A 72,089-nucleotide genomic window follows, 5' to 3' on the forward strand; every position below is an offset into this window, starting at 1 on the left:
TGACCTTAATCAAATGATTGTACCTCTTGAACCCTTAGTTCCCTCTTGGTAAAATGGAGGTCATGACCCGTTCCCTCCATCCACCGCTTCAAAGTGCCGAGCTCTATGGTAATTCCTCTCCTAGCAACCTCTCAAGTAATTCGTAATGCTAGATGTTATTCATACAGCTGGAGTAGGAGAAGGCACAAAACACTCAATTTACATGCAAAACGCACAGGGGCAAGAGAAAGAAGCTGAAGCTTGAGTTCTGCCTACATAGCACAATAAAGCATCACATACAGAAACCTCAGCTAGGTGTGAACATACTTGTTCCTGGACTCTCAAAGCAGTTTCTCTGGGTTAGCAAGGCACTTTATATGGGCTAGTTTCCTCTACCAAAAAATAGATTATATGAGTCTGGGCAGGGACCCAGCTAACATTGCAATACCAGTTTTAGGTGTTCAGAGCCAGCTTGGGTTTCCCTCTGCAATTACACTGAGCTATGTATATAGACTTTTCAGTATGATTTTGCTGGCAAGGAAATCTCATCTAGATTGTGGGGCCTACTCTGTTTTTGTTCACGTTCTTCCTGGCAAGAAATACCTTTACTATTCACATCGATATTCCAGTATGAAGAAACTAAACACAAACACTTTCAACCAGCTCTCTTTGTACCTACACTGAGAGCAGCCTTAGAGTTTCTGAGCTCACTAGAGTTTCCAAACTCATTAGAAGACCTCCATCCTCGCTGGTCTTTGGGAGTAACCCGAGATGTGATCTCCTCTAACACCTCTTTAAAAATTCTGTGACCTGTAGAAGCAAGTGTGACTCTTGGTAGTTCAGGAGAACATGAATTATGATTCTGGGGGCTACAGAGCAGAATTTGATGGTAGAGCATGCATTTCCTAGCACATTTATGGCCGAACTGTAGCAGAGGCAGTGATCAAATCCTACTGATAACTACCAGAAGAAACTTGTGGTATCTTAATTTCACCATGTATCTGGGCAGCAACCAATGCCATCACTCCAAGACAAATAGAACAAACATACTCTAAACGCAGTTTCCTCCTTTCAAAGGATCTTGTCTGTGCTGCTCAACCCTTCCTTTCTCATCAACAAGCACGCACCGTACAACACCAGCTCTAACGTACTGGGCCCCGTGACTTCAGACAAGGAGTAGCACTGTTTGCTGGTGGGAGGAATAGCCTTATCAAAGAAGTCACTTTAAGCAGTCAGGGAGCAGTCTTATAACTCATGGCTGTGCTTGTCGGTGCTGTGCAACACAGTGCAGGGCAAAGAACCAGGAAAATCTGGGCAATTTTCTTTTCAACCACTTGCTACACGGTCAGCATACCACTCTCTAAAGATCAGGCCATGAAACATTCATCACCAAAGCTGGAGCCTTCACAGCAGCAAAACTCCCTGCAGCACTAAGCAAGTTGTGTCTTTGTCCACCCCGTGTTTTAATGGATTTGCTATCTGACTGCTTGAGATAAAAATCTCCCGGCCTAATTGAAGAGGTGAGAGCATTTGACATGCACACACAGCCAAAACTTTTTTCACAGCCTTATTGTTCCATGTGCAATAAAAAAAGGAAATAAGCCTTATTTTATGAAGTTTTTCATTCCTTACAGCTGCCAGTAGTTATAAAACAGCATAAACATTAACTGCACAGTGCTGATAGGGAGACAGAAACTGGTGGCCTTTAGTTACCAGGGGGAAGGATGCTTCAGGGCAGACTCGTAATTTATTTCCACTTTCCTGCCTGTCCTTTCAAATTCCAGTTTGCAAGGCAGCAAGTCCTCTCCGAGACCCTGCTGACTGCAGAGAAAGGGCAGCTCCCAGGCTGAAAGGAATCCAAGGTAGAGGCATTCACACTGCCTCGCTTTGGGTACCTTGCTTACCCCAAGCTCCCTCTACAGGCAATGGAGCAAGATACATATCTGCAGGGGTTATGCAGAACCCCAGCAGTTATTCATGGTGGGGAAGGCCTTCTCTTCAACTGAGGGATAATTGGCAACTGTACTTGTAGCATCCTAGGTGGCACGGAGTTCTGCTCCCACTAGTCGCCAAGCCTGATAAATCAGACAATCCTCCTGCCCTCAGGCACATTGAGGAGCCTGAGTTTGGAGTCCTCTCTGGCAAAAGAACATCTCCAGAAGGTAATGAGTCCCCACAGATATCTGAATCACCTTCTGAAAGCGTTTATCAGTGCTGCCGACGTGAAGCTTAGGGAAAACCCCTAACACACAATTAAGCGTATAGGAAGACGGTGAAATTCAAGCCTTTGGAATCATATTCCTACTTAGAGGAAGCATTAGGTGGTGCAAAGTGTTACTCTTACTTCTACAAATCTGCTGAGGGGATATATCTGTATGGATCATCCAGGCACAAAGTATGCAGCCCCTCTAAATCTGTTTCTCCTAAATGTTTTTTTCCTGAGCTTCTCTTTCCTTTGATATTCGGAGTAAAATTTGCCTATGTAATCAGGCAAGCAGGTTTTTGCAAAGGAAATGTTCACTTTTGGTAGGTCCTGTATCAACATGCACTTTGAAAATTTTCAGTAACAAGCTCTAGAAAAAAAAACCAAATCCCACATTGCTGCTGGCTGTATGATCCGAAATCGTAGACTGAATCCAACTGAGGGGCTGCAGGTTCCCAATTCCCGATCAAGTTCAACCTCTAGCTGACCTCCACCACAGACTTGTCTCATAGTCTACTGAAAATGAACAAAGCCATTTAACAAACTGAAGCATCCAGGAGCTGTCCTAGTATGGGTTTTATCACAGTAGCATATGATGGACACATATTCTGTCCCAGATTTTATCACAGAACAAGATACATCCATTAGGTTCTTCTTCCTTCACTAGCAGCAAATAAATTAGTAGTTAAGCCTATGCGTCTGTCATGTATAACCATAATGCACACACACAGACACAAATTAGCCCCTACTCTGAAGGGCAAATCTAATCTTTGCAATAGTATTAGCCCAGTAGACACCAAAGAAATAGCAGAAAACCAGTGAAGGCCTCCTCCAGTTTGTTCAGCAGCTCTTGTTTACAGGACAAACTGTATTTCATAGTTTTATTTTAATGGCAATTTTGATGGTAAATAACCACATTTGTCAAGATAGCAGCAGGATGCTTTATGATCTGCTTGACAAATCTACGAAAAAATAATCACCTTTGATTTCTAGCATAAACTGCTGCCATCACATATTTAAATGAGGAAACTCAAGTACAGCAATAACCTGGTAATGGTTGGTTGGTCATGACAGGAAACAAGCTCCTCTGTCACTTTTGGTTCCATTCTGTTCCTGCACGGGCTATCAGGACCAGCATCTAACACAGCATAATCATTAATTCTATATATAAACACAAAGGACAAGGAAATAGCAGGAAATAATCCTATACTGCTCGCCGTTCCCCGAACAATCTCTCTAATTTGTTATTACAGTATTCTGATATTGGGCCACGTGGTAAAACCCAGCACCATGTTTTTCTGATGGATTTGAGAATGGAAAAATCCCAGTTCCACCCATTAAGGGTTGCAAGGCGTGATATTTCCATGCTGAAAGTGTTTGAACTGGTCCCTGCACTGTAATTCAGTTTCACTCATGTCACCTAATCCTCCAATACTACTGCTGCCGGTTTGCAGGGGGTAGGTGACAATGCTCTAGTTGAGTTAGCAGCTTCTGCCAATACTTCCATTATGGGGAACATGAAAGTCTTCCCAATCCCACAGCTGTCCCTTTTATTGTTTTGTGTAAAGGCCACTCATTTCTTTTTATCAGTCAGCAGATTCATTCCCATCATCGGGACCATGACACTTAGGCTACTCTTGTCTGAAGAGAGGAAAAAAAATCCAAGGAATATCCTCACCATCTTCACTGCAAGCGTATACCTACATGGCCAAGCATAGGCAGATATAGGTTAACCCCTAAGCAGAGATAATGAGCTGGAAAAAGTCCTCAGTGCCCTGGGTTGTGGGAGCAAGCAGAGACAGGCTGACTGCCTGTGCCTGCAGGACTTAAGGCCAACACATGTTATGTTCCTGGATTGCATGCTCCACCTCACTAGCATGGTCTATCTCCCCAGCTGGGAACCACAGATGTAGCACTCTGTACTCCTAGTTGGAATATAGGTCAGATTTTCAAAGGAATTTCTGGTCAGACATTCGAGTACTTGGCACCCAACAAGAGGGCCTGAATTTCAAAAATACTCAAAGGTTGGCAGTTCCTTTCATGATGTTTCCAAAAAGGTGTATGCACCCTTCATGCACTCAACACGCTTCCCTCTAGATCTGTTCATATGCTTGCATGCTGGATGGCATGTGTGGCTCTAAATGGCACAAATGCTATGCATTAGAGTAGGCTAGAAAAAGACAAATACTGAAAAGGAGAGAAGGTGCAGAATAAAGGCACTTGATCCATCATGCTTTCTTCAGGGTGCAAATACCTGGAAATCTGCACGTGAACCCATCCACAGTTCAGGACAATGTCTCATCCTAAATGAAAACAGGGAGGAAAAACATAGCGCTGCATCCCAAGCGATAAAATGATTGCTCTAACACTTAAGAGCAACTCGTGGCACTTCTTGTTCCTGTGCACCTATTCATCCACCTACATGGCTTTTTTTTTTTTTTTATTATTAAATGCTGCACTCACCACCAAGTCCTTGGTTTGAACCCTCCTGCTGAAATGACAGGCCATCAGGATGTCACCTGTCTCCATTCAGCAGCGCTCAGTCTCTGTGCAGCAGGTTGTGGTATTTATTTCTGCAAACTTCTTACAGCTGACTTTAAACTGACTTTTTTTTTTTTTTTTTGAGAAAAGAAACAATTGATCTGCCATGAAAATTCAACACTGCAAAGAAAAAAAAAAAGGGGGGGGGGAGGGGTTGGCTTTAAAAGATAGCCCTGACTCCCTAAGTTACCTTTCTCTTCAAAATGGAAGATTAGTATTTACAACTATGGTAAAATAATCAAACAAAACTATTTTCAAAGAAAAGCAAAGCATATTTAAACCACATAGCAACTCATATTTGTGTTGACTTAAATTATTTCTTTAAGCTTTTAACCAAATTGTTTAAGCTAACTTTGAAGCAAATCTGCAAGGAGTTTGAATAAAGCTAAGCTCATTTCTCCAAACAAAATGAATGACACCCTGAATCCCACAGAGTTACTGCTGTTTTGTTGTTGTTGTTGTTTTAATGTTAGTGGGATAAAAAGACAGTCTAAAAAGAGTCTATGCTCAACATACATGTTAAAAAAAATATATTATTTGGTTTGGCAATGCACCAAAAAACAACCCCCGCAAAACTAATCTTCTGCAATATTGCACTTCTGTCAGTCTATAGAGACTTCCATAGTCTCATATTTACAGTCTCCATGAATGTCATAAGCATTAGTAGGGTTTATTTCCATAACATCCCTAAGAGGCAGAAAAATATTATCCTCGTTTTACACGTGAGGAACTAATGTTCACAGTAGCTTATGAGAGTTATCTGAAATATTTAAGGAAGTCTGAGACGGACTGCTGAAGGCTGTTCCTTTGAACCATATAAACAGTCAATACTATCAAGAGTCAGTCAATGATAGAGTTAATTTTCTGTCCTTCACAGGACAGAGCATCATGGAATTTAGCTTTTCCTAGTATTTCATATACTTAGGAAGCCCCTGCTGTATTTGAGATAGAAAATCCACAGCCAGAACACCCGTGGTGCAAGGACTGCAGAAGCAATTTCAGCAGCCAGCACATGCTCCGGTCATGGCTGTTCTGTCTTGTGTATCACAATTAGTTTCTGTTAAAAGAGAAAATATTGGCCAAGATATTCTTTTACTTAGTGGTAATGGTGTCATGAGAGTTTTAGCTTTATATGCCCAGTTGAGAGGGATGAGCTGGAGGGAGTCAGATTTAACATCTCATCTAAGAAACCTCACCTCTAATAGAAGAGCAGCCTCCTGAGCTATAGCGTCATCCTCAGTACATGCTTCACCTACAATGCTAGGCTTAAACTCCTGACCCAGAGACAAAGGTACCACCAGCTGAATGGAGCTGTTGTCACAGCAATAACACTCCTGGAACTAGTGAAGAGGGAAAACATCAAGAAATTATCCTTTCCTTCTCCCCCAGGAGACCGTGGCTCAGATATAATCTAGAAATGCCAGTGAAATGCATGATTAACCAAGAGTTCCTTGTCTGCTACTCTCGAAGTATAGTTTTCTCTAGACACACAAATTTGAAGGATCAGCAACCACCAGCTCACCAGCAAGAGAATCACCGGCTACGTTCACCCAGTTCCCAAACCAAGTCTGCCTGCAAAGGGCCTGTCGTATTTGGCTCATCGTACAAAGCCACAGCACTGCTGTCATTAGCTGCTATTGTTCTTGTGGAGTGCGAACAATTAGGATGCAAGTTGACCCTAATTATATCAAGCAGCAAACAAGGGAGTAGAGATGTAATCTATTATTTGGGTTGGAAGGTTCTCTTGCAATTGATCAGATCCCTGCCATTACAAGCAAAGGAGTGAACAACTGGGGCTCTCATAGTGTTAATGAGCTCCTGCCAATGCTGTTGGGGAGGAAGAAGAGAGCACAGTATCAGAGAGGGATCAGCTTGAAGGATGCAAGCAGGCTGTGCACAAGCTTTCCTAATGGAGAAGGACAGGACTGGAAAAAACAAAAAAAACCAAAAGACCACCCAAGGAGGAGCTCACTTAAATGAAGAGCTGTATAAGGAATCAGAACTGCTTAAAGAATATTTTCTTCTGAAGAAATCTACAGCAGTTGCCCTCCTTCAAAACCTTCTTGGAAGCTGTTCTGCATTGCACGAGACTAGCTGGAGTTTGCAAGAACAGGACTGAAAAACATGAGAAGTGAAATAGCAGTTGTGGCTACTCTGTGGCTGGCTTTAACTATGCCTATGAAAGCCTTTCTGACATAACCATGAAAACCCAGTTTCACCACAGCTAATTCTTAGTACCTATCTGTGATCTGCTTGGATGATCAGGCTTTTAATATAGCCGATACAGCTACATGCTTCTCACCCCTGCGAGATCTTAGGTCGATCCACTCCAACCAGAAGAGCCTATTCCCTATCTGTGCATGTCAGTGGAAAGACTGACAGTAGATTTTTTGGATTAGGTCTTAGATGCTCTTCCAGATTTCCAATCACGTAGAAAGAGAACTTCATCTCTGATAAACAGCACCTTTCCTCCCCACCCCACCTTCCCAACAGTACTAGGTATCCAATGAAGCTCTTTAATAAAGAGCTGGCAGGCTAAATCCCACATCCTTGGGGATAAGATGCAGACTAATGGACTTACTGCTGTTTGCTCTCAAGTACACTCAGATGAACCTCAGAACACAGGCAGAGAAGCAATAGAAGATGGTTTGAAAAACTGTCAAAAAAGCTTAGACTAGCAGTGACAGAAAACTTGATGCATGAAGGATAGGGTGCTAGAAAAGGATCTCAAAAGACCATGACAGAATCAGTCCCTGATTGCAGTAAGAATAACTGTAAACAGCACAGATTGTGCAAAACAGGTATGTTTTTCAGTAGGCCCACCATTTATAACACTGATTATATCATTAATCCTATCTCCTTCTCTGAAGGATCAAATATGCATGTACTTTGAAAGATGGGTTCAAAGAACACTGCTACATAAATCTCTCAGAAATGAAATATCCAGTATTCTGGACAAAAAGAAACTCCCTCTTAGCATTATTTCCTATGTTTTAAGGTCATTAATAGCTTCAGAGAGAGAACTGGCAGAGAGGCTTATCCTACTTGTGGCAAGGCATCTGGACTCCTCAAATGCTGCTTTAATGGAAGACAAGTGCTATACAAATCCTTCTTAACACTCCCAGACAACAAAGCAATTTGTTTTTGTTAATGCTAACTTTTATTAATAGATTAATTGAGTTTAAAGAAGGTCATTGGGAGAAAATGGAGAAACAAAGAATGCATTTCTCTTGGTAAGAAAAGCAAGCAGCAAACTGAGAAAGGTTAAAAGTGCTAAAGATATGCCAGAACAATACATCATCCTTTCTCCACAATTTTCTTCTTCTTTTTTTTTTTGCCTTACATCTGCACCATCCTCATACAAACTTATTCATCTCCTTCATTGCCTCTTTATTTATACAAACTGGAACAAACATGGTCTACTTAGTTGAACAATCGCATCACGAGGAATTGTAATCCTGAAGAAATTTAAATTTGGTTAACACCTACAAAACTGACTTGCCACTCCCCTGCTAGTTAACTACTAGCTCACTGCTGCACATTTCTGCAGGAAGGCTGAATCCTAGAACGGGGCCAGTAATTCCCTAAATCAACCAAATGCAAATATATATATATATTTTGAAAAATAACTGGGTCCCAAGTGTGGGATATTTATGGAAAAACATGAAATACCCAAAGGCTATGTAAAGGAAAACCAGTTCAGAAGGACTGAGTACACAGAGTACTGAGAAAGGTAATACAAGTTAATTAACTTCAACTTTCCAGCCTAGATGCTCAGTTTTGTTATATTGCTCTGCCAAGACTAGCGTAAATAACACTGAACCAAAACAAATTCAGAATGTAAACTGAAGGACTTCGTTGCTTCGTTGACAATTTGAAGCTTTCTTATTTAGCATCTTTTTTTTCCATATATATTCACAGTTCCATTTATTTTCCTGTGATAGAGGAGATATTTCTATTAAAAGCTAACAAAGAACAAACTGTTTTCAAGAGATGCTTTGCCCCTTCCGAATCTTCTACGCCCACTATCAAGACCTGCTTGTGAAGGTTAAGGCAAGCTGTAAGAGTACAGCTCTTCAAAACTCAGTTATTACGAGGGGGACAAATAGCGGGGCATAAAAGCTATCTCCATGACATCCCAGGGGGCAACAGCCTCGCTAGGTGTTGCTGTCATTCACAAATGTGCTAATGAACTTTTTTTACATGCAAGTTTTTGTCTGCCAAACACTGAGGAGATTTGTCTTTAGCAATCTTGACATCTTTATTCTTGCATAGCCTTTTCCCTCCCCCCACCCCCCCCGGCTTCAGAGTTCTAAATAAGCAGGGCTGAATTCTGCTGCCCTTGCCTAGGCAAAATTCCCACAGATAAAAAGAAGAAATTTCTCTGCCTTAGAAGTAGAAGAATCTGCTCACTGGATAATAGTGGAAAAGCTAAAGTTTTAATTGTGCCAATTGAATACTAATGACCACCTGAAGGATAGCTTATACACTGGAAATACATCCTATTTAGGGAGAGTTTCTTCATATTTTAAGGAATTATTTTGTTTCACTTTCATCTTGCCTTATTGATAAGGATATTTCACTATGAGTAGTCTTCACCAAGAATCCCTGCGCTCCGGTTGCTGGTCCATCACTGGGAGTTGTAATTCTCTGAATTAACAGATTCTTCTATTGTTGTATGCTCAGAGGGAATTATTATAAGCCCCGAGCCTGATCTCTTGTGTAACACACCATAGACTGCCACTTGCTGGATCAGAGAAATGCTTGGGAATGGCACCTCTCAAGGTCTCTCATTCTCCTCCTCAACACAGCACTGTCACCAACACTAGATCAGCTGTGACTGCATCTTGCCAAGTCCTGAAAAGCTCCAATGAGAGAGCGCATAACTCTCCGGGTAAACTGCTCTAGTGCTGCATCACCACCTAGCAAAAAAGTTTTACCTAGTATCCACCTCTAGCTGCAACACGCAGCCTTGGCCCTTCATTCTACCACCTCTCGTTAGGTAGAGGAGTTCAGTTCCATTGTCTTGTTGGGTTTCCAAGGTTTCTCTTGGCCTAGCCCTCATGTTTGAGTTCCCTCTATACTGAAGCTCTGCCACTTGAAAGAACTGGGTAGAGGGTTTAACATACCTTGTCCACAAGTTTCCTAAAGATGCATTCTGTCTCATATTACAGGTTGTTCATGGAGACGCTGAAGAATATAGGCCCCCATTACAATCCATAGGGTATTCTGCTTGATGCCATCTATCAACTGGAGATTCAGGCCATCGAGTACTACCCATTGAGCCCAGTTTTCAAGCTAACGGTCTATTTGCCCAGCCCATACTTTCAGCTAACAATTGAGAAGGCTACAGGAGATAGTGCCAAAAGCCTCAGTGAAGTCAGTTCTGCATAGCCAGTTTTGGAAGGCTCTTGGGTTAGTTTAGTCGAGCACGATCTGCCCTTAGTAAATCAGCGTAGAGTGGTTACCTCCTTGCCTTTCACACGTGTGGAAATAAATTCCAAAACGAATGATCCTTCCAGGGCCTGACATGAGGCTGGCCTACAGTGCCCTGAATCCTCCCCCTTGCCTTTCTTAATTATCTGCATAACATTAGCCTTTTCTTAGTCAAATTGATTTTGCTCATTTCTTCCGCTCAACAACATACCTTAATTTTTTTGCTACTAGCATACTAGACACCAAAAAAGCCAAGTTCACGTCTCTACTCTGTCACAGCACTCTTGCATGACAGCAGGCTACTGGTATAGAAGGCAATTCTTCCCACCCAGCACTACACATCAAGTCTATACTAGCCATCCAGAAACCCTCTACAGTTCCCTCCTAAAGACAAATCATCCCTTCCTCAGATAAGAAGGAACCGCCCCAGGCATGATTAAAGTCATTATAGAGTGTGTTAAGATAACTTAGAGCAACTGAATACCTTTTATACGACTACTTATGCAAGAGGAACCTCTGCCATAATCCTTCAGTGTAATAAATAAACACACACAGCTCTGCCTTTCAACTCTATATCAAACAAAGTCACATGGACTGTTTTTCTCTTTAGTAATGCTAAATATCAGAGCTTGTAAAAAAAAAATAACAGGTGTTTTTGGCTCTGCTCTTGGAGAAACACAGCTTGGATTTGATTTGCTGCTATTCATGAGGTTCATGCTGTGCTCCAGTTCTGTGCATATTTAAGTGGCTGTTAGGTTTTTACAAAACACTTCCAGAGCCTGAAAGTTTCATGAATTTCTGCTGTAAGTGGACTATATTATATTTCTCAATCAACTCAGTAAAAGCTGCTGCACCAGGGAAGCTTCTGCCACACACCTTACAGGGAGTTCAGAGCTTTCAGACACAGTGAAGCAGCAGATATGTTCGCTCTCCATACATTTGTATCAATTAACTCTTGTGGAAAACAGCTAACATTCACATACATTAATTGTTCATCATTTAGCGACTCCTTTGCTCTACAAACCCACCAAGGCTTCAGTTTTTCCAAGAGCTTAGTAACCTGTGCAAGTTCAATTGCACAAAGAAAGCACTCAGGGGAATGTACTACTTGCAATGTTTTTTCATGTGACTAAAAAAGCAATCCATAAAATGTGCTGTTCTGCTCTGCAAAGGAAAAAAAAGGGGGGAAAAAAAAGCAGAGTGCTTTCTGAGGCAGCTCCAAACAGGGCTCCATGAGAACGCATTGAAGGGCACCCACTTGCAAAGGGGGTCCAACAGGGAAGGTGGCGATACAGCAATATACTATTACCTCCCTCACAGCCAGTGCCAGGGAGGCAGCGGCATTTGAATTTCTCAGATTTGCTGTCTGCATTGTTAGCCGAGGCCCTACTGGAGCTCATTGCCAGGAGAGGAGGAAAGCCATCCTAAGAAGCGGGAAGGAAAGACCAGGAGTGAGATGAAGGGTCTCATTTGCTGCTGAGTAGAGAGGAGTGGAGCAAATGGACTTTGTGTTCCAAGCATGCTAACTGCTTGGATCAGTCCACATGGACTTGCTGTTCTTTGGAAGCAAGTTAAGAGCTCTGTTTTATGTAGTTAAGCATAGAAGAGGACCAGATATTGACTGAAGGGATATGCCCACTACCAAGGCATGAAGCAGGGAAAAATGGTGAGGACATTGAGAAGTTGTTTTGGCAATTAATGAGAAAAAAACAGAAATAGCAAAGATGGGATCATTCGGGGGGGGGGGGGGGGGGCTATTTTTATGCTGTAGAAATGCCACAGCCTAAAAAGAATCCTCAAGTTTTGCACACTAAAGTAACAAAGATGGATCCTTTGAATTTTCAGTAGAAGTACTGAAAAAATAAGTAATAGTAGAAAACATGCTAGCAACTGTCTTGTAAACTGTTCCCACAACTCTGTCTCCTAGTAAGTGGGATGATGTGCTGTACCAGATGTTGATGGAGGGGAAGAGGCAAAAGACTAACACAGACACCAAGCTCTAAAAACAGATTTTGGCTAGTCAATCATACAGCAACTTGGAAAGTTAATCACATCTCCGCCGTTTCTTTGCGTGCAGCATGCTGGCACCTTGGGGAAAAGTTAGGGAGACTCGCTCAGAAAAAGGTGCCAAGGTTTAGAAAATAAGGGCATTTGGGGACATTAAAAGGTCTTTTGTGAAAATAAAAAAAGGAATATGAATCCAAACCACAGCAGGTGACTGATGTCTTTTTAAATGTCTCACCATATATATTAATAATATTCTATTTGTGAACCACTAGATATTTGAACACTGTTTACAACATCAGAAGTTTCCTTTCCTGGTCCCTGGGTTAAACTGTCTCCTTCCAAGCGTACATAAGCTAACAGAATTCCTAGAGCAGTCTCTGCACCCTTAAATTGAATCCAAGCTTGTTTACACATGTTTCTTACCTTAGATTGCATCAACATCATTACAATCTGCTTCTGGGATGCACAGAATTTTTCTAGATAAAACCACAAAACAGTCACCGGGGCTGTTTCAATTGCTTCAAAATGATGACACTTAATGCTTCAAAATAAAGCACTGCAAAAAAATCTTCCACTCCGGCTTTTTTCTCTGACACCTGGTACAGCATCATTCATGATTCACTGCATTGCAAATACAAATTTGTTTTGAGAAGTTTTACTTATATGGCTCACTAAGAGGCTTAACTGATGCTTTGTACAATGGCCCTGTTTCCTTTGTCTATTACCATATATAGCATAACAAATGCTACCTTGATTCTTGTAATGAGTTTATGGATACTGAGCTGTTCAGGCAAATCAAGCTTTGAGCACCAGTCCTATTTTTGAGAGTAACTAAATAAGGCGGTCAGACCAAGAGGTCTGAGGTGTCCATTTTTTTTGCACAGTAGAATCTGACCATGTAAATGACTTTCTGAGGTGGGGGAATTTCTACCTGCAAGCACCCACTGAAGTCACTAGTGGGGCTCTGAATACTCCAGGGTACCTAAAGGAACGTTACTTAACTACATCTCGACTGAATTTTGGAAAGTTTCAACTCAGCCACAAATGGAAGAACGACCCAGTCACTTTGGAGAGCAGAAAGAGCGTAAGAGTGTATCACTCACTTGCACGCAGAAGTGGGTATTGTGAAGAGAATCAGGGTTTTGAACATCTGAATTCCCGTCTCACATCTGCAAGGCTCCTTTGGCACTCACTCCCTTTGTGATGCTTGTATAGGCAGGGTGGGAATGTCTCTGCTGTTTGGATGTTTAATGATTATCAGAGGTTTTGAGGTCAATTAAGGGATCCCTGAAGAGAATAAAAAGAGCTTATCATTATGAACTGAACCCAGGTAAAAGCCATCTCAGCCATAGACCAAATTCTGTATGGATTTGATTTCTAGGTTGACTCTATCCCCTCCTAAGATAGGTGGTTTGTGGTAGATGAGGCCTTCACTGACTGGGAAGCTTTAAACAACTGACTTGACAACTATTGTACATCTAAGGTTTAAAAAAACCCAAAGCCTTCCTGCTCTTATTTTTTTCTGTTCTTTCTAATCTTTTCAGGTTATGATAACTCATCATAACAGTACCTGAACACCTTCCACAAATGCATTACTTGATTTTTTTTTCATCCTATATGATTTTTCTTCGGGAAAAAAAGAGGGAGTTGAAGTTACATGAAGAGGTTTAAAGTATTTATTCGTGTATTTTATGACTGCTTGTTGCTTACTAAAGAATGTCAGAGAACTACATCTTGTATTTGTCATTGAAAGTGGGAAGGTTAGAGGTAGCTTATAGGTCCACTGTATAGTGATTTTTAAATCCACTAAAATGGCTGTCCTAGCAAAGCTGCCAGCATCAAATAATAGCAATGATCAGCTAAACCACTGGGCTCTCTCATCCCACTGAGAATCTTATTTAGTCAGTGGGTCAACTTTAAAGTCTTCATTTGGCATAATTCAGCTAACTGACATTACCTAGGCTGTGCTAGTTCACACTGCTAGTGCATTTGACCCAGTATATTTTTAAATTGCTCCTATTTGAAATTTCTTTCCTCTGCTGGAATGCATCAACTCCTACATCTCCAGGAAAGAGCTGTGAATTCTCCCTGGCTTACACAGGATTTTAGATGAACGCTGACTAAAGCATGGTGATTTGCATTTCACATTGGCACAGGCCTGCCTTTTGTTTCCTGACAAATGTGGATTTAAGGGTAGACACTGGGCATACAACCCTGAAAAGCTTGCATTAAAACATATATGCCTTTTGACTGCATCATCTCCGACCTTATCATGTGAAATAAATCCTACAAACAATTTCTCTTGGCAGACAAGATTATTTACAACAGTAGTGTTGTGTAGAGCGTTAAGCTTAGAAATACAGAGCAAATTAGCAGTGCTTGAATGCTTCATATATTTTAAACAGCTTAGGCTGGTCTTACCAGAGATAGGGGTATATAGTTTTGCTTCCCTCTTTTGTTTTGTACTGAAAAAGAGCACAATGCAAACAGAAGGTAGAACTGGCTATTTATATCAGCTCCATCGGAAGTGGTGACAGGTATAATTACAGAGGAGAAATTACAGGCCTTATTTCAGTGGCATTTCTCCTGCTGTTTCAGAGAAGATAAAAGATTGATAGTGTTCCTGACATAGCTCTAAAGCGAAGATGCTTCAGTGCACCATTCAGGTTATTTTCAGGTTGATTAAAAGCTACCTCCTCCAGTCCTCAGCAGGGAACAGGTTGCATGTGCTTCGCTTGTTTGCTTCATCACCTCCAGGACCCTGACTCAATCAAGTCTGGAGCACTTCTTGTTAGGATTCCCACTTTCAGGTGAGAAAACACCGCACTAAGCTCATCTTATCAATGCCTCTGCCAGTATACCAGCCCCGGCCTCCACTGCTCTTATTTTTGCCTCTTGAACTTGAGAAATTGTTGTCCTCAACAGGACTCTAAGGCAAAGCTTATTTCTATATAGGCTTTGCAGAGCTGGCTGCTGTTTCTGAGCTGCGCCTAACCTTAGCCTGCTCTCCCTGGGCTACAACAGTGCTTTCCAGTGCAAAGCCATCCTTTTAGGATTAGCATGAAGTCACCAGGATCCAGGTCATATTAAGACCCACAGTAGCACTTCAATCTCGGCACCACAAGGGCAGCAGATAAACTGAGAGCACTCAATACCACGCTGAGTTAAGTGTTGTAAGCAGCAGAATTAGACAACACCAGAGGTAACCGATTCAGGGCTCTTCTGCAGCAATTTCAGTGTCAGGAGTACAACGCTCCTAAACTGAGTTGCTCCCCCAGTCACTGCTCCAAAAGCCTTTGTCAAATGGAGAACCATGCAAAGGTGCCCATTTGAAGTTTTGGTAGATCCTTACCCTTCCTCCCATGAAATCAAATACAAAAGCTTTTAAAATGTCTCCTCTTTAAACAGCAAGTCTACAGAGCAAGGGACAGAACAATAGCTCAGTTGCTTCCCTTGGATTGGGCTGTTTGAAGTGATGCTGGCTTGTTACCTAGCAACATAGAGCTTATTACTAGGCTAGTTACAACCTAATTCTTATTTGTCATAATTTGTGTGATCAGAACCGATCATAAATAAAGACTGAATACAATCAACTGACTTACTTACGTTTGCAATTAGAATCAATCTATATCAGGGAAGGACGTTAACAGCTCAGTCATCGGCTCGAGCTGATTTATTCCCGTTCTGATACTTTAACTTGGATATTTACCATATTGTCTGTTACTATAATCTCCAATTAGGGCTCTGTACATTTTCTTTAGCATATTAAGGGACACCATTATATCCAGCTTTGGCTAGACTGTCTTGGCTTCGACCATTCACTTTCACACTTCAGGGACTTTTGTTACTGGATAGTTCTCCTGAATAACCACCTCTTCCAAGGAAAATATTCAGTAGACCTTCCCATCTTACATTTATCAGTTTTCACCATTAGAGAAAGCCTGCAGTAGCTCTTCAACTGGTGCCAAGTACAAAGCTCTACAGAAGCAACAGTGCTGCTTTAGGAGGACAGATCTGCCCTGGTATCTCCGCAATATAGCGCTTTTGCTCAGGGTCACAAAAGGCTTCAGTGTCATTATCAGCATACAACTTATGCAGCAGCTCTCTTCACAGCTGAGCATTGACTTCCATACAGGACTCATCTAGCTGCTGGATGTCTACCACGTAGCATGGCAAACACAGCTGACATGGAAACCTTGAAGATTTGAGACTGCTTGAAATCAAGAGATAAGACTGACAGAAAACAAAAGACAGCCTTCATATATGTAAACACAGCTGCAAAGAACTGTCTTCTGTGCTACTTGTACATGAAGCAAGAAGCCAAAGATAATCTGTAAGAAACAGTACTTAAACAGCAGAGCACTGCCCAGCTGTGAGGACCACACGGTGCTGCAGTAGCACCTGAAGAGACTATGAAATGGGATACAGATCGCCTCTAAGCAAGGCTGCTCCTTGACTCTCCAGGGTGCTCAGTGGGAGAAGACCTATGATTCTTGCTCACTCTGTCCTCAGGGCACATCACTTTCTCTGTGCATCAGTCGTGCTGGCAGATAAGTGAGGAGAGCGGCAGGGTATGGCACAGCCAACCCACACAGCAAGGCAGGCTGGGTGCCCCACAGAAGTTCCCTTCCCAGCTTTATTAATGCAGCAGTGCCCCTTCCGGGGACCAGACAGGCTATTTGCACCTTCCTTACTCCCCTAGGCAGATTTATATAGGAGATCAGCCTGGCCTTATTACTCCCCCAGTATATCTTATCCTTGGTGGATCTCCTCATTACACAGAAGGAATTCTTTCATTTAAAGTAATGATAATAAGTCTTCAGAGCTGCCTACTTCTGCAGTACAACGGAGTGAGTGATTTACAGCACAGTAGATTAATTCACGTACCACTTGATTTTTGAGTTTTTTTTTTTTTTTTTTCCCAAGAGTCTCATCTCTTTCTCCCAGCACGATGCAGAAACACTTAACTTCCAGAATTTCCTGTTTGCCACATTCACAAGCCTACAGATTTATTCCATACAATGCAGGGTATCCTCTCCACTCCTACCCCAGGAGGGAAGCCTTTTTCTAAGCCAGTTCAAAGAGAAGTCATGCCATCAAGTACTGGCATGTGCAAGTACATGAAGAGGGGCCCAAATGTTCTGCTACCTGTTGAGGAAGTTTGCTTCCAGACAGTAGCAGGACACCTACTGCAGACAGTGCAGTGTTGTGCTTGGGAGTTAAGCCAGGACTCCTGGCCGCTACTTCACCATTAAGTGCTTTGACAAAACCAGAAGCACATGCAACCCTCCAAAGTGAGGGCAGTGTTCACCATGCTTTGGGGTTAGGTGAGGACTCTGTGCAGACTACCCTGGGGAGCCTAGAGGGACAGCACTTCCCACAGTGCCTGGGGCACAGCACAACTCATCACTAACCTCGCTTGGGAGCAGGGCAGTGTCTGAACCAGTGCCTGTTTAGCTGTCCTCGTTTCTCCCTTGCTCTGCAGAAGACATTACCTACATATCCCTATTTCTGTGGAACAGTTATCCCACCATAGCAAAAACTGAAGTCTTTCTATGCTCTGATCCCCTCCACTGACATGCAGAAAGGTGGGTGGGTGAGTTGTTACTGTTCTCCTCTCCCAACTTGAAATCACACACCTCACACCTTGGTCTCTTCCTTTCTTAGTCCCCTGCCTAGCCAAACATGAACTGTGACACCACAGCTTCCCAAGTTTTCCCTGTGGTATCTGGTGACAAATGAGCTACCTGCTCTCTTCCTCCTCCCCCTCCGGGCTGGAGGAAACTTGGCAGGCCAAGTCTCTTCCATCTGTGCATACCCAAATTAGGATAAACAAGAAGTGTCAAAAGAATTTGCCTATGTAACACTTTCCCCCTTTTTGCTAACCCAGAATGATTTCTCACATGCTGCAGACATCACAAACTGTAGTCATCTTAACACTGTGCATCACTGCTTCCAATTGGTAGAAACTGGTACTGACATTGCTAACAGCAAACAGCTCAAATGCCTCCCCCTCCCCAAAAGTAACTCAGCTCAAGATGATCCAGGAACTCAAGACTCACCATCATTTAAGCCTGAAGTCATGAGAATAAACTCATAAGCATCACCAGAGTCATTGAGAACAGAACAGCCTGTGTTTGAGGACAGTACGTGTTTATGACAACTGCAGCACAAGGAGCAATCGAGCCAGACGTAACAGGAGAGCAGTTCAAACCTCCCCCCTCCTTTCTGGATACGCTCACTCAGCCCTCTGACAGCCAGCAGCAAATAGAGCACCGTGGCTTTGTAAATGACTGCACATGCAGTCTCCTGCTGGGGAAAAATATGGGATGCTAGGGAATGCAAGCAAAAGCAATCCTTCACCAGAACATTTTCCAGGACTCATTCCAAAGAGTGCAAGGCCCCCTCCAGAACCATCATATTCCTCATTGAGGCACAGGAACATCAGCAGCCTCCAACATATAAACTTGCTTGGGAAATGGAGTCAGGCCTTCCTCCAGAGCTGGTAGAGAGGTTTTCTAATTGGAATATTCATGGTAGGAGATTATGGAAACAGCAGAAGAGGGAGAGGCTGTCCTGCATTATCTTAACTGTGATGCTTTCCTTGACTTAATCCTTGTGTCTTTTCAGACTAGGGTTTTTTTTTTTTTTTTTTTTTTAACCCTGGAAAGGTCAAGGGAGTAGCAGGACTGTAATGAGTAGTTTCATCTTTTTACAAAAGGTTCAGCTGTAGATCACCAAATGCCCTCTCAGGATTCATGACCTGGCATGATCTTATCAAAGTCCAGCTTTCTTATTTGGGAAAGCAAAGGTGACTGAGAAAGAAACCTAAAGACTTGAGGTATGACCTAGACAAAACAGTTGGGAGAGCTGAGTTCTTGCCTTGTTTGTGTAATACTGAATGTAAGGCTCAAATGTCGCAAATGCCTGAGAGCTGGGCACATTTCCTGCATAGCACATATTGCAGAATCTAACGTACTGAACTGTAGACACTGAGCTCCCCCACCCCATTACCATTCAGCCTTCTATACATGCCAAATCTAGGCCCTATCACCAGTCTCATGACAGATGAACTTACTTTTCAAAGCTCCATCTCACAGATTCACACAAAAATCTCAGACTGCAGAACTTCAGCATCTGCTCATAAAAAAAAATTACCCTTTTTTATAATTAAAGTTGGGCAGGGGCAAAAAAACGTGACACTGTTGAACTTTACAGTCCAGAAAACTAAATATTAGTTACTATTAATATCATGTGTTTAAGCTAGTGTCGTGATCTCTGGGATCCTGGCTCAGGGGCTCCGAACATCAGGTACAGGCACTACTCCTCTGGTAAAGGACAGAAGAGGTTAGCTGTCAGGTAGCTTTGTGCATCTCTGGGGAGACTTCAGGAAAGCGTAACAAAAAGGGATTAAATTTATTAGCCAATAGAAGTAATCCCATCATATTCCTCTCATTCCAAGGAATTCCAGTTACTAAACAGAAAATGGAAGCCTTAAAGAAAGCTTAAAGAAGCCTCAGGACAATCCATACATAGGAAGGTTGAGAAGATGAAGGTAACTGGAAACAGGAACTTAAACAAGTTTCCTGTAACTCCCTGTGAAACACCTAGAACAGGATACTCCAGGACACATTACTGATCAGATGGGACGATGGGTCTGACTGACTGCCACTGCAACGCATACAACAGACTGTCTGGAGAAGCCTCCGCTCCGCATGTCACCGAGATTAGAGCGGTGAACTCGATCCCTGAAACGGCTCAGATTTTGGCCTTTTAGCACTGAGACATTGAATAAAAAGGAAGTTCTCCTGCAGGGTGACTTGTTTGGACGCCTCTAGTCACAGTTCATTCTCCCATCACCAATACTGCAAAGAAAGCATTGGAGAACTGCATAAAGTTTAACCACTTATAGGCACTTGGGAAGGACAGCTGACTGACAGCATTTTTCTAAAGGCTGCTCTTATGTCACTTCTGACAGTGGGATGGAAGCACTAAAACTATTTAGGTAACTTCAAAAACTCAACCCATTGGCTCCTTTTGTGCTACCTAGCTGCTCTAGCCAATTTTCATTTGGTTTTGTTAATTAACATACTGCGTGTTTAAAAGGTACTTTTACTACCCTTCAATCCCATGAAATGACAGCAAACTGCTGCAGAAGGAGTGATGAAAATTAAGTGTCCCCTCTTTAAAAAATTCATAGTAATCTAAGACCAATCAATACCTTTGGACAGAAAAATAAAAATCAATGATTCACTGAAAACATTTTATCTTTAGTAAACATAGCATCAGTACTCAAAACCTGTCTAGCACAGCAGAGAAAGGGAGCTCACAGAATAACAGGTATTTATCTACTGCTTTTAAAAAAAACAAAGCAAATAGCGATGTGTCATGAATCTGAGTAGGAAGCCCTCTTTAAAAGAAAATTTTAATTTGGATTTGGATTTCGAGGCTACTTGTGAAAGACTGGCTTGCAATTCTGGGTTAGAATTAAGGTTGTCACATTGTGATATACAAGGGACCAACTCCTCTTTTGTTTCACTTTAATGTGCCAGCTGGAAAACTGCAATGGTTCAGGAGTTTATTCATGAGCTGATCATACGTCACTGGGGGCAGCGACATCTGGAAGAAAAGCAAGGCAGATGGATAAGGGTGGTAACAGCTTCAAACATCTAACTTTAACCTGCTGCCACAACCCTGCAGAGGCCCTAAACAACTTATTCCTTGTCAAATTGTACTGAGACAGGCAAAGGAGTACAGCTTCTTTTGTGCTAAAGCATTCATAAGAGGCATTTCTTGGTATAAAATGGATATAGCAGGGGGAAGAAATTACACCAGGAAGGCTGCTAGAGTAAAATATCTGTACTCACCTGGCACAACTAGATTATTAAAGAACATTTATCAAAAGCAAAATAGATCTATTCATATTTTTGAAAAATGCACTTTTCTATGATACTTAATAAATGTGTTTTTCAGAGATGGTAAAAAATCTTGGGTCTTGCTTTTCAAACGTGTAAAGACTTAGTCAACACCCCAGTGAGAAGTATCATAAGCAACTAGATACTACTGAAAACTTTACCCAATCTAATCCAAATAATGTCTGCATCTGTTTATATTCTTACTCAACACCTTTAAAAATACATCTTAAAAAAAGATGAGCTCATGGAACATATTTACAGTGGCCAAAACGGAAGCCAGAAATCCTGGTGCAATGCCTGTTTTCAGAGCTCTGGTGTGCAGGCTTGCAGTGTAAGCTCAACACACGGTTGCATACCTCTAATCAAAGTGGAGCTGTATACAACTGTAACAGATAAGAAGTTTCACAGTACTGCAAAAGTCTTTGTTGGAATGGCACTGTATTTCTGACACTGTCACTGTGTCTAAACCCTTTACATATGGCCACTACCCACCCAGGTAGAAAAATGTCTCCTCTGAACCCCATGACATATCTTATATTGACAGCATTAGGTAAAGAACAAAACATATGCTATTCTGCTCCTCTTCTCCTGGCTCACATATTTGTGCCTAACTCAGACCTCACTGATGTCTCTGGCAGCCTTGCCAATTACAATGCCTTGGCATCACATTTGATATCCGCACATTCTGCTTAACAGATTTGCTTCAAGAAATATATGCACCTTGAAAAGGTAAGCCCCATGATTTTCGGTATATCCGAGAAAACTGCTTTAGCAAATATGCATTTAATTATACGCAAGAGTTCTTACAAATATGAAGGAAGCCATTTTGCTGTTGGGTACAGAAACAATTCTATTAGATATCCAAAAATAAAACTGATAGACACTTGCACACATGCATGTGCTACTGTAGGAATTGCTATCACCAGTGGAATACATTAAACAAGTGAAATTTCACAGCTGCTTCCTTATGAAAATAGCTTAAATCAGCGCATTCTTCCTGCTAAACCCAATGCATACTAAGTAAAACCAATCTTTCGCCTTCTGCATTAGCTATGCTGTCACTTGCATCAATGGAGTTTCATATGCTAACCAGGAAACTTTACTCATAAAGACACATTTTAATCCCATCAATGTGTATTAACTGCAACTAATATAAGTGTCACTTTTGCTGTGCGGAGCAGAAAAAAATTCTTTTATTTACCAAAATTGGTACCTTTTTCCCCTTGCATTTGTAAATACTTGACGGCAAAGACATTTCAACTCCACTAAACAGAAACGGAATAAGAGAGAACATTTCAAGCAGATGCTGTTACTAGAAGCAAAACTCAAACTCTTGGCGAAACTGCTTCCAGCTCTGGATTCTGTCACACTACAATAGCAGATGGGAAAGTCGCTGGTAGTCTCCCATATAGATTTAAGACAGGGAACTCAAGCACACTTAAAAACAATCAGTAGCCCAGTCTTACTTCTTCTGATAGGTGGTTCATTTTATTCAGTAACATTTTCTGTTCTCTGTATTCTGAATACTTTGTAGTAATAATGTAAATGCTGAAAAAAGTATGTTATTGATATGACCTAAGGATAAGGAAGACAAGACTTGTAGAGAGAAGCCATACCTTTTACAAAATCAAAGACAGAGGTGGAAAAACAGGCTGGTTTTTCCACACACATAAGACCTTTATCAATGCTAATCTAGAGGCACCAGCTACCCTACCCATTCATATTTTCTAATTCATTAGAATAACTAAGTCATACCTAGGATCATCTTCCTCAACCCAGTTTAGCTTGATATTTAATTTGGTCTGGAACAGAAAAACAAGTGCTTGTGTGGCCAAAGCCTTGCCCTTTTCTTTAGGGCTATAAACACTGGTCTAATACAATGTATTCCTTTATCAACAGACGTTGCCTGTTTATAGAAACAAAACTTTCACACAAGTGCACAGACACGTTTATTCTCAGTGGCAGGTTTGGAAGAAGTTGTTTTTGACAAAGGAAGAGAACAAGACTTAGTATTCAGAATGGCATGGGTTTGTAAGGTATGTATAATAAACCGTCCCCTTCTGATCAATAGCCTAGAAATAGCCTTAATAACGCTTTGATGCAACTACTGTCCTTGCATGGAATTTAACTGAGCTCCTATCTCGTGGTGCTACTTCTCAAGACTGTCTCAGCACAGCATCATCTACTGATGTCCTAACATCTGCACTTTTTTCACATTTTCATGGTTCCCTTTACAATTATAAAAGGAAGATTTCACTTTGTGGTTGCCTTTCCTTAAAGGAAAGCTCAAATTCAGAAACAGTTCTACAGTAAGTGAATTCCTGCCTGATACCATGGCTGTGAAATCACAGACCTGTTAGGAGGCCTGGTCTCACAGATACTGATCTGCAAGCGCCGCTCTTGAGATGTCCTGCTGGACTTAGTGGGAAACTAAAGAGGAAAGCAGAACCAAAACCGGACCATGAAGCAGAAAGTGCAACATAGTAAGCCAAGAAACAGTATTAGAGAAGGGCTTATTGCACGTAGCTGTGTCACAAAGACAAGGGAGCTCTGAAAAGCGTGCTCATGAAGTAGGAGGTGGGAGCTGACACAACTACCACTGACATAACTACTGCTAACAATCAGTACTAAATATGGTGTTTATTCCCATCAGTGCCAAAACTAGCTTTGATCCAAAGCTCAATCCCAAATGGAAGTCTTTCTTGGTGTAAAGATCTCCTTAAGATGCTGGGGAAAAGGGATGTTAGACCTCTAGATAGGAGGCATCATCAGGCCATCACTATTTCCTCCATTCCTTATCTGCAAAATAAGGATAATAACACTCTTACCTCCTAAGAGTGTTGCGAAGATAGTTATATTAAAGATAGTTAGGAACTCTGATAACTCTGGGCCTGCTAGGGGCTTCCCAACACATGCCTGCAAAATAGTAGTACAATATCTCAACAGTACTTCTTGCAATAACAAAAACCTTATCTAGAGGGATTTGATGATTTGTGTATTTATCAAGTAGCAAAGAAGTTTCACCATTGGTATGAGTCTTAGTGATAATTTCCTATTTGTTGCTGACAGTTGTGGATTGTCATCACCAGAGTTCCACAATACCAAATACAGAGTGGGCACAAACCTGTGTTTAAGTATATTCCCAGTTCCTGAGGTCCAACTCTGTCCTGCTTGCTGAGCTGGCAGGAACCAGAACTTCACCAGCACTGTGCTGTGCTGTGAGTGGCTACAGTCAAACAGGGAGTTCCCCCCGTGGCTCTGTACCCACCCATGCTGGTGACATTAGGCACATTAGTGCTGCTCCCAACAGTGAGTGCCAGCCAGCCACCCCCAGTGAGCTGCGGATCACCACAACGTGCTCCAAAAGTGGGTGTGAGGGAAAACGTAAGTATGGAAAAAACAGAAGCTTCAGGAGATTCTGCAGTTAAGCCCTGTTTTTAAAGGATTAGCAGCAATTTGTTTATTTCATCCTTGACCACAAACATGAAATTAACTTAGATCCAGCACCCTAAACAACCAACTCTAGGATTTGGAGCAGACGTTGAAACTCCATGAGGTGCACTGGCAAGTGGCTGCATTTGTACAAATACGTCTTGCAAACTGTGGTGTTGAGACGGGGGCAGGTTAGGCCTAGGTGAAATTTAGCCCAGAGCATACAGCAAAACTGTACCAGATGCTCTGAGCCAGCTCATCTCTAGTTTACATCTGCAGGCCTGGCCTTTGCATCTGCTACAAAATTAATTCTCAGCAAATGTCTCTGGAATCATTTGCTACAGTTCATATCTACATGAACTGTGTCACTCAGTCTTAGCAAGTCTCAATTAAGAACTGATTTACTATCATTAAAGGTCCTTACTTCATTCCTGCAGTATTTGGTATCACTATTTGTGACCGTTATTAACCATAGCCATATGGAATAACCAATGGAAGAAGAGCCAACGTGTTCTGGAAGTAGATTTAAAGTAACATAAGTTGTTTTATCATACGAACATTGCCTGAAAGATACATTTTGTGATATTCCGACAAACAGACCAAACCAAGCAAGTAAGTTTGATCCTAGTTAGGACAAAATTTCTCCTCCTCTTTCCCATCATCCTTTCTCCTACTATAAAAGCCCTGATTTTTCTCTGCAATTACTTGTATTTGCTGCTGGGCCTTCAAGTATCTCAGCTATGAAAGCACCCCAGCCTGCAAACGAGTTGGTGCATTCAGCAGTAGGCTCAGCTGGACCGGGCTAGCATTTACTGCCCTGTTGGGAAGCCGAATTAGTTTACAATGTTTCTTTATACACTCAACTTCATTGCTGCACCCTTTACAAGTCATTGATAAATAGTATAGAAATCTTGCCACCAAAACCTCCCAATTGATCTTAGCATTGATCACAGTTTCTAACTCATGGCATAATTTTACCTCTCACTTCCTGTTACTTTCCTAACAGGCTACAGAAGTGCTTATTGATGCAGTATGACACCAGCACTCATGTACCAGGAAAGCGCTCCAAGCATAAACAGTCTGGCATACACCTCGATAGAGCTGCCTCCATCCAAAGAGGTCCAGGCCGGTTTTACTCTGTCAGTATACTGCACTTGCCCATGTAATATCCTAGATCTTTCTCTTCTGTACCGGAAAGAGTTATGTATAGCATCAAGCACCTGGAAAAGGGCCAAGTAAGCCACACAACTCAGCTCAAGTATTGTATCTTTACTTGCCAGTTGTGACCTTGCACACTGCTATCTGCCTTACGTTCGTGTCTTATTCATGGTTTTTATAGTCTTAATACAGACATTAAGGACCTCCAGCACGAGCTCAGACAGAGAAGTGGGAGGCATCTTCCCTGTTCTACTCTAGGTCAAATGTAGAAGAGAAACACCCTATTTTCTAGGCAGTGAATCGCCAAAGGCATGAGACCTTGACCCATTTTCACTGGGTTGCATGGCTTCAGAAATGTACCACATGTCTTTCAGGTCATGAGATACAGTTTAAAACTGTATCTACAGTACCCATAGCTGTATTTCAGAATATAGATCTTCCCTTCAAAGTTTACAGAAGCAGTCACTGTAAACTGCACAACTATATGTAAAACTAGAGTAGGTAACAAACGAGATTTGTAATGGGAAGCATGACACGCAAGCACAACATGCAAGCACTCTCTGCACTTCGCTGACTGGTTTATAGTGTGAGCCATGGTTTCAAAGTCCTAAAAAAAATAAGAATATTTAATACATATTAGTGTTGTCTAACCCAGCTTCACCAAGCAGTCCCTATATAGCATTCCTACACATTCTTAGTGGGTTTATTATGACTCAGATTTAGACACTAACTTTCAGAGTCTTTGCAGAGATTACTTAAAAGCAGGGTTTTTTCCATCCTTGAAAAGATTTCATTCTGATATCGCTCCTCTTTCTTCTTACTTTCTATCTGTTAAAGGTTATTTGGCTGTCTACTGCATCCTATTAATCAGTCAATGAAGACAAAAAAGACCTATCATCTATGTTGATCCAAGTGTCTTTTCAAAGTCCATTACTTCCAATTTACCTGCTCAAGAAGGGAGAGAGTTCCCTTTGCCTTGCATGGAACAAACATAGATCACTCAGCCTGTAAAACAAAATATGAAGCTCCAAAGCTCAGCTTTTCTTCCATCCTCATTAGTTTTTGAGTGGTTAGAAGGTCACCTGAGATGGAGCCTTGTATATGGATTTTAGACCTTGATTAGAAAATACTCCCATGATCAAGTTAAGCAGAAGTCAAGAAGAGTCAAAGACAGAACTGGTCGTGGAACAACTTTGAATATGAATTCCTGGGCACAGAAACCACCTTTTACTACATAATGGTGCAATGCTAGCCCAGCGTGACTGAACTTCGTTGACCTCTAGATAGTATGGTAATATATACACCAAAAGACTTGGAAATAAAGTAGACTAAACTCTGCAGAGCAAGAAATCTCTGTTGCTGTGTATTTAAACAGTATTCAGCACATCAGGGTCCCCAGTGTCCTATCCACACAAACAAGACAAGACAAAAGACTTCCTAGAAATGCTAAAGGCATGTCTGGAGTCTGCAGCATGCCTCAGGCTATTGCAATTAAGTCAGACCAGGCTCTGTTGCCACTGGCATGGAGGGAAGTCATGTGCTAGCATCTTATTTAGCCTCCTTTAATTCTGAAGCATGAATAAGCAAGCACTTCTCTACAGTGGGGCTAGGAGGGGCTTTTGGAGTACAAGATCTAAACACTCTAGACTTGTAAATAGAAACTATGACACTTCTGCCACCCTGCCATCCCATCACAGGTGACAGCATAACAGCAAAAAAGGACTGAAGGATCTCTCGCATCTTTCTCAGCCCTATTATTTATGAAACGATTAGCTACAGAGAGAAGTCATTTATTCTCATCTAACATAACTCTCAAGTACTAATAACTTTAAAGAAAGATGGAGGAGATTAATACTTCCAAGTTTCAGCTAAATAAATTGAGAGTCCACTGCTTGAGTGCAAGGGGTACATCCTTTTCTCAGTAGTGGAAGGGTACAGCTAAAGGACAGAGGCACCTTCTTTCTTTTTTAATCTGTTTTCAGACATTCAAAGTTTAGTTTCCCCAGCTGCTGATACTGTAAAAATGTTGCTTGGCAACATGGTAACAGGGGAAAAAAATCTTCAAAAACATTGGGAGTTTTTTGTCCTTAGAAATGTACTAGTTCAGCACATCTAGCCTCCTACAGTTCCATTTTAGAGGAAAAGAGGCACAATGAACCCCCCACCCCCACGAACTAGTTCTAGCAGCCTTTAAATTGAAGCATTTAAAACAGGGCAGGAGAAGGGGTGCCCTTGGATGCTGTAAGGGGTGGGAGCAGAGCCTCTGCAGACCTTAGGCTGCAGGAGCTGCAGGCAGGGGAATGGAGCAGGGCATGTGCTATCTAGTACTCAGCATCCATGTGGCATCTTATAACCAAGACAGCTGCAGACAAAGCAGTATCTTAATTGCTCATGAAGGGGTCACATCTTGTTTTTTTTTTTTCCCCCCCCCCATAAAGATTACAGATGAGGTGATAGACCCACCTGTTCTTTCCTCCTGATAATCCAATGCTCACTAGCAGTGATGGGGGGGGGGGGGGGAGGAGGGGAGAAGGGGGTCCACGATCAATCCACTTGCAAGTGTGCCAGTACCCCACCAAGGAAAAGCTGGGACAGGCTGCTGAAGCCCTACAAACCCAGGGACTTGAAACTATTTCTAAGAATTCCTCTGAAGATTTATTATCGTAATGCTGGCCTATTGTGAGTGAATTCCCACTGAAGTTAATGCTCGTAACTAGTCTTACATTGACTCTTCTCTACAGGCCTTACAAAGTTCATTGCTTTTTTCCCCCTCTCCCGTTGCACTCCAATTTCTTTACTACAGCACTTCTGACCTCCACAGTCCTATTTCTGATTTATACTGCTGAATCATGGTTACATGTACTCATCATCCATAAGTCGGAACACAGCCTTGCATCCAGATAAAATGTTTTGTTTCATTCAAGGCACAGAGAAAGCAATGCACGTTCCAGCAAACGGAGCACAAGTATCAGCATTTTTTAAGCAGAATCCCAAAGGGCATCCGTCTTTACTTAGCTGGAGGTAAACTACAGTTAAACATGGAGAGTTGTTGTGACGACAGCACAGAGACTCTTCAGCGTTGCACAGCATCATTGCTTCAGGTATTAATGTCAAGTTAGAAATCTAGATAGTAGGTCTCTGATAAGATCAGGTCTGCTAAATTTGACACTACCTATGGAGTCCCACAGCTATTAAACTGGAAGAAATACATGAGAAGGAACGGATTGTGGATGGAGGAGATTCTAGAGTAAGTCTGATACAGTATCACATGTACCTATAATTAGAAGATACACTTACCAGAAGCAAGGCATACCTGCTTCTGATTACAGTTTTAAAGATAAGGAGCAGCTCTCCTGAAATGAAAAACCATTAGAAGGCAGAGAATAATCTGGCCAAGACAGTCTAGACTTTGGAAGTCTTTTTAAGTGTTGTGCAGGGAAAGAAACACTCCTCCAAAAGAGATCACTGGAAGTCTTCTAACTCAGACTCTTGCTGCAGTGCCAACTTAATTAACATGCTTAACCGCTCCAAGATATCTAAGATTATTCACTGGATTGGCAGCCTCTTCTCACTGCTAATTGTGTTTTACCTTGCAGTGGGAGAGAAAGATGAATGAGTACAGTAGCTCCATCTTTTCCTGCTGGAGGAGAATCACACTAAGTAATTTGACTTTGACATACTGTCTTGTTTTTGCAGGTTTAGTTTTATATAAACAAACATGTGTGAGCTACTGAAAGCTAATGAGCTGGATGGCAGCAACATGAAGTCCTTCGACAGCTGCTTACAGCACAGCTACTTGGCAGCCCATTCTGGAGCTGCTATCTGACACAGCAGAGCTCAGCTCACCTTCCAAAGCACCGCATGTTCAGTTAGTGCCATGTGTGCTCTTTGTCTGGGCAAATCCTTGCACGTAAACACTCCCCAGAGATTATTAAACAGAAAGTTTCCCCAGCCAACCTGCTGTCATGCAAACTCTTTCCTTGTTTGACCATCACTTTCTGACAAGATAAGGAGGATGACTATTTCTAGAATGGACAGGGCCTGAAGTTAAAGCAGAGAAAACACACAATAGGTTAGGGATGACAGCATTCTTCCTGGAGACCCCAATACTCCCAGATTAGCTCATCTGTTTATACTGAAGCTGGAGCACCCTGAAGGGAGACCATCAGCAGCATAAAAAGGCACTGAACATTTTAGGTCCTTGGGGTCCTGTATGCTTTGAGAGGCAGCCAGCAGCTATGCCAAGGGACACGCTTGCAGTTTCTTTGACTGTGAAGACAGCAAGTTTGGACTCGAGGGCAGCCTTAGGGCTCCTCTGTAAGTACAGTCTAAATATAACCTTGCACCAGTGAATTCACTGGGAGCTTTAATGCTTACTTCAACCTTAAATATCAGTGTGAGATTAAAGGTTAAAAAGTCAGTAAGGGTTCCTTGCATCTCCTAGAAATGCACACATGTCCAGAGGCATCTGATCTCTTTAGTTTAATTGTAGTGGAAGCTATCTTTTGTATCTATGTGTAATGGGGCAAAGGAGAACACTAAAGGTGGACACAAAGCTACTGTTCCCCTGCAGCAGCTCACCAGCACCTACAATAAATGCACCACTCCACAAAGGAAAAAGGAATCACAGCGCTGCACCTTGGCTGCCACTCCTTCCAGTCTGCAAATTGCTTCACCTCCACTGAAATCTACACATTTTATTTCACTAAAAGTGGTGGCTTTGAACCCATTTTAAGCAGATCTAGCCACAATATGATTTTTAATATTAGTATAGAAACCCTTTGTTTTCAATCCCAGCAGGGGATGCACAAATCATTTCAGCACAAAGTTAACCAAAAGTGGCATCTCTGGCATTTCCCCGCACATCGAGAAAACCTTCTCGCACAGGTGTAGCGGTGCTTTTAATTAGCACCAACTGACATTGTTAGAAACCAGAGGAGCAGTGACTCTCTGGGCATTAAAGATATGACCAAATTCCCAGTCACTCATAATTCACCAACACCTTCCCACCAGTCCCCATATCCAAGGCAGACACTGTTCTCTCCCAGGCTGAATGCTGTGAGAGAAAGCTACTTTTTGGAGCATAGCTTTGCTCCAAAAGTTAGCAGGGACATACAGTTCTAGACAGCTTCTACATTACATGTGCATGGATACTATATAGCAATTAATTCTTCTTGATCAACCCCACTGAAGCCTACGGGTTTGGTGGGATTGTTTGGAGACAACGGTAACATAGATTTAACTCAGATCTGACTTGAGCTTTACAATCTGTATCACCATTACAATGTTGTATTATGACAAACTGAGAAAGTCTAAGCTGAAATCATCGAGAAAATAAAGGTCTATATTTTATAGAAAGCTACTCTTCAGTATATAGATCACACTTAAAAATTAAATTAAGTTTTAAAAACCAAGTTTTCAGCTCCTTATTCCTTTTAGGAATTAGTTTATCAAATCGCTCAGTGTTTTGAGCTTAAATAAGCAAGTGAATAACAAATTACTCTTCAGTTGCTATTAGTCCTATTGAATGACAAAGGATTCTAACATTTCTTATTCTTTTCCAAGTGTGAAGGTTGGCAGTTAGCAGAGGAACACCGCCACAAAAATGAAACAAGCCACTTGGATGTTCCAAGCCAGGGAAACAGCCATGCAGAGGCACTGATTCCACACTGCGTGCGGGGATTCCACAGTCTGCGCAGAGACACGAAGGCAAGTCTCCTTCCCCGCCTCCTCACTGCCACACACGTGCAACACCCCTATTACAGCACTGTGGCTCGCTGTAACTGAAAGCAGTTTTCCATTAAGATAAGAACCCAGAAAATTTATTTTTGTGACACATTTGGATGTTAATTTTCTCATATAATTCATCTTTGTGGGGTTGAAATCCTAATTTCACACATAGCTTGTTTTTTGAAGGCCATTCAAGATCACAGGTTCAGCTATCAAGATTAAAACCTCATAGTGTAACAAACACTGGCTTAAAGCAGTCCTGCTCCCTTGCCACCGGTTGCTCTTGCCTGAGCACGTGCCCAGCGTGCCAGCCCCTGCAGTTGTGTCAGTATTCCCGAAGGAGTTAGCATGCTTTGATCCTCATTAGGGAATGAAACTAGCATAAGCCCCCAAAGACATTTTTCTTAGTAAGTCAGATTTGCTGGTTCACAACACTGCTGCACAAGCAGTTGCGTTAACACACCCAAGCACACAAAAGCAATTCTCAGCTGAGCAATAATATGGAAATAGGGAATCATCTAAGTTGGTATTGCCTTGAATACTTTGACCTGTGAAACCACAGCCTAATACTGGCTTTAATTCTTGTAGGTAATCAGCTCCTGCCAGGGTTGGATATCATGGTTGTCACATGTGGGGATTATATTGTACACATGGAGAGCAGATGGAGCGATCAAAACAAGAGGAAAAAACCCAAGCCTGCCCCAAATCCCAGTCTTAGCTGAGCTTCATTCTACTTTGTTTCATCCAAAAAACCCCCTCCTACCACACAAGAGTCACATACATGCTTTCATGGCAAGATCACGTGCAAGAATTTTAGAATTACTCTGAACAAGTCACCTGTTACTTAGAAATAAGTTTTATAACATGCACACAAACACCTGTTCACACACTATTTTTGCTAGAAGTCCTTTGCCCTAGAACACTAACTTTCCGTCACCAACTGCAGGGTTTTGTTTTTAAAAATGAAACTTCACATTTCAAAGCCTTGCTATTAAAAAAAGTTTACTGGTAGGTGATATCTAATTAATGTAGATATACATTTTAAAGTTGCAAAAGCTAACAACTCTCCACTTCAGAGTCTGGACATAAAATATAAATGGAATTAAAGAAATTCTACAAAGAAAAAAGTAACCGAGGAAGAAAGAACTGAGGATTTCTTTGACCATATTTTATTAATCACAGTTTCTTTTAAGGATTGTTGATGACTGTATGCTATCAATTTCAGTCCTACTAATTGATGCTGCCAAATATTTTAAATCAGGCTACTTTAATCATGGATAGCTGCAACAAAAGCAGTCTACATTTAAAGGTTTATATGCTCTGCTGAGCAGACAAAACAATCAGTGGTGACTAACCTATATGATTAATAACACATACCATCCAATCCCCAGAATATTCATTCTTCTGGGCTCATCTGAATAAACCAAAGATATTTCTGTAATGCCATCTGCTTGGCTTCTTATTTTACTGTTGTTCAAGCATAGCACAAAGATAGAAGACATACTCTAGGTGTAACACGGAAGTCCTGACGCAGTTTCAGATGCACATTCAGGAATAAACCATACAACTGTGAGTGACAAGTAATATCCTATGTTGTGAAACAGCCCCGTCTAGCATACCTTATACCGCTCCTGCATTCTGTCCAGGGATAGCTGCATTGCAGGACTGCATACAGAAGCGTTTCAGTTCCTGCTTTTTCCAGAAAGAGGTAGCTTTCTTCTACTTCTGTATGGGCTTAAGTTAACTCAGTTTCAGGAGGATATATTATGGCAACGTAAGGTAGGATGCTGTTGAGCTCTAGCTTCTCTTCTTTCGAGGCAGCCTGTGCTTTCCTTGTCCCCCAGGAACCTTCTTAAGCAGTTGTCTTTCTGCTTGGGGGGGGTGGGGTGGGGGCACAAGTCATAGGAAGGAGTGAAGCGTTTGGGGGCAGGAGGGAAAGTCTTGGTAAGCCAAAAACCAAAGTCATAAGTAATTCTCAGTTGAGGAGAGTTTACTTTGAACAGATTCCTTCTGTTTATTATCCATCAGGCAGCGCAAGAAGATTCCTTTGGGATGCTCTAGAGCTTTTATAGCATCTAACTACTGCAGTGTTTGTGAAACCTAGCAGGGATCAATGCTCTTATCTCCACACAAGAGCGTGCAAAGACACTTTCCCTAAGTAATAATACTGGGAGGTGGCAAAAATACTCCCAGGAGTTCTGAGAAAGCATTTATGCAAAGCAGAGATTGAGAAACCCTCTCAAACTGCTAACAGTCTACTGACAAGGAACAGATTATAGCTGCAGATTAAAACCCTCTTACCAATTGCTGTTGACTGCTATAAGGGCCAAGTTCACATAGCTAAAGGTTCTCTTAAAATGAATGATGTCATAGACGGATCCTGGTGGAATACATCAGAAAATGCTGAATTATTTTCTGGAGTACCCTAGACAAGTAATATGCCTCATCTTTCAAGGGGGTAATCAAGGTCCAAAACAAGGCGAGCTTAGGAAGAAACTTAAAGCATCAACCTGTGACAACATAACATCAAATGCAAACACAAGTCTCCCCAGCAACCCTTCTGAACACTCATTCACCAAATGAATCTCTCTGCTGAATCACTTCTATCCCATCTTCCAATCCGCCTCCCAGTTCAGGCACAGTCCTGAGGCACAGTTTCTGCACACAAAATAACAGGTCTGCCTGGAGACTCCGCTACCTAGTTCAGTGACTCCATCTCCGTTAGTCAGAGAACACTCCTAGGTGTCGCTTTTCTGCAAGGAGACCTTTTAAGCTGTCAATTCACTGCTGTCTGCCAAGGAAGCCACTCTGCAGCATCACCCAGCAAAACACCCCAGGATTACAGAAACCTCCATGGAAAGGGCCCACCCAGAGCTCTGAGGCAAGATTTGCTCTAAATTAGAGGCTCTTCAACTTCTTGTTTTCAAGCTTGTTTCCATTAATGAAATGACCTTTGAGCTAGGTCGTCACAGCTGATTTTTGCCAGCATACCTTGTGTCTGCTTGACAAGCTACGAGGAGGCAAGTTCTGTGATGAGGACAGCTATGACAGCAAAGTCCCACAGAGTGCATGCAGCTTTTGTGGCAGAACTGCACTTTGCTGGCATAACTTCTTATTTTGACTTATTAATTAATGACAATAAAACAGTAGCTACTGCTCTAAACTGTATCCAGGTGACAGTGGACTGCAGGCAGGCCTGAGCTCCCTATGAGCTCTGCAATGGGTATGGCATAAACCATTTCTAATCAAAACTACGTGGCTACACGACCATGGCATCCAGCCAGCGCTCAGCAAGCTCAGCATCACCTTAATACAATAGCACGGCTTCCAGCTCAGCACACAGGCCGAGCAAGTTCGTGCACACTGCTAGACTACAGCAGACTTTACAGTACAATAACACAGTACACTGTACAGTATGACAACACCAAAGCCTTCAAGTGGAGATATGACCCGAGGGGTGATGGTTTCCACACATCCCTGGGGGAACTACCAGAAGGAGGCTTATATAAATGAAGCCCTCCCAGGCTGCTGTTCTCCCCAGTTCACCAATACAGGAGAACAAAGGGCTACAACTACATTAAGTGTGCTCTTTAAGGCTGTTGGCATCTGAAAAAACTTGGTTTCGGTTTTGACAAATTTTCCCCAGAATGACAAAAAACAAGCTTTGAGCCAAGGAACAGAGCTCTTATAGTAAGACTTTAATAAAGAACAACAAAAAAAAAATATCTATTTCATCTCTCCAAGATACCAACAGCATTGCATAGAACAGGATTTCAGCAGCTATTAACTGACTAGTTACATTATAGTTTGAGTCTCATTATAGTGCTCTACAGTTATTGCCAACTCATACTAAATTAGCAGCTTCTCTAAATTTGAGAGGAGCATAAACAGCACTTAGGAGACAAAGATCTGCCAGTGTCAAGTTAAGATGAGAGCAGTAACTTCCCAGTCTCTGCAACAGCACAATCAAATACGTCCACTCCCCAACATCAGCCTTTCCAGAGCGTTTTGCCTTTCAGTCAAGCAGTAGGAGGGATCAGAGGGTTCTCGCATGGGCGCAGTCCGAGTCTGATAATATACTGTCCAAAGTAGCAATACTGACTTAAAAAGCATTCCTCCCTTTTAACCTCAATGCTAGTTTACGTTCCACAAACCACCCTCCCCCCCAGCGCCAGTTGCAGTAGCACAGCCCAGCTGAGGAGCAAAAAGCCATTACAGGCACAGAAACAGGCAGCTGATGCAAGAGCAGCAGAAAGCTACGACCAAGGCTCCCTCTTAAGCTAGCACTGCTGCCAACATGCCATGGAATCACAGCCTCCTCCTGAGGAAAAAAACTAGCGGAGTTGTTTCCCCTCTTTAGCTCCAAGCTAGGTGCAGTCTGCAGGCTGCCTTTGGGGAAGGGAGGTACAGACTGAACAGAGCCCTGTCTAAGCAAAGCCAGCCTTTTAGCCAGCCTCTCTTTGGGGAGCTGTAGAGCCACTTGCAACTTGCCTGGTAACTACAGAGGGAGCTGCTTACTGGTGGAGAAAGCGAGATTTTAGGCAACAGAAATTCCAGGCTGGCTTGATGTAAGAGACAAAGTGATTTTCTTCAGCAGCGCTGGAAAACACAGAATGGCTCATGCCAGTGTTACTGCTAGAGACTGAACAGCATGGAAGGACAAGAACTAGCACAGACAACCAAAACAAGCCAATGTGAAAGAAGTCACCATAAGAATCCCCTGTGCTACTCTTAGGTCAAACCTGAGGCTTGCATTTTGACAAAGCAGTTGTTCGTGAGGTTTTTGTTTTGCAAAAGGGGGCGGGGGGGGGGGAGCCATTCCACTGTAGGGCTATACCACCAGACTAACATCAGACCCTATTAACACCACTTCCCTGCCCCGCAACAGCTCCTGCCTGCACGCTTTGGGCTCAACATCCCCTCCCCTTCCTCAGGTCACCATCAACACTGCTGGTCAAACCAGGAGGCACCAGAGCAGCCCAGCTGCTGCCTCCACACCTCAGCCTTGCCTGGGGAGGGGACAGGCCCAGCTGCCCAGCACGCTCCAGACTCCCCACAGAGACTCCTCACAAACACTCCCATTTATTTATCTGCAGAGAACAGATAGGCAGAGTACTCAAGCTCACAAACACCCAAGGATAACAGGCTCTAGCAGGACTCAGATGTAGTAATAACTCCTTTGCCTCTTACCTTAGAGCCATAAATAAGCCCAGTCTCAGCCCTCCTGAGCAGAGGGACCAGCTCATGTCTCTCCAGATCACAACTCTCCTCCACTTCCACTGGAGATTGGGCCCAGCTGGTGCCTCCTCACTCTTTTCAAGCAGCACCACCCTCCCCATTGGTCACCTGTATGGGGCTGAAGTACAGCCAGTGCTTAACCTCCTCTGTCCTGGCCTGAGTGCCCCTGGGCAGTGCTTTGCTGTTTGTGTGCTGGCCAAGTGGCTGGCTCTGCTGTGTGCTGGCCTGTCCCCATGCCATGGGGATGGGGGGGGGGGGAGATGTGGCGGCTTCACTGGTGAGGGCTAGCTCAGCCTGTGGTCGTGCCCAGCTGCCTCAGGCAAGTGTCTGGGTTTCTCTGGTGGCTTGGTGGGACAAGCAGCCTCGGGCCCTGTGAGCTGTGTGGGTCACTAGTGCCAGCAGGTTCACCCAGGACATCTGACACCTGCTTGCTCCTGGGGCTGTGAAGGACAGCGAGGCTGCGGGTCACTCCTGCTATCTCAGCTCGGCTGACACCTTTCCAGGGCAGAGCTCGGCCTCCAGTGCACAGCAACGTGACAGCTGTTAACTGGAGTCTCCCTCCACGCTGGCCTGGAGGGGAGGTGACTGATGCGCCAACAAGATGCTACCTTTCGCCCAGCAGCCGTTTTGGGTCTCTGAGCAGGACGCTAGCAATGAGCGATGAATAAGGGAGCGTTTTGCCCTGGTGAGGCTGTCCGTCCCATTCAATGCATAGCCGGCCCTGCGTGTTGGCATTCGTGAGGAGACCTCAGTGGCTCCGCTCCCGGTGTTGTCCCTTCCTCTTGGTGGTAGCAAAAACACAGCTCAGAAAGAGGAGAGAACAGAGGCGCCAAGCAGGTAGGCTCCTTATTGGAGAGAGGTGCGAGTCAAATGGGTGGTGGGGGGGCTTTCGCCAAGGCTCACTCCTTGCAGATGGCAGCTCTTCTTTTGTGCTCTTTGCCTGCATTTTTTCCTGAAGAGGGTATGGCTGTTGGAGCAGATGAGCACCCTGTCTCGCCTTGCCCCAGCTGTGGCCTCTGGGCTAGGGGACACCAGCAGGGCCGGGCGGACGTTAGTGCCCCTGGAGGTGCAAAACCTGTGAGGGCAGGAAGGCCCCTCGAGAAAGGAGTAAGAGAAGAGCTGAGCAACCAGCAGTGGGGGACTGAGAGCTGGCTGCAGAGACCTGGCCTGCTGTGTGGGGCCACAGTGGGTGAAGGACTTCGCTCTTCCTGCCTCCTTCCCTTCCTCCCAGCCAGAGGAGATTTCTCAGCACGCGCCCTGTAAATTTAGCTTGCCTCAGCTCTGGAGAAATAGTATTTCAGGTCCTATGGCATCATCCCCGCAATCCAAGTGCCGCAGAAGTTCCTATCAAACCCTGTTACCCTTGTCGCTATTCTCTTGACACTTGCTAAATGCTAGTTAGGCAGCACCGTCTCATAGAAGCTAAACTGGTGGTATAACACTGCGTGACCTACCCATGATGAAAGTTTGCATAATGTTTTGGTTTGCAAAAAAAATGTTTAACAGAAGACTTCTCTAGCCCATATGCAATGCATGAATTCTGCTGTCCTTTGGAGATGCACCAGAAGCTATCCCAGGCTGTCCTGGATCGTATGCCCATTGTTAATAAAACAGTTTCTAATGTGCTGGACTAGGAGTGGTCCACTGTCAGTCACGGCAACTGCTTCACTCTCCAGTAAAGTGTCTTTCCTAGCCGTCACAATGTGAAGGGTTCTGCATGAATCTGAACATATAATATGCCCCTAACTGTAGAAATCACACCTGGAGGAGGTTAAGTATCTTTCTGTCAGCTAGACAGAAGCCAATTTAAGACTTTTACTAAAATTGTACAGAATGAGAAGATAACAGACAACAATGATAAGATAATAAGTAAGAAAGAGATAGGATATATTGCTCTAAGTTTGTGTGTTGCTTCCAGGAGAAGTTAAGAAATTAGTCCACCTCCCAGAGAAGGCTATTAATATTTTTTAATGAACATTCCCATTACTAGTATGTTTGTGTGTCTTCAAGTTCTTTCTCCTGCCTCTCCCCATCGTTCCTTTCTTTTGATGGTATTTTGGTAGCATCTTCAACTTTTCTAAATTCTTTTGTGAGGTTAAAATGGATAAGAATCAATGCTGGTGAGCTGTGTTTTCAAATATTCTTTTTAATATTCACAACATAAAGCTGTTGAACTAGGAAGTTGATTATTATTCTGCAGGAACAGAGACAGTTTGGACAGCTAGACTGGTGCCGTTACAAACAAAACAAAAACAAAGCAAAACAAAAAATCCATAGCAGAGGAACAGAGACACGCTTTTGCTAGGTCAGCTCCTGTGCATTGCCTTGGGGAAAATAGCTGCCTCTGTTGATTTTGCAATTTTTATTCCTCCATTTTGGAGGAGGCATTTGGGAAGAAATTATGGATGTTTTTACTCTAAGGAAGTTTCATTTTCATTCTGTTCTACCCATATGAGCTTTGCACAAAAGGTCTCTCAGGACCCCTCTCTCTCTTCTCATGCGCCGTGATCCAGCAACCAGCTCTTCAGGACAGTGGGTCAGAGAGTGATCAGACAAAAAAGTGCTCCCCATTTCTTGCTCAGGGTAGGAGGAGATTCCAAGCCTGGAAGCACTATGTCAGTTCATTGCTTAGCACTTTGATTATAAGCATGAACTGAGACTGGTGACTTTGCCTCCAAGATCTGCTCAGACTTGGTTACTTTCATCCATTGCTGGACGTCCATTTGACTCAGCTACAGGGGCTAAGGGAAGGGTGAGCTTCCAGCTGGCGTATGGTCCCGAGTAAGTTAGGCTGTTTTAGCAATGAGAGGGGCAGAAAGGAAATGGAGCTGTAATCATGTACTCTTTCTCAATGCAGAGGCTTTATTCAAGAGTCACGAGATTTGCACTTCGGTTATTTCTCTTCCCACAGTTAGAGAATTAAAGAGGGCATTCATATTTTTCATTGCTGCTCAGAGGTCAGTTTGGAAAAGAAGAAGTGTCTGGCAAGATTTGTCTTTGAATTCTCCAGAGCATTTGGGATGTTGTACTTACACTGACTAACACACCAGTGCTATGTCCTATAAATGAAAACATTCTCCTTTTCTTGGGAATGGAGAGGTGCTAAGAAAAAGTCTCAGAAGATAAGGAGCACACCGGTGTGGGAATAGCTCACAGACCCTCAGCAACAAAAGTCTGCACCTCCCTGGCAGTCTGCCAGTCTTTGGAATCTTCTCACTGGGTTCCCTACTGGCACAGTCTAATTTGTCCTGACTGACTTTTAGCAGGCATTGCCAGATGGTAGCATTTCAAGGGTGATGCTGTAATTGCCTGGGGAATGGGGCCTACAATGTCCTTACTATCTTCTTGCACAGCATACCTTAACACAGTTGTCATTGCTTGCATCAGTTCTAGTGGCATTAGATCAAAATCCTGGATGCATTACTAGAGTATTTCAAAATGCCCAACATTTCTGAGAAGCCCTTTCAGAGAGGCCTTTCCTTTTACCTGCCCCACAGGTTTAGGGGAAAGGAGGAAGAATAGTACTGGCCAGCAACTGCTGAGACCTGGGTGCACTAGGATGCTGCTGTAGGCGTGAGAAACTGTTTGCATATATTCTTCCCTTTACTTGTTTATCTTCATATTTGAGCAGCAAATAAAGAATTGAATGGATGCTCTTGTGCAGTGTTTTGAAGGGAGGAGGGCATTGCCAGCCTAATAATGAAATGAGTGCCCTGTCTAGCCAACCAACAATCCTTATCCCCTCCATCCCCTGTCTTCATAGCCTGAGGCATAGTCTGTGAGTCCCAGAGAAACTGCATCTCCAGCATACCTGACAGGTATGTTCCTCTCCTTACGGGCTGTAACACAGTTGTAGAGTCATTGAAAAGTCAGATTTGCACAGTGCTGTTTTGGATAGGTGGATTTCCAGCCAAAAAATAAAAACAAACAAACAAACAGGTGGCTGGAGAAGGCAGAAGGGCAGGTGGAATTGAATGTTACAGCTGACCGGCTTGAATGCGCTTGCCAGCTGCCTTGCACAGGCCTAGTGGGACAGGCTATGCCTGCACACCAGACTGGCATCACAGGCAAGCTCGGTGTTTGGGGAAAGACAACACAAGCCACAGGAAAAGGCTGAAAAGGCAGCCAAGGAAAGAGAAAGGAGTATGACCAGATGGGAGAGCTGTGGCATGCTGGTGTCCCCAGTGAGGTGGTGTTTCCAACCCAGTTTGCAGGCGGACAGGGGTCTGCTCTGGATGTGCTCCAAGCTGGCCACAAGCCATGGGTTTGCAATTAGCACAGAACTGAGGCTCAGCCAAGAGGCCTCATCACAGAAGGTTTGGGATCAGTGTTTAGGCTAACGTGATGTGAGTGTTTAGCCTTCTAGGTGGCTCGGAGGGTCCGGAGCAAGCTCTTGTCTGATCGTGAAAGATCTCGTAGACAAAACTTTAATATTAAGGCTGGAGTGTATGATTTAGAATGTGTAAGAGAAAAGCGTTCATAAAACTATGCATGGGTTAAATGACTCAGTAAAGTCTCTACTGTATCTCGTAGGACACCATCTGTACGAACAAATGAATTCTCACAACTGGCCAGACTTTTCTAGACCTCTTCTCTAAACTGAAAGGCAGTAGTGTATTTAGTTCCTTAAACATATAGATGCTATCCCACCTTTGCTTTCCTTCTTTGCACATTTCTACCTTTCAACTGCAACTTGGGCATCACAGAAGCTGAGCAGATGTTCCGTTTCACCCTTAACCAAAGCCTGGAGAAAAACTGATGTTACATGAGAATTAATCTAGAGTATCAGAGTGAAGAGAGGCCTGCACTTTTCAGGTCTACTCAAAATATGTTTTTAAGAACTTTGCACACAGTTTTTCAAGTTTATCCCTGAGTTTAGTTTTCTGGACATACTTTATTTCACAAACCCCTGAGCAATCACTGCCTGTTTTCAATGGCAGAGAGGATTAAAATTGTTTTGTTAAAATAAGAAATCTCTTCAAAATTCTACCATGCCAGGAAAAGATATGAACTGTGGAAAGTGCTAAAAAAGTTTGATTCCTTTCCCACAACTTTTCATTTTTATGCCTTTCTCATTTCAAGTGGCCCAAAGAAGAAAGCTGTGAAACTACCATTCCTCAAGGTGCTTTCAGCATGTCTGAAATGTAAATCCTGTGGCAAAGGCTATTCTTGAAGTATGTCCAACTAGGAAGATTTTAGCTGAACAGTGAGGTTTTTTTTTTTATAAGCGTGCTTATCTGAAATGAATCTGGAAAATTTTAGACAGTCTTAACACATACTTGAAGCCTTGCATTACAGTGACACAAACACGACACTCTGCATCCTGTTGCCATCTTACTGCTTGACCAATGATTTAAAAAAAGCTCCTTGACACTTTCTGAATGTTGCTTTTTAGTGGAACTTTTAGGTAAAAGTCAAAGTTTGATTTTGGAGAAAAAAAGTTTGAAAATGCCCATATATTGAGATGTTCCCTAAAATCAAAGGAGAGCAGTGCATTTTTCCCCGAACAATGGCCACGATGTATGCAGCATGTGTGGACTAGTACCATGACGGTGGAAAACTGCTATTTTAGCTGTTCACTTAGGAGCTAATCCCCGTTTACAGGAGGGCTGCAATCAGCAGCTCTGCTGAAGCTGATTGCCTCAAAAATTAAATTTAAGCCAAGTAACTCTGCAAAAGTGTGCTCCCTGTCTTCGCTGGTAGAAAATGGCAAATGGTGGGAGGACAAGGAGTGGGTGAATTGCTTTATAATAAACAATAGCTCCATAAAGACATCTGTGGGCACCGCGGTGGCAGGGACAGTGCAATGGCACAGGGTGAGTGGCTGCCGATTGCCACCGGGAGCTTGGAGGGCTGCTGGTTTGACCCAGGTGTCTGCCGACTCCTGTGGCCAGAAGTCAGCTTTTTGGGCCAGGTCTGTGCATACGGATGAGGGAGGGGAAGTGAAGCAAGGATGCCTTATTCTTTAGTCTCCTTCGCTTCCTTATTCTCTGTCTCTGTTTTTGTTATTCATTTGTGTCATTTCTATGTTCTTTTGTCCTCCATGCTAATTTGTTATTCTGTTATCTGTGGAGGTGGGTTCACAACACAAAGAAGAGAAATCAGCGTTCCCAACCTGCCTGAGTTGTACTTGCTCTGCTAACTGTCTTTTGAAAATTTATATTTAATTAATGTAGAACATTAGGATGCCGTTCTGGAAGGCTGTGAGGATGCTTTCTTAGATCTACTGAAGTGTTTATTGATCTTTGAAGATTACCTGCATTTGCGGTAGTTTTTGATGCTCTCTGTTTTGTATTTATGTCAAAACCAAAATAGTGAAAGGAAAAAAAGGGAAAAAAACATTAGATTTTCTTTTTTTCTCTGAAAAATAGCAAATATCTACAAGGCTATGTTCTTTTATTTTTATCAGAAGAAGGGAGGAAATTTATTAGGCATAAAGAACAATAGGTTGACCTCTGAATTTTTTTTTGTCCTCAAGATTAATTTGTTCGGTTTAATTATGGGGTTACTATTCTTTATGGGGATAGTGCTATCTTATTTCTTTTCAGATATGTTCTGCTTTCATGCTATGGAAATGATTGATGATTGTGCTAAATAAATGCCACTCCCAAGCTCCAGACATTATTTGCGCTGGAAATGCTTGAAGGGAAAAATGGTGAAAAGCTATACTGAAACCAGAAACTATAGTGAACTATTTGAGACTATAAAATCAAACTCTTAAACTAATCCATGAGAACCCACTGACTCAGTTTTCTTTCCCTTCTTTCATAGTCAGTGAGAGGATAGCTTTACAGTACATAACAAGTACTTATTTTTCGGTCAGTTTATAGTACACTACCTTATAGTAGTTTCTCCATTTAACAGTGGCTCTAGGATTTGTGCTGAACTGCCGAATCCCTGGCACAGCTCAGGCTTCCCCACATTGATCCAGTGCTGTGCCTCACGTCGGGGGAGCCAGAGGGAAATGTTACTGTTAATGGTGATGCTACAGCTGCTGCATTGAAACCCCACACTGCTGGCAGGCGGTGACCTTTCATTATTGCCTCCGCACAGGTGTGAGGGCAGAGCCGTGACTCGAAGGTGGGAGACTCTTTACTCTCTTGCCAGTCACCCAAGCGTTTTTAATGGCCATCCTCAAAGCAGATTTCATGAGAAGTCAGGGCATCAGGCCAACACTATTAGGAATGTAGATACAGCAGTGTTCCTTTTCCATTGCTTTCCAATTGCCTTAGCCCTCTGAGAAGACAGCTGATGTGAAGATAGACCCATTGCTATGAAACCAGCTGAGCCTAAATTTAGGCCAATAAACCATTTCAGAGACCCCATTTCTTAACACAATGATGCAAAAAGAAGAGTTCATCCAAGAGTTAGGAGCTTAGCTAATATTTGCCCCTCCTGGAAATGATCATACTGGCTTAGATTCTGCTCCCACATAGGATTTAATTAAGAGTAGCAACATTAGAGAGAAAAATAAACATATTTACTGGTAAAACTCTATAGTGGGGGAATATCCTGGTCTCCAGTGGAGCTATTCAATGATTAACTAGACAGCTGCAGGAAACTAGGGGATAACTCCCTAGGTCTCTGCTGCTCTACAACTCTGGGTTTTTTCCTTCCATCTACCAAAGCCTGGCGGAGTGGAACATGGGTATCTGGACAGATGTCCTCAGTAAATCCTGCTTCTATTGCCAAACTCGATCTGCCGAAATTATTTGCCGAATAACAAAGCCAAATGAGAATTTTTGAGTCCTGAGCCCCGAGAAACAAATGAAGACCCTAAACCTACAAATTCTGATGTTCATGAACGGTAATTCACAAAAGGAGAAGGCTCTCTGGGCTCAGGAGATGTGTACGTCCCGCTCTCTGCTCCACAAAGCACACAGTATAAGCAGTGAAATTTCCAACTCTACAGTGAGGGAAGTTTCCAATAAACAATTTAACTCTGGTTTATCTCTTCTGTAAAACGAAGCTTTTAAAAAATAAATATATAAGTAAATTACTCCTGCAGTATACAGTTTCCAGCTATAAAGATAAACAAACAGGGGCACCCAGGGGCCCTGCTCTCTGACATTCTGTCACTCCTCAGTGATACTTGCTCCTTCACCTTCAGACCTTCTTTCCTCCTTGGTTTCTGCTTGATTTTTCCTCTGCAAACTGTATTTGACCTCTTGTATGAAGGATGCATTACGAAAAATACATTGCATTGTATTAAAATATGCTAGAATTTTTTCTGTTCCTGTTCTTTTTGAATTCATATATACATGCAGTTTTATGGCAAGTTAAGGTTTGCTCTGGATAGGTCTGAAGACCCTTAAAAAACATGAGCCTTTCTGTAAGGCAGGACTCGGGTGTGCGTCCATTAAAATTTCAATATTTTATGACCCTGCCCCATGCTTTTTTTGCCTCTGAGTTCCTGTTTGCTCTTGAAATTGCTGAATTGTCAGCCCTGTACTGCTAAATGAGCTGTTCACCTGAATCAAAATTGTTGGCCGTCTGTAATCCTGTTTGGAAAAGGAACCCAGGCTGGATATATGAATAACAATCCCGATTCTCTGCCCCAGTCTCCAATGAGGCAGAAAAAGATACACTGTCAGGGAGATGACTGAGAAAGGTTGTTATCTGCATTAGTGATGGGCTGTGATTATCACGTCCTCTGAGCTGCCTTCCCTTTTCTGATTAACAGATGCCTTTCTGTGTGAAAGCACCAGCCACCATCTTCCTCTTCTTGAAGACAGCTGCAGCTTCTTGGGGCAGAAGGACCAAGAGAGCTGCAGCTGCATACCCCTCACCAATAACTCTAGTCCTCATGGAGTGAGCCATTGAAAGAGTCCATGAGAGTGTGATATTTGCGTTGGTTATACGTTAAACTCACTGCAGTTGGCATGGGACTTGCATAAAGCAGTTCTCACTCGGACAAGTCCCTTGCTGAATCCTTTCTCCTCTCCTGAAGCTCTTCAGAATAAATGCTCTTCTGAGGCCACCGTGAATTTGCTGAAGAAAAACCTTTCCATTAGAGAGCTGGGTTGAAGGTGTGAGATTCTAATAATTGGAGGCTATTTACGGAAAGAGGATGAAGAGTGGTACAGTTTGTCATCTCTGGTATGTACTTCACTGCTTCCCACCAGAACAAAGCTGACAGGAAAAAAAAAAGACATTTCCAGGCAAGGGTGTATTTTATATTGCAATGCAACCAATATATGTATTTTCACTTGGTGAAAGTGCTTCTCTTGTTTCCCTTTCTAATACTCAGAAATAAAGGCAAAGGAGAACTGCTTGGGAAACTCAGCTTGAGATTTGTAGCCACAAGATACTACATCAATCTTATTCTCTTCCAGTTTGAAATTAAGTAGACTATCCTGTGGTCTAATTTTGGCCATATAAAAAGCTATGAACAGGCAAAGAAAGATCAAGCTCAAAGAAATCCAGTTCTTGTTGACAAAGACACGCTCCCAAAAGAGGCTTGTTTCTCGGCATAAATCAATGAAGTGTTTATGCACGTACTTAAGTGCTTGTTGCATTAAGACCTGTCATGGTTATTTCCCCACCATTAGCCATTAAGACATAATAAGTTAAGAAAGCACTTGTGTGAATACTGGAAATAGCCATTCATCACAGTTACTATATCATTTTGAATAAGCCTTTTCAATCCAGCTGTGGATAACTACAGACAAGGACAGACCAAAGCACAAAATAAGTACAGAAATTACCCCTCCTTTTTTCACTTCTGACTGATGTGAAGTGCATCTTTCATTGAACAACCTGATGGGACTACACTTAAATATATACAGATCTGAAAATCTGCATGTCCAGAAAGTCCCTGGAGCTACTCCTAGGATATGTCAGAAGCAGCTCCCTGTTAATCTGAAAATCTGTATCCATAAAGAGGTTACTATCTCATTCTGATAAGCCGATTCTGAGCACTTTGCTTCCAGTTCTTCTCCCCTATTTATTTTTCAAGTAACAAGGTGCGTATGACCTCTGTGCAAAAATTCTTGCTTTAACACAGTCTTCTGAGACAGCTGCTGAAACAGAGCTGAATTTTTGGAGGTCGCTTTTGCTTGTTGCTGTGATTTCCTGCATATCTCCCTCTCTCTCTCTCCTCCACTCTTTCGTTTTCCGTGCAGTACACTCCAGCTGAGTGCCCTCTTGACTGAGTCTACTGCCATAGGTTACTTATCTATCTGAAACAAAAGTCAATCTCCAATGGAAAAGTAATAGAAAAAGGGAGAGGTGGGAGTGAGGGACAAAGGCTGTGAATGCTGCTATGAATTTTTCTCTTTCTGTCTGTACAAAATTCAGGGTGTAACATGTCCTCCTGACTGGTCTGGCAGTGGAGGAAAAGAACACAAAGCAGTCCCCTCCCTTTGCAATGGATCAGTTGTTTCACAAGACCACAGGAAAGGAGGGCTGCTGCTGAACTGCTTCTCCTCATGCCACTAGGTTGGATAGGGAAGGAAAAAGCAAGGCGATGGAGTGGGCAAGGAGCAGAGCCCTCACCTACACTTCTACTGCTGTGGCAAAAACAGTGCTTATGGAGAAGGGCTGTGCTCCAGGAAGAGGGCTGGCAGTAGCTCACTTCCACGAGGGAGAAAGCAAGAGTTGAATAATGACCTGGAGTTACGCATTGCCTCTTGCTTGGAGTAAACTCCATGGTGGCCCACCACCCAAGGGAACAGTACCGCAGCACCCCAGGTACGGTGCTGTTGTGGGGGAATCGGGCCTCTTCGTTTTAACTTGCAAAGTTTCACAGATAAATTTTAATTTTCAGTTATCCCTTACACCTTGCCCCCTGTCCTGCCCCCTGTCCTACCCCCTGAGTGACATCCCCCATCCTGTTGCACAGAATCCAGGGGAATTTGCAGTGTCAAGGTCGCCCTCTGTCTCCCTTTTCCCATTATTTCTCTGGAAGAGACAATTTTTGTTCCAAAGAAGTAACTTACAGCAGTAGTCAGTGCAGAGGACACTTGACTAAGTGTCAAGCATACTGCACAGAAAGGCTTAAAAATGCATTAATAAAAAAGAACTGCAGTGAGATATATTTTGTTTGGTGAAAAGAAACAGCCTGTGCAGTGTCTCGTGGATGGGTTTGTGGCTTTGTCTGGTAGGAGGTCTGCTGCTCCCCATGCCCTCTTGATGCTACTCAGCTATAAGGAACCAGTATAAGGCTAGGCAGGATAAAGAGATGTGGCTGTTGCAGAGGAAACTGCAGCATCTTCCCTTCCCTTTAGTTATTAAATAGTCCATGATGGTGAGTGGATGGCAAGGGTCAGGAAGAGAAAATACCATCAATGTATGATGCTATTTTCTCCAGGGACAGTTAACAGCTTGCTTTAAGTTCTTATAGGAGTGAGGAGGAAATCTGTGGCCTAATGGAGAAAGGAAGGGGGTCTGTTTCCAAGTACTGCCTCGGTCAAGCTACGCACCAGATATGTGGAGAGTTTCATTCGTTTCCACGCTGATTGTGATGCCCAACCATGTAACCATGACAGTGCAATCTCAAATTTCCTTCATGAAATGTCCAAGCAGATGTCCCACTACCATGGAAGGGAATAGTGCATATGCTTTCTGTCTTGGATGCCTAGTCCCCATGGGGCTCTCAGGAGAAGCAGCGCTGGAGATGTGCACTCTCCATTACACAGGCCAAGTGGGACCTTCATCACAGAGGGTGCCTTTGTGCAAACAGTTTCAACAATTCAGGCTCCCAAGGTCATGTTAGATTTTCAACGTTTACCATTACTCAGTGGCTGGGATCAGTTACAGGGATATCTACAGTATTTTTTCACAAAGTTGTACTGAAAATTTAAGTGCAGGTAGTTGCTGTACCTTAGCCTTGTCAGAAAAATCTGGGCAGAAAAAATGCAGCCATTATACCCTAGCAAATGTGGTGAATTGCATTTTTGGATATGGTGGAAGTAATAGAGATAGGAACCCATCAGACATTAAAGCTAGAGTGTCACTGAACTTGTTGCTGATGCTACAGAGAGCACTGTCAGCCGAGTGGCGCATAGGGTCTCTGTACTCTAAAAGGGGAAATAAAAAACGAGATACAATAGTAATAATTTCTTAGCCTTCATATATCTGCCCTTTAGTGCTATCCGCTGTACAACAGGGATCTGGAAAGCTCTGTTACATCCCCGTAGTACATGCATTTTCTCTTCCCAATACCATCTGCTACACTGATTTGTTAAAAAGAAAAATCAAATCTTTAATCCACTGCTACTATGTGAACAGAATCCCACTCAGGGCACTAGCTCTGCCTTGACAAGGAACGCAGTGTGCAGTTAAAACAAAACGATGCCTCCAGCTTTGGGATAAAAGAGCAACGGAAACTGAACACCACCCACTTGTGTCTTATGTGCGGTAAGTGAGGGGACAGGCCCAGGCTGTAACTGGAATGTCACCCTCCAGTGTGTGCCAGTCTGGGAGACGATATAGTTATAAGAAAGTAATGCTTCAAAACATCCTTTGCTTAAAAACAAAGCTTTTCCCTTTTTGTTTTAAGCATAAGCAGTTCCGCTGTAGCTAAGAAGAAGCAAATCTGTTCCTGCCCCTTACTATTTGCTAGTGAGTCTCCCATGCGTCTCTCCGCAAGAGGGTTGTACGTGTTTGTCAGGACGTACACATGCCATGACATACACGTCACAACTAATGACCGCCAGTTCTGCCAGTTCAGGAAAATGAAGCATAACTGCAATTAAAACAGTATTTGCAGTTGTTATGATATTTAAATGTTTTCTTAATTTCCCATCTCCTGGAGTCCAGTGAATCAATGAGATTCCTATTGCTTTTCCTTCATGAATTTCCAGTGCTAGTAACTTTAGAGGTCAAACTAGAAAACAAGACTTTGTCCCCAGGAAGCAACCAAAAAGTAGTCCAAATGAGTTTGTTTCATCTGGGGATTTATAAGCCAGTCTTAAGGCCCTGGAGTGCCCAGTTTCATGACATGGGCATATTTGGGTGCGAAGAGATGAAATGACACTCACCCCCAGGGAGCAGGTGCATAATAATTCAGGACACCATTTCCTCTAGTGGCATCATGACTTTCTCCTGTTTTCTTCTGATGGGGCTTTGCTGGTGTGGCAGCTGCTGGATGGCAGATACGGATTTACTGGGGCAAGATTAAGGCCTCCTGTTTCCCCGTCTGAGGCCGTGCTAGCTGGGGTGGTTGGGCTGTGTGGCTGTGCATATTTCCCTTTAAATATATGGCTGCATATGCGTCATGGATGATGACCACTTGTTTGCTGGCAGCCCTGTCTGCAGATGCAGGAATTAGTCATCAAGTGACAGGATGGCAGTGTCCTTAGTGCCTGTAGTTGACTTTTGGGGTGATTAAGAAGGGCTCAGCTTCTCCCTGCCTGACAAAGAAAAGTAGTGAGCTGAGAATAGGCTGCTTGCTTTGGAATTGCTGCTAAATCCTGATGACTTGCATTTCCAATGCCCCTTCCATCCAGAAGCGTCACCAAGTGCTTTGCAGACTCTCAAGCTGGGACTCAGTGAGCGTGCATCCTCTGGAGGTCCTCTGCGTCTTTTCACCAACCCACCGCTCAGGGCTCTGTCCTGGGCGGTGGCTGTATAAGAAGACAGCAAGCCATGGGTGTTATATGGCTGTCAAGTATCAAGCCACCGGAGAAGCTGTATGGTACAGCAGAGGCTCTTGCTGGAGGAAGAGCTTTTATTGTTCTGGGCCAGACTATTTGCACCTCCCTGAGATATTAAAAATGCAGTTGCCGCTGTCAAATTTTGGTATTTCTAAGCGCTAATCTATTGCTGGAGGCAAAGAAGGTCGGGGAACTGCTTTCAGTGGCATGCATTTAAAATCAGCTCCTGAATGCCTTAGTTTGGGCAGATCTCTCAAGCTAAATGAGAGATTTTTCTGGGTAAGGTTTTTGGCATTTGGCTATAAACTGCTATTAAGAAGTAGAGCAGTTATCACTCATGAATATGCATGTGGCTATATTGAAATGTGCATACTATCAGCATAAAACCTTGCAAATCCTTTGCTTCAGTTAATACTGGGGAAACAAGGCAATTGCTTATTAGTACACCAACTAACACCAACATTTATCCAGCTGCTTACAGAAGTCGGTAGCTGTGTGAGCCTAGCAATGCCAGCTGCTATTATTCCTTTTCTATTTCTTGTTGGAAGGAAACATTTCTCATCCTAGCGGTCACTTTCTTTCACCTGCTGCCTTGGAAATGGCTTTTACATTTTCCACTCTTTTAAATATCTTAATATCAAGTGGGTAAGAAGAAAAGCAATTAGATTCCAGTGTACTATTAAACATGATAATAATAAGGCAGCTCTTGGTTCAGATAGTCCCTAACCAGCAGATTAAGCATGCAGTGGAAAGCATCATTTGTACTTGCTCCCCCTTTAAGCGCCTGCTGTTGAGGTAGGGTTTTAGAGCTAGGCCACTGAAAGCTGCACAGCAGTCCTCATATTTGGAGGAGGGAGAGGCTATAAGCACATTGTCAGGCACAATGGACCACATCTTTTTGGTTTAGTTCTTTGCCAGGTTCTCCCTTTGTTTATTCCTAAATCAAAAATAAGGATCACTTGAAATGAGCTAGGTACTGTACGGGCCAGTGGAGTGGAAACAAATTAAAAAGCAAATAAATTCACATTGTATGGCAAACTGGGCTGTACAACAGGCATAAACTGCCTGTTGCCGACATTAGACGTAGGTGTCAGTCACGTGGTCAAAGCAGTCACGAGCACACATCAATTCCATTTTAGGCACCTGCACTGAAAAGTGCAGATTCAAATGTCTTCACCTAGTCAGTGAGCAAGGGGCTCCATACCAAAGATATATGTTAAGATTTGTATTTTGGGGGACTTGCAAACAGTCGTATTTATTTATTTTTAACCTCTTGCCTGCTTAATCCATTTTAGCTTGTTCTTTAACCTTAGCCTATTTTCTCTTTGATTTGTTTTTTAAGTCTGATTTGATTTGGTGTCCTTACCTCTTGACCTACCTTTTTCAAAAAAAGGTATATTTCTTTCCTATTTTTGCCCTTGCTTCACTAATGTCAAGAGATTGCTCAGAACCTAAGTCGAGCCTTGATGAAGACAAAAGAGACTCATACTGCTCATGCCCCAGGGTTCACCAGACATTTACAAAAGCTTCACACTGTTGGCTTTCAGTCCTCTTAGTGTTTAAGAGGATTTTAGGATGTTCTCTATGAAAACAAAGACATTAGGATGTCTTTGGCCAGAATGCACCTTGAACAGCAGACTCTTTCTCTCAGCTAATAACCATTTCCTGCTATTTTTTAAATTATGCACTTTCCAAACCTTGCATGAAGTGTGTGTAACACAGGCAGCTCCTTACCCTCGATAAGCAGGTCTTCCAGAGATCCTGTGAGGAGAAGCAGTGCTTTGCAGATGGAGATTTGGTGCAAAGAACTGGGTCCAAGCATCCTCAGCTTCCATTGAAATCTGTGGGAGCTGCAATAGCAAGTTCTTAAAATACCCTGAAACTGGCTCTAAAGTGAGAGTAGATTTTTTCTATCAGAGAAAAAAATAAGTTGGAAGGGACCTCTAGAGGCCCTCTTGTCCAATGTATCTTTCAAAGCTGCTGTTGAAAGTATAATCCATCAGAGATCTTTTGGCTCGCCTTTAGATTTTAAGCCAATAGCATGCACTTAAGCCATGCTCCCAGCCTTTCTGGTGGGACTGGGAGGGCTTGAAAAAGACTTTTAAAGAGATTAGCTGAGATTCTCACCTGACTGTGTGCTTCCTGAAAGTGAAGTTTTAAGGAGTTTAGTAAACAGGGTGGGGATCACCATAAAACCTTGAGGCTGGCAAAACTGAATTTGGGAATGCTTGTCTTAAGAGGTCTACAAATATTTAATTTTTATGCTTTGCAAGGTGGATGAAAAAATCGAAATCCAAAGCAAAGTAAAAAAATGAGTCAACTGGCACTTTTTGTAAGTCTATTTTTCCTAGAAAAATAAATAAACCAGGGACAAACCATGGGGCTTTGTGTTGGTTTGACGCAAAAGGAAGCATGTCATTTTCAGATATTGATAACCCTCCTTTTAGAAAACATGAAATAACATTTCATCCTGAAGCATTGCTTAGAAATGAAAAATTAGGTTGTTCTCCTTGAAAAACAGCAAAATTAAACACTTTCTTTTTCCAAGTTTTTCAAGTAAAGTTATTTGCAAATTTTGATCCAGAGTCGCAAACAGCTTCAGTCACCCCTAGTCTGCAGATGGTTTTAAAGAATACGAAGTGCATTTGGAGTAGGGAGGGAACTGTTTCAGCTTTATGCAGAACCACTGAGTCCTGCTAAGCACCTAAGCCCTGAGGTCGTTTCTGCAGATCACACAGCCAAGCAGCGCAGGGGCCGTGTGTCGAGGCCTTGCATGCAAAACGAACCAGATTCCTGTTCCTAGGTCTGTCACTCCTGGGAATGCCAGACTGGCTCTATAAGGAGAAACATCCAGCTTCAAGAAGAGCCAAATATAACAAGGAGAAAAGCAGCAAATAAGCTTGCATACAGTGGAATGAAAAGAAAAAAAAAAAGAGAAACATTGTATGGGAGGCTGTCATCGTTATTATTAGCTGAGAAGGAAGTGTGTCCAATTTATTAATAGCCTCATTTTCTAACAAACTGACGAACTGTCTGTGTCTGCCCTCGGAAAGTAGGGATTTCTGTATCTGGATATTTTATCAGGACAAGGATGATGTTTAAGTTGCTTTATCCAGTTATCTCAAGAAATCAATTGGTTGATAGGGAAGGTTAATTCCATTAACTTGATAGGATGATTTTAATATAATTTCTGTACAAATAAATGAATTTCAACAGATTTTTACTTTTCATAATACTTTCATAATAAGAGTTATTATTTAATACTTCACAGTAGCATATACTCACACACATGCGAATATAGACAGACAGGTAGATAGACAGACAGATAGAGAAATACTTCTATTAAAACAGACATCTATCATGAATATTGCGTGTACACTACTTCCCTGTATGGATTATCCTCTCCCTCTCACACCTACCTGGCTGATTTCTTGCCTCTGAGTAACATCTTGACTTTTAGACTATGGAGAATTTGGAGGATAAAGACCCACCTCTTTCATGCACTCTAGTTGTGGCCTTTGGGCATAGCTGCATGGTAATTTAAAGAATAACAAATACGTTACTCGAAAGGGAGTTTCTAGCCATGCCTTTGGAGTTTGTTTAGACTGAGAAGTCTTGTTCAGCACCGAATTTTAGGGCACAGAGGTGAAGAACACAAAGGGGCACAAACTGCGCGGCAGACTGGCTACTCCTTGCCTGGTGCGAAGTAGCTCATCTACCTAGCAGAGCCTGCAGCCCTCCGCATAGCCCTGCCTCCACAGATGTTCAAAGTCAGCGACTTGAGGCAGCAACGCCCTCCTGTTTAAAGAGAAGAAAAAGTGAATATAATTGATTTTCCCTGTTACATTCTTGAAAACAACGGTGATGTTTTACCAACATCCTTGTCCGTGACAAGGTGGGAAGCAATTTGCGCTCAGTCAGAGGAGCCAAACTTAAAACATTTGATGAGCTGTTGCTGTTTCAGCAGGGGCCAGGGCTGCAGGAAGAGCCTGCCCTGGGCAGGAGAGTGGCATAAGGCTGGTGAAGGCAGAAGCAAACTACCTCTCAACAAAGTACCTGGGAATCATTGCTTTTAAGCGTGCTGCCTGATTGTTTCACTGGGTCCCTTTAGCTCTTGTATTATGAAACATGATGATTAATTATCCCTCATCCACTCTTGCTATACCAGACATGATGATTTAGGCCTGTGTCAGACATTTGCACAGCTGTCTCCCAGACTGTGCTCCTGCAGAACCTGTCTCCTGCTCTTACCTTCCTCATCATCTTTCCGTAATATTTTTTGGTTTTATGTCTTCCTTTGGAAACGCTGTGACTATGCCTATATTTGATGTACAAGATGTAGGGTTTATAAAGCCACAGAGTGATGTTTTCTGTTTTGCTTTCTGCTCTTCTTGATGTTCTACCATCCTGCCATTTTGACCACAGCAGAGTCATCAGCTGTCATCCTTCATGTTAGGCTCAAATTTTCCGTATATTCGTTCACCCATTATGTCTTTTACACAGACAGTCACTCAATGCTGGGAGCCAGCAAGGTGAGAGAAGGAAGGCCAATCCACTCAGCACCTTCATAGCCCCAAAATTCCACATGAAATTACTGCTGAAATGAGAAGATTTCACTAAAAGTTATGACCACATTTAATATTTATAAAAAATGTTTTCTGGTTTTTTTTGCTTTGCAAATCTTTACAGTTTGTCTTAACAAGCATTTCTATGTAATTAGGAAACTTAGAAATTAGAATAAATAAAGTGAAATTAAATTGAATAAAGAGAAATGAAAGAAATGTGAAAGCTGAGATTTCCCCCTAACAACAGGATTCTGGGAGATGAGGCTTATAGAAAAACAAAAACAAAAATAAACTCAGTAAACGCAGCAAAATTTTTCATGAAAACCATAGCAGCAAGAATGCTTATAATGGCTGTTTAATAATGAACGCAGCTCACTATATTTGCCTTTCTACTGGAGTTCACAGACGTAGATTACAGGAATAGTTCTGTACCATGCCATTTGCAATCTGGATTTCAGTGACACTGTTCAAGGAATAAAAAACCAGTTACAAAACTGAAGCCTCTGCAACCAGCAATCTAGCATTTCAACACATTTCATTTTTAATTGCATGAGTCTAAGAGGTTACTTTTAATAATTGAAACAGAGATTGCTCCAGAAGGATTAGAGCAAGTGTTTAGAAGATAGGAATTCTTTCATAAAACAGAAATAAAATAATATTTCTGACAAGTCGAGTGGTACTGTAACATGCTACCACATTACCGGATGGGGAATAAAAACTGTAGCATAAAGGAAAAACTGAGCTCTCTGTGATAGAAAAGATCCTAATCACTTTGTATTACAAGGAGGACCAAATCACTGCAGGATTTGTTGGTATCTGAACTATACTAAATGAAAAAATAAAAGCTTCATAATGCTTTTATAGATATCTCTTTCTTGCTAGCGGAGAATCTGAAAGTGCTTAAGCAGGCACTGTTGTACCTTGCTTTTCTGATACACGGGGCTGCCCCCGTTTTGCTGTATCTTTTTCCTAGATGCAGGCGTCAGCAGGAAGTCCAGGCAAATGGGGCCAAATTTCCTAATCTTGCTGTAGTTTGGGTGGCAGTGGTGGCAGCGGATGTCCAGATGGGGCTTCAGAGAGCTGCTGTGTTCATATCAGTGTCTTTCAGACAGGCTAGTGGAATGCTTACGAGTATCAGTTGTTCGTGTTATGTGAGTACTACTGGTGATGTCCTCAGCTTTTTAGGGATCTCCAGGCAGCTAGCAAGAGTTTTCCAGTTCACTCAGCCATGAATGCTTAGGTCTTCTGCTCTCAGTCCTCTGCAGAGCCATCTTTACCATCCTTCCCATCCTTCCCATCCTTCCTGTCCTTCCCATCCCAGCGGCTGGGGAGGAGGTGGTGCTCCCTGTGCCTCTGGCCCTGCTCCTCTTCCTTGCACTGGCAGAGGCCCACCTGCCACCCCAAACTCCTTCCCGATGCTGCTGGCAACTGCTGCCACGCTCTGCCCCTCTGCCTAGGGCGGGTGTTGCCCCACGCCTTTCTTGTGTGTGAAGCTCCCTGTTTTCCACTCAGCTGGCATTCCTACCTCTTCAGAGTCAACTGGACTTCAGTTTGTAAAAGGCTTACTCTCCAGGTAAACTGCTTGATTAATTTAAAATGGTTGATCGCCTTTTCCAGACTGGAGATAAAAAAAATAGGCCTAAAAAAACCCAAAAACGAACACAGAAACAAACTGTCTTTGAAATTCTACTTTGCCTCAGTTCTAGTGGAGCCCAGAGTGAGTGTCTCATGAGAAGTTCTCCTGCCGTGAAACGCATGCTGCAGGCTTAAGATAGCACTTTGCAAAGAGGGAGAAACCAGCTCCTGAGATGTTGAAATTGTGGCAGGTAACTCTGATGCTTTTTAGAAAAAGTTCTTACATCTATATTCTGATTCAGCAAGTGCTATCTCAGTACTCCAATGAAGGCAGAGCAGCCTGGTGGGATATTTTCATTTTTGTTTGCATGCTTGCTTGCTTGCTTGCTTTTTTAAAGAAATGTGTTAGTGAAAAATAAAACTTGTAAAAATAAGAAGACTGCATTCTTTTTCTTCTTCTGAAAATCTTTCATTCTGGTAAGACAGACAAACTCCAAAGTATTCCATCCTCTCCTGTGGCCACCTTCATGCACAATAGCATTTATATAATTCGTATGAAAGAATTATGGAATATTCTGCACTGTGGTTCTCCTGCTGGCACTCTGTCACACAACCACTAGCAGAACTATGATGGTGCAAAGGTTTGTGATTATCTTCAGTTCCAAACTGTCGTAATAAGATGAGCAGGGTTTCTTGGCATGTAATGGGCTCAAGTGGACTTGGAATAAGAACAGCTTTGCTTAAAAACTGGATTGCTCAGATGAGGACATGAAATGTATAGTATGCCACACTATGCAGTGACAAACCCCTGGAAAATCCTGTTCATTTCTTTCTGAAGATTTTCCTAAGGTTCTTCTTATTTCTTTATAGAGAATTGCTTTTCTCTTCACTTACCAGAATTCCCTCTTCTTGTGCTTGCCGGTTTGTGCCCCTTTTTCCGCCTTTCCTAAAATGTGCCTGATGCTGCAGTGCAGATAGTATGATGTCTGGACACTTGCTCCCATGCCAGGCTTGTAATTCCCCCTGAGCTGGGGGATGTTTCCCAAGGGAAGTCTATGCCTCCTCTGCAGCTTGCCTCTGCGCCTCGGGGTAATGCTCTGTGCAGTGCTGCTGTGTATCAGGTGAACCTTTCACCTGGGCCTCTCCCAGTAAACCTGTCGCTCCAGACTCCCACCTTGCTTCAATACCACAGCACCACACAGCAAAAAAATGGCTATCAATCAGGAGAGGGACCACAAATCGTGGCTCTCTCAGCCTCAGATTTGGCAACTCTTCCAGATGACCCCAGGTCCCTTTGGCCTCAACCCTGTGCTTAGCTTTGTAGGAATCCAAGCTTCTCATATCCGGAATACACCTCCATCAACTCCTTACTGCCTGCCCTGACACATCTAGTCTATTGTCAGCCTCTGAAAAACAAAACCCTCTGATTTCCTCCCAAGAACGGCATGAACAGGGAGAACAAGCCGAGGGGAGAGAGCACATGCACCTTCTCCTAGTACATGAGCTGTTTCAAAAGGTTTCACCTTAGGAGCCTCCTCTTTGTCCCCCGAACCTCCCATTTGTTATAATAAAGCACTAATCCAATTCTTAAATGCTGTGTCTGGGAGCAACTAAACACATCACCTTATATAGTAAAAGGGAGATTTTGCTAAATGTGAGTCAAAATCCTCAACCCTTTTTTGGTTATTATCATAAAGTATATCATTTTCTACTTTTCTGATTGGCTTCTAGAGAGCAAAATTAACCTTCACTTTTCCTTCAGAAGTATCTAAAAGAAATTCATGAGAGTATAAACTCAGGTAGACCATTCTTCTTTCAATTTGTCTTTAAAAATGCTGTTAGCCGATAAAAACTACACTAGCTCCTCAGACAAAGTAACCAGATCTCATGAAAGTGTATTTCCTGCTCTGACAGTGGCATAAATATATCTTCGGTAAGGATGTTCCTAAAATGCAAATGTTATTAAAAAAACCCAAACAACACATACATATACACCCCTTAGCAATATTTATTTTGAAAAAATAGCAAAAAAAAAAAAAAAGACTAGATTTGATCTCACAGTGCTTTAGTGTTTTGTATCCTTATCTCATGTAACTGCTGAGATAGTGGGTTCTCAGCGACACTTGAGAAAGTGTGACCTTTTAATTTTCTATTTTGACTTTTGAATCAGTCAGCCAGGGAAACCTCGACAGAGAAGTAGCCCAAGCATTTTTTTAGCAGGGCTCTCCTGTGAAATGGTCTTCCAACTGCTATGCCATAGTTTTGAAAATATTCTTTCTTAGGCAGTTGCATCTGAACTTTCGGGGCTTTGGCAATGAAAAGATGACTCACTCGCAAGCACTTTACAGGATAGCAGCAGTTCTGTTCTTAATGAGTCTTGAGCAAGGAGAGCCAGGGAAATTTTAAATACTATATTTTCATTATAGTGTTAGTTTTTATTCATGAGATTTTCACTGACCTTTCCAGCAAGCTACATAGCTACCATGCCAGAATTTCCAACGAACTAATGAAGTTTTACTAAAACTTTCATAACTCTTTCTCCAAAATAATCCTCTTTGGCTTCAACAGTGCTGGGAATCAACAAGCAGTGCTCTTATTCCCTATGAATATTGACCTCTGCTCAAAAAGAGCAGTTTTTAGGTAGCATTTCCACTCTTGATTCCTATGATCTTCCCTCTCTTAGAGTCCAGGGCACAGACACATTCCCCCATGTAGCTCTTTGTCACAGATAGACTGGGAAATCTTTTGTATTTCTCCTCTGCAATTGCCAGAGGCCTCTTGGCAGCTTATGCTTTTTAACAAAGTACATAATCAATCAGTCTCCAGAGACCAGCACATGCACACTGGGACCCACACAAGGCAATCTAATCCCTATTGCCCAAATACTCTGTAATATAAATGGTGCATTAACCTGATTTAAGACCTCCCTGAGGGATTCTGAAAAGATAGGTTATTTCTGACAAATGGCAAAAAAAAAAAAAAAAAAGGTTTCCAAAACTAAGTTTTCCATACTAATGCTCTGCTTGGGCTGACCTTACTAGGGTTTTTTATTTTTTTCCTTGCCAGAAGGGCAATTAAAAGGATTGGGGTGGCAGCGAGAGTCATTGAAAGTGACAACTGATCTCTTGGTGATCAGGAAATGTTCTGCTAATATTAATTTGTATCCTGCTATTTCTTTGGGTACTGTACCAAAGTCACAGAGCAGATTGACAGCAACGCACTAGGGGTTTGCTGCAAATATTCCAGATGTAAAGGATAGAAAACTAGCATGAAGGAATCTGCCGCAATTACATTCAAAAAGGTACCTATATAAGCTATATGAATTGCTCATCCTTTAAACAGAAAAAGCAATACTTTCCTTAAATAATTGAGATAACACTAATATTAATGATGTCCAAGGAAGTTATACTTACAAAACATAGCCGTTATTCATCTAATGAAATCTGTTTATCTACAGAAAACTGGGAAGTGCTGTCATGGTGCCTGCTTTATGAGTACACACATATTAGCAATTCATGTAAGACAGCACTCCTGTTTCAGCAGGGAATGCTTACTCTGTCCTTGTCTGCCTCAGAAATTCTGCCTTGTGATTTCATTTGGTGCTCCCAAGTTCCTCTCATAGGGAAAGAGAGAATAATCATTCCTTATTCACCTTCTCCTGCCTGCCACTATTTTATATAGCTCTGTCACATCTACTTCCAGTCACCTCTTTTCAGAGCTGAAGACTTCTAGTCAATTTACTCTCTCCTAGTACAGAAACCATCCCATATCTCTGATTGTCTTTGTTGCCCTTCTTTGTAATCTTTACTAGTTTTTCTATTTCATTTTGAGACATGGTGACCTGCAATGCATGCAGTATTCAAGATGTGGGCAAATCATAGGTTTATTCAGTGGCACAGTGCTGCTTTCCCTGCTGCACTTGGTTCCTTTAATACCTTACCTCCTATTTACCTTTTCGAACTGCCGCAGGGCAATGAACAGATGTTTTTGTCGAGCAATCTGCAGCAACTCTACGATCTCTTTGCAGAATGATAATAGCTAATTTAGAGCTTATCATTGTATATGTGTATTTAGAGTTGTTTTCCCCACGTGCATTACTTTGCATTTATCAACACTGAATTTAATCTACCAGTTTATTGCTCCCTCAGAACCGTAAGATCAGTTTTGATTTTTACTACTCTGAATAATTTTATATCATCAGCAAAACTCAAGATCATCTGTAGGGCTAATCTTATTTAATATTTTCATTAACATCTGCAAACAAGAAAAGTTTTAGTGTGCAAATTTAATTTGCTAATAGCACAAAGTTGGGAAACATCTTCATTGCAGAAGAGGCTTCGCATATTACAGATTAAGAACAAGATGACTTTGGGCACTAGAATAATGGAAATGAAAGTAAATGTAACAGTGTAAACTGCAAAGTCATTCTATTCTTTGAGATGTGTTAACATCTTAAACGTGTTAGGCACATTGAAGAGTATGTAGCAAGAGTTCCTGCTGGGATGTGAGAGTTCATCAAAGGAAAAGAAAGACCAGATACATTCATCAAATTGCAGGTGGACTTCAGCCACCCATGTTATGCAACTACAAAAAAACCCAAAATCTTTGGAGATAACCGGCTGCGTACACCCACCAGAGATAAACAAGTATATTATTGTGTGAGGTACTGGATTACTAGGTGTACCTCTGCTCACTCATGTTCAAGGAAGAATCATTCAGGTTGTAGCTGTGCAGGTCAGATAACCGAGGGAATGGCAAATTTGTCTGCAAGAAGCATTTCAAAGAGGAAACCTGGTTTCTGTTTATAAATGCACTGAGGAGAAGAACTCAATAAGCTAATGGTGCCACTGGCGCAGGAGCAAAGGAGTACAAATTGCTCATGAATAGATTTAACCTGGAAATTAACTGAAGCCTTTAACTATCAAATGAGCGAGAAACAATTTTAAAATGGAGTTTGATCTCTTTATGAAGGAGTTAGATTACATGATCATCTCCTACAGCAGCAGGCTGGCTTTGCTGACTTAGAAGACATCTTCCCAGAGGGAGTGGATTTCACTCCTTCAGCCCTGTGCCAGCAATGTTTCACCCCCTCGTCTCTCCTGGAGAATGATTTGAAATGTGTCTCCTTCTTGCTGCTGTGAACGCTTCGCTCCAGAAAGCACCAAGAAACGGGCACATACGGAGTCGCCATGCCAGGAGCTGGCAACTAATCAAGCTCAGATGATTTTCAGGAAGCTATTTCTCTCTGACATTTCTACATACGGATGAAAAATAATAAAATGGCAGCACTGGATGCTGCAGTCCTCTTGCCGTAAGACAGCCTGAGCAAAAAAGGTGAACGGTTATCTTTATTAGCTATCAAACAATCTTGAATGGTTTACGATGCGAGAGTATTTCAAACCTTTATACATTTGTAGGTCACATTTTTTGGGTGTTCCCACCCACAATGGCAATCAGTTCTTGCCAGTCCCAGCACTACAGATTTTATCTTGTAGACACATGACAGTGAGGAACAAATAAGTCAAATATGTTGGTTTTAAAACATATACTACTCTTAACTCTTCAGCCAACAGTTGTTGTCCTTTATTGATTTTGAGGAGTAGACTTAATATGATGAAGAACAAAATCACTGCTGTTTGATCCCACAGTGTGTTCTTAAGAGAGAGCTCCTTGACTTACGCTATCAGATTTCTTGTCTTTGCATGTGGCACTTTACAAAACTGGAGAAAATATAAAGAGAATACTAGTATAATGACATAAGCCATGGAGATCACAAAGAGAAAATGCTCATCTGAGCAGGGGAAAGCATGCTTAGAAGGGTGGTAGCCTTGCAATGGCGATAATATATTCAACACAAAGCGCCTCGTGCATCGTTCCTCTTCCATCTTTTGTTGCAGTGAAGCGTTCAGTGTGATTCCTACCGACTGACATGAAAAGGACAAAGGCTACTTGAAATCGTATTTTTACTGGAGAAATACTCGGACCTTCTTTTGTTAGATGTGACCTGTAGGATGATTCTAGTTGAAATTAATTAGACTGAAAAGTAAAGTAGGAAGTAATAGAGGTTTGAGGGCTTCTCTCTCTCTCTCTCTCTTTCTCTGTTTGTTTATATTTCACAACATCGTGAGTATAGTGCCTTCATTGGAGCCTTCCAGCCCCAGGGCTTCCTAAAGTAACATCACTCTCCTGCGCTAGCTAGGCATGTAAACCACTCACATGCTATGTTCATACGCTTTGCTGAGAGTATGGATAGTAATAAATTGATGTTGTTCCAGTGTCTGACTTTATGTACAACCTAAGGCAAAGATTAGACTAGAGCTTTTTTTCCTTTTCTTTGTGTTACTGTAAGCCTTATTGGAAAAGCTGCTGTCACACTTCATATTCCATATATTTTCTTAATAGTTCATAAAAGATTACTAAGTGAATAATAAATGTTTCAATTAAAAATACAGATTATTATATAGGTCAATAAATTTCTTCTAAACTTTGGTAATTCTGCTGCTCATATAAAAATCCGCAACAAATATTATATACACTTGTGATACATAATACTATTTATTAATTCTCTGTAAACCATGTGCAAATAATTCATTGCTAATATAAAATGTAATGAGAATTCTTTCAGTTGAGAGTGCCTGGTATTGGTAACATCACTTTGCACTACTGAATTCTGAAAGTAAATCAGAAAGAAAACGGTCACAGAGTATCTTAGACAAGTAAGAGGGAAATAGATATTTATATTAATCTGATAAAATTTTTATGGAGTTAAGGTGGGATGTAGAACTTCTTCCATTATCGATGGAGAGCACATTATCAATGGATAAGCACCAGCAGAGAGCAATTTTTCACATCTATCCTAGCACAGGATTAATTTTCCTCTGTACTGAATATAAATTGCCCTGAAAAAAATAATTTTGACAGAACTGGATATGAGCACCATATCTGGCCAGAAAATTGGCTGACTGATGGTAAACAATGGGTAACGATAGATTTTTGAAGCATCAAGTTGTCAGATGCAGCTAAAAAAGATAGCAGAGGAATCTGTCTTCAGATTGTTCTTATTTAACATCACCTTTAGTGATCAGGAAGAAGGCATGAGCAGCATATTAGTTAAATAGGCAGATGGCGCTGCCTTGGAAGCCAGTCAAACTTTAGAGATGACAAATATTGCCAAAGATCTGTAGAAGTCAGAAAAGGGGATGAAGGACAAAAATAGGCACAGTTTGAATTAATGGAGATGAAAATATTGAGGGGAAAAACGTCCCTAACCACTGGCAACGAAATGGACACACTGATGGAGAATGAACGGTGAGAGCAAAAAGAGAGGGCTTCAAAACAGTACAGTCCTTTGGAGCTAAAGAAGTTGAGGTGTCTATGGTTATGATAAATGTAAGTAATCTGTTATGCACATTTTTCCTACAACGTGTCATTGCCACCATCATCTTTTTAAGCACATTTTGCAGTGCTCTCAGCCTTGGATGAATAGCTAAGGCTGTTATATTTGCTGCTGAACGGTCAGCCAGGGCCAGCCCAGCATCCCACTGGCATTGCTAATTTTGGGGTGGGTTGGGACACTTCCAGCTTTACCCTGCTCAGTAAAAAGGATGAATTCCTTTTGGTTCAGATGTCTGTGAATGTCCGCAGGGACTACATCAGTCCTTACACTGTAGTGAGCATACATCTCACCAGAGATATCAATGGACACCCAAAGGGCCCAACAACTGTCTTTTCTTTAAATGAAGAGACGTAAAATCCCAAAAGCTGATGGAAAAGAAAGGTTAATTAATCCACTCAAACACTTGCAGCCACAGCTGTGGAAGTAGCCAATGGACACCCTGACAATCTCTCTTCCTATTGTTATTCTAGTCAAATCAATCTATTCATCAGTGTGAGCCGCATATATGCTGCACAGCGTATGTGCTCTCCTCTCTGCTAGTTTGGATAAGGGTGAAGGGTCCTTATGAGGCTTCGCTGTTAGGCCTGTAATGCTGCGTCGCTGCTGTGGTCGCTGAATCTGGAATGGTTTCCTTCATGTGCTGTCCATGGCATTGCACTGCTCCTGACTTGCCAAGCCTTCATCTGTGCTCCACCCTTTTAGCTTGCCCTCTACTATTCCCTTTTCCCTACAGAATATGAAGATTTGGGGAACTGACAGACATCATATACATTTTAATTAACGTTATGAAGTTGTTACTGTGAAATCTGTGGAGCTACTGGTGTTTCTAACCTGACTGATAAGGCATGTGGGGCATATCTGGAAATGTAACAAGGGCAGAGTAAAGGAGGTGCCCATCTTGGGTGCCCCTCCCACAGGAGACTACAAAGAAGCAAATGCGCAGGAGCCTTGCTGTGATCAACTGAGGGTGAAGGAACCTTAAAATGCACAGATTCCAGGCACAGGAACTCACCACCTCAGAAATCAGACACCTGTTCAGACAGAGGTAGCTTGAATGGATCTGTGGCACAAAAACTATATTGCCAGTTAACCATTTACTTAGTGTTACTGTTTTGCAGATTAAAGGGGTTGGCAGTAAGGAGGAGACAGCCTCATGATCTTTTCAGTTAACAGGGAAGAAGCTTAGCTAGCAAAACAATTGCAAGGACTGTGCAAGGAATAAGTAATAGATAGATGTAACAGTGGTACTACATTATGAATGGAAAAATACCAAAAAATTCAGAAGTGCTGGAAAGCATCCTGTGTGTTCTCTTAAACACATATATTGTCTAGATCGAAAATCTTTTTGTGCTTGAGAATGAATGCAGTGATTGTTATATAAGGCAGCACTAAAAATCACACTCCAGTTCCCAGTTAAAAAATGAAAGGTTCTAATATTTCCTGTTAATGGCATCTATCCAAGACAACAATGGGAGAAGGTTTGTTCATGTGAAACCTCCCAATGGAGCACCAATTGCATTTAGTTATGGGAAAGCTAAATAAAACACATATCAAATATAAATAAATACAAATCAAATTCTTAATCAGAGAGTTGATACAGCAGTTTCCATCCCCTGCAATCAGCTCTGTAATTGCCTCACCTGTAGCTGAAATGTCATCTCTCCAGAGAGGAGGACTGTTGTCTTTTCAAAAGATGATAATACGTTTAATAGAACATGGTCCAGGAAGGCATGATGGATTTTTTAACTCTATTGCATGGCATATTAGAGTACATTCAGCAAGATGAGTGAACCCCTTGTAGCTATCCTTGAACATGAAAAAATTATGAGATGGTAGGTGAGAAGTGAATTGAGAGCCAACTACAAGTGTTCTCATAATCGTGGCAAAACCAATGTCCTGTTCTGTTAGGACATGCCTGAACTACCACCTCTCACCCCAGCGCCGACATCAGACATTAACTTGCTGATGGCTATACGAGATCTGTGGTTTTGCCAGCTATGAGAGAAGGAGCCCTTCGGGAGAGACGTTCAGTCATGGTCTCAGTGGCAAGAATGTCATGTATCTTGTGGTATCTCGCAGAGGGGAATTGACCGCTGTTTATCTCGCTTACTTGATGGCAACTGTAAGAGCAAGCAATAGCCTCCTCAGTCTCTTTCTTCTGTCATCATCTATTATGAAGTTAATCCTATTAAACATCTTTTAGGACTGGACTTGTTAATTGTAAACAAGTCATTTCTTCAGCGTTCCTTTCCACCCTCCCTTGCAGGTTGTCTGCTTTGAGGGGGCAAAGCGATCACTTGAATTGTCATGACATCTTCCAGGACAAGAGATACTTCTCCCTTTCAAACATCCAATGAATCCCTGTTATATATGAAATGTGTTTAGTGACTTAAGTTACTGATGTATGCAGTTAGAGTATCACCTATATGTCTGCAAATGGAAATTCTAGAATGCACAGATTTTCATTATCTGTGATACATACATACTTTTATGTTCTGAGCCAAATCCCACTGCCTAAATAGGTATTTATTTAAGTTTCACTGCTATCATCAGTGTCCTCCTATAAATGACTCACGTCATGCTGATCAGGACAGACAAATGCTGACAGAAGGTGGCGCAGAGATCTTCCCCAGTGACTCTGGTAAGAAAACAATGAAGCAGGGTGGGAGAAGAAACTCTAGTACAAGGACAGAATCAAAATCTTTCCCAAATTGCATTGCCCAGAGGAAATACCCACTCTCCCTGTATAGGGACATTCACTCATTTTATTTGGCAAACTAAACAGACTGTATACCAGCACTCTGCTTGTGACAGCTCCTCAGTGCAGATAAAACCAATAATTGCTCTTATAACGGATTTACTAAGCTGGAAAGGTGTGCATGTGGGGGTAAAACTATGTACATTTTTGAGATGCAGGGCCAATTTAGTAACTTTCAAACCGAATGTAAGGAGTCAAATTCAGCTTGCTAGATACTAAACGATGTGGTCATCAAGCTTGTAAAATCAAGTTCAAGCAATTGTGAGACTCTGCTTGGCAAGCTGTTTTCTTGTAGCTCAATATTTAGTAACAAAACAAAGATTTTTAATTTTTCCTTGATGCTTCTTCCAAAAAGAGTGTGCAAATTATGTACTGGCAATTACATGCATACATACATACATGCATGCAGCACTCCTAATTCTATACAGAAGGCGTGTGCCTATGTCTTTAGAAGGACATAGATGTGAATTCACATGCATGTCTCCATATTTGCAGAGGTAAAACTTACAGTGCTTTTCTTCGGAACTGTCTTAGGCTGTCTTTTGTATGGAGCAGAATCCTGGAGAAAACAAAATGGCAACATCAAGCCAGAATAAACCCTTCCCCATTGAATCAAACTGCTTTTAGTGTGAGTCCGTGCATAGTATATATAGGTATAATACAGAGAGAGTAAGAAATGATGAATCTTCGATGGGCCCAGCTACCTGCAGGAGTACAGGTGGCAAAGAAGCCAAATATTTAAGGCATTATTTAAGAATACCTCAAAATAGTGTGCCTAAAGGCATTTAGGGCGACAGAAACAAGCAACTTGGATACACACTGTGTTTCTGAATGAGAGATTCAGTAGGGCTATTAAGTTTTGTTACAAAAGACCTGGAAAAAACAACTCCAAGTAGGAGGAACTAATGCCATTTGGCCCGCTCCTTTTGCACCCAGAGCAGAGACAGCGATGATGACAGCAACAGCCACAGCTCCAAGCTCGCAGGATTTACACAGAAAGAGTCAGCAGCCTTTGCCCTTGCTCACAGCCCGTGCAGCAGGGACCAATGGCTGCACGAGACTCCCAGAATTGATCTGTTTTCTTTCTTTGTGTCCCTTGTGACCTTCCATTTTAAGCAAGCTTTGTTCACAGTTCTCTGTCAGATCATCCTCAGTCAGCAAAGGCAGTGCTTCTTTATTCAAGGCTAGATTATAGGGACTTGCTAACCTAAGTGAAGGAATCCAGAAGGCCTGGTTTATTATGGACATGTATCTTGTAGGTTCTCTAATGTCTAAGAAGATGTAAATGCCAAATTAAACCTTTTCTTACATCATTGTTTCTTGTAGATTGTTTGAACTCTGGTAGGAGTTGAAATGGCAGCTTCTCTCTGTTAATAGCATCTTTTTCTATCTCTGACAACCGACTTCCAAAAGACTTGTAAGAACTTGATATATTTAAGAACTTTGCCAGCTGTCAAATTTGGTTTTAAGTTGGACAGCAAGTTCAAAAGTCATTAAGGCAGGACTGGCAAAGAGAAGAACAGACATATACCTACATACACAAACCACTACACAGGGTAAAATTCATGGAGCCTCTACTGAAGCAAAAGCATTTTGGCATGTGTCAGATGACTCTAGGTTTACCAGTCTGAATGAGGAACGAGGAACGAGGAACGAGGAACGAGGAACAGGAACAGAGGAGTACTACATAAACAAAGAACCTATTTTCATATATTTATGAAGATCAAAGGAAGGAAAAAAGAATAAAGTGACATAATTGTCATCAAAGAATTAAATGATAGTAGAATTGTCTGGGAAAGTAACAAGAAAAAGTACACTGATATGACACTAATCTGAGTATAAATCTTTACCGCTCCATCAAATATCAGTTAAAGTTTGCAGAAGACTCTGCCTTCTCTGTTGATCAGTCTATTTACCAGAATGTCTACCTTTGCTTTTGGTAGCAAAGTCTTATGATAACAGGTTACTGGCTGATGACCAAATCACAGACTGAACAAGAGAAAATTTTTTTTTTCTAATTTTCTATAAATTTGAGAGTACTATCAGGCATCACATTTTCCACCAGCATAGTGCTCATGATCATAAGCACACAGATATTTTTTCATTGCATTAGAGTGCTTCCATCGGAAAAAGATGGCATAGGTAAAGAAGAAGCTCTTCCTATAATTGGCCACTACTTTGTACTCAGCCATTGCAGCTGATTTTACAAGGTGGGAATGGCTGTTCTGTGGAAGTGAGGACATGGTCCAAACCTTTACTTGTCTACGCAGAGAAGGCAATTGCTGATAATTACTAATTGCAGCTCGGTAAACCTAATGGATAGTCAATCAGTCTACTGCAAGATGGAAAAGTGCATTGTGCATTAATAAAGTAACTTAATTTCGCCATTCTGCATTAGCCACATTGCTTGCTTTGATCTCAGCTAAACTGGATCATTACCTCGTTAAACTGAAACCAACTAATTTTCCCAATTGTCTTTTATGAACAGAAAGAAATCAGCCTGCTGTCATGGAGAACTATGAACACTATAAATATAAAAAATTAAAATCCAGCTAATGCCCTGGTGCCCTGTTGCTTGTGAATCAGTACTGTAATGACTGATTAAGGACATGCCAAAGATGGCTGACTACAACCATCAGCCTGATAAAGGCCTCTTGAGGAAGCAAGGTAGGGAAAGTCAGGAACATGCTTTTCTCTTCAGACTGTCTCCTTTCCTGGAAGGAGTGTGTGACAGCGTTTTCATAGGAGTAGGGAGACAGAAGACCAGGACTGTGCTATCATTTCATTTGGGGATGGTGTGTGCTAAAAGCCTTTCAGAATATCTTGCTTCAGCCATGCTGCTTCATAGCAGAGGCCTGAAGGAGGTAAAGTATCTTGCTGAACACACCCAGGGGAGTGCATCCTTGCAGGGCTGTGGCTTCCATGACCTGAGTTTTAAACTAAAGCAATATTGGAGGAGAAGCTCTCATTCCAGGGAAATAAGTGAGCCTAGTAGGATTTTCCGTTAGGATGGTTCCTAGCTGCCATTTAAGACCAGGAATCAAATGGTGCGAGAATGGGTCAGGCAGAGGCCATCTTCTCTAATCTAAGCAGTGAACAGAAAATCAGTTCCCCTGCCTCTGCCCACAGGGCCTGCGCTCTCACCTCTTAAGATCTTCGCCGAGTCTTCACTCTAGGGGGAGACAGGATTTGTTTTACTGTATTTACTCACACCCATGTTGAGCCAGCCATTTAGCAACACCCTGCCTTGTTGCCTGGATGTGTCCTTCCTGTTGAATAACAAGCCTCTGTTGGATAAAGCCAGGCTTGTGTGATTTATTTCAGATTACTGTCTCTTGTTGGACAGCAGCTTGCTGACTAGTGTTCCCTAGAGTTCGAGATGTCTCAGAATTTCTGTCTTCAGTGCTGTGCCGGCTGGCTGGGAAACGTTAGATGCTCCACTAAGTATGACAGCAGTTCTCTGCGGAGTTGTTGGGGAGAGGCTACGCGGTCGGCAGCAGAACCGCTTGGCCCACTGCACTGCCTTCAGAGATTTTGCAAACAGCAGGGGAGAACAGCCCGTGTCTTCTGCTCACTGCCCGGAACAGATTAATTCACAAAAATTCTCCTGGCAAGTGCTTTGCCAACATAGCTACTGCTGTGAACCTAAATCACAAGGATAATATTCATCATGTAAGACCATCCCACGCAGCACCCTGAGAACCCCTGTGAGTGATCCCCATGGAGGGGGACCATGGTCTGGCTCCCTGAGATGGAGTGGGTATATCTCAGTTGCCTGATTTTAGAGTTGATTTTGCTCAGGTCAGTGCACCAGGTCCCTTACCGCTCTAGAGACCCCAGGAGCACTCATTTGCCTGTGCAGCACTGCCAGATCTTTACTGGGCAAGAAGGCACCCCTTTCCCAGGGTACCCTAGCTGAAGTTGCTCTCAGGAGCCATCCACACCTTGCATCCATTCTCCTTGGCTCAGAGCGCAGAAATGTGTTTAGAACGAGGCTGGGGCATTGTGCCCAGCAACACTGTACCAGAGCACAACTGTGGCAGAGATTGTGCCTAAGCAGTAAGAATAAAAAATTACTGGGGATAATAAACCTGGACAACTGAGCCTGCAGAAAGCAACCATTCTGGCCCTAGCTGAAAACACAGGTGTGAAGGAAGGAGATCTAGTATACCCTTAATGTATAGCTCCAGTGAAGTGTGAGTAAGGACCGGAAACGCTGCTTGACTCCTGTCTTCCCACAATCTGATGCCAGGTTTCTATCTGAAGTGTTGTCAGCTCTTGATTTTGTGTATTTGCCTGTGAGGGATCAGATATTGGTTAAAGCTGGAACCAATGTCACAAGAATGCCAGGAGCTGGGGCCTCTAGCGAATTTGGTCCTCTCTGGGGAAAAAAGCCTCTCCAAGTGGCTGTTTCTACCTCGTGAGGGCAGACAACCAGACAAGGCTTCTCAGAAGGCAAACTGAGCTCTCAGCAATTTTCACATCCAGGAATGCCCTGTGCCTTTTGCTTTTTCCAGTCCCTTCCCATGTTGAGGTGCATGGTGATATCTCCAATTCATTGGTGATTGGCCGCAGACCACAAATGCGCCTTTCAGAAATGATCAAGGAAAACTGAGGATAAATCAGTGGAGCTAAGGAAACGTGTAGCATTCCAGATTCCTTCGTCCTCTGCTTCCTGTGAGGTTACTGATGCTGGAGTTCATTGTTCCTTGCTGCTGGGACTTCTCCACTATTTCCAAGAGCTCTGGGACATCCATTTTTGTTTGCTTCTTGTAGTCAAGTCTGATAGAATAAAATCAGACTTCCCATGCATTGACTTTGATAACGGCGGTTTAATAGGAGCCATATTGGAAGGAACAGTAAAGATAAAGACTTTTCTGTGCTAAGATATGCTCATGCAACTCGCAGCAAATTCAAAGACAGGCATACAAATTATTCAGAGCACAGAGCTCATATTGCTTAATTTTGCACACAGATTCCTCCTTTTGTTGGGCAACGAGTTTCACTCTGTCTGTTGGTTCAGTGCATTCAGAACATATCCTTCCGAGAGGACTCTGTGTGGATCCTGTGGATTTGTTTCAAATTCAGTAAAGGTGACTTAAGCAACTATCTCCATTGCCTTGTAATAAACAGCTGAAACAATTGATTAAATGCCATAGCAAAGCAATTTATAGAACACATATCACAAAGCAGCAGAGGTGCATCCTATTACCAAATATGCTCTACAGATGGCTTCTTTTCAAAGCTTCCTCCAGACGCCAGAGGACAGTTAGGTGAAAGAAATGCCCCTCCCTGCTCAGAGCCAAGGCTTTGGAAGCTGCCTCTGCTGGAAAGCAATCAGAGGGATACCACAGGGCCTTCATACCTATGAAAGAGAAAGGAGCTTCCTTCTTGGAGGCTTTTGAAGCTTTGTAAAGCTATCTCTGACTCTCATCACAGTGTGCGGGTAGCCTAAATGTCCCAGAACAGACTTCAGGACAGGGGGAGGAGCGCAGATCTGCCCGTTGAATTGCGAATCTAGATCTACCGCTCTCTGAGGTCAAATCCACAGGGACCTG

This window comes from Struthio camelus, chromosome 13 (genome assembly GCF_040807025.1).
Source record: "Struthio camelus isolate bStrCam1 chromosome 13, bStrCam1.hap1, whole genome shotgun sequence".
Taxonomy (NCBI): Eukaryota; Metazoa; Chordata; class Aves; order Struthioniformes; family Struthionidae; genus Struthio; species Struthio camelus.